The sequence below is a fragment of the Bos mutus genome, chromosome 5 (genome assembly GCF_027580195.1).
Source record: "Bos mutus isolate GX-2022 chromosome 5, NWIPB_WYAK_1.1, whole genome shotgun sequence".
Lineage (NCBI taxonomy): Eukaryota > Metazoa > Chordata > Mammalia > Artiodactyla > Bovidae > Bos > Bos mutus.
The window spans coordinates 79676058-79747185 of record NC_091621.1 but is presented as its reverse complement, the minus strand read 5'-3'; the positions used below and the strand labels follow the sequence as shown (position 1 = coordinate 79747185).

Sequence of the window (71128 nt, the reverse complement as noted above, 5' to 3'; positions counted from 1 at the left end):
CTCTTGAGAAATTTGTATGCAGGTCAGGAAGCAACAGTTAGAACTGGACATGGAACAACAGACTGGTTCCAAATAGGAAAAGGAGTTCGTCCAGGCTGTATATTGTCACCCTGCTTATTTAACTTCTATGCAGAGTACATCATGAGAAACGCTGGACTGGAAGAAACACAAGCTGGAATCAAGACTGCCGGGAGAAATATCAATAACCTCAGATATGCAGATGACACCACCCTTATGACAGAAAGTGAAGAGGAACTCAAAAGCCTCTTGATGAAAGTGAAAGTGGAGAGTGAAAAAGTTGGCTTAAAGCTCAACATTCAGAAAACGATCATGGCATCCGGTCCCATCACTTCATGGGAAATAGATGGGGAAACAGTGGAAACAGTGTCAGACTTTATTTTTCTGGGCTCCAAAATCACTGCAGATGGTGACTGCAGCCATGAAATTAAAAGATGCTTACTCCTTGGAATAAAAGTTATGACCAACCTAGATAGCATATTCAAAAGCAGAGACATTACTTTGCCAACAAAGGTTCGTCAAGTCAAGGCTATGGTTTTTCCTGTGGTCATGTATGGATGTAAGAGTTGGACTGTGAAGAAAGCTGAGCGCCAAAAAATTGATGCTTTTGAACTGTGGTGTTGGAGAAGGCTCTTGATAGTCCCTTGGACTGCAAGGAGATCCAATCAGTCCATTCTGAAGGAGATCAGCCCTGGGATTTCTTTGGAAGGAATGATGCTAAAGCTGAAACTCCAGTACTTTGGCCACCTCATGTGAAGAGTTGACTCATTGGAAAAGACTGTGATGCTGGGAGGGATTGGGGGCAAGAGGAGAAGGGGACGACAGAGGATGAGATGGCTGGATGGCATCACTGACTCGATGGATGTGAGTCTCAGTGAACTCCAGGAGTTGGTGATGGACAGGGAGGCCTGATGTGCTGCGATTCATGGGGTCGCAAAGAGTCGGACACGACTGAGCTACTGATCTGATCTGATCTGATCTGATGCATATGTACTAAGTCGTTTCAGTTATGTTCAACTCTGCAGCCCTATGGACTGTAGCCCACCAGGCTCCTCTGTCCATGGGATTCTCCAGGCAAGAATACTGGAGTGGGTTGCTATGCCTTTCTGCAGGGGCTCTTCCGGACCCAGGGATGGAAACTGCATCTCCTGTGGCTCTGCACTGCAGGCAGATTCTTGACCACTAGCCATCACCAGGGAAGCCTGAAACATATATATTATCATATGTAAAATACATAGCCAGTAGGAATTAGCTCTATGACACGTGGAACCCAAACCTGGTGCCTTGTGACAACCTAGAGGAGGGGAATGGGGAAGGAGGTGGGAAAGAGGTTCAAGAGGGAGGGGACATATGCATACCTATGGCTGATTCGTGTTGATGGATGGCAGAAATCAACACAATATTGTAAAGTAATTATCCTCCAATTAAAAACAAGGCAAAATTTTTAAAAAGAGAGAGAAACTTTGTACCTGTTTTCATTGCCAAGGGGAGAAATTTTTCTTGTCCTGTCCCCAGTCTTTTTCATGAACACCCAGTAGAGGCTTAGAAAAGAGCTTGAGTCAGTGCCTCTTCCCTTGAGTCTGGAGCCCCAGAAAATTCTTCAACTGTCTTGCCAGCCCACTCTTAACCTTTAAAGATTTATTTAAATGTTGGCTGTTTATTTTTTACACACTTTCATGGCAGCTGCCTCTTTCTGCTCTACTTTAACAAAGATGAAGCAACTTGTGGGCCCCCCTCTCTCCTCAGAGGAGCTCTCACAGTTTGAAACTCAGTTGACCTGGCTGTCTTGTGACCTTGGGTATTTCATGGATTACAGAAAATTTAGGATTTTGAAGATTTCTTGGGTTTTTCTCATGTTTAGCATGTGGTGACATCTCTTTAGGTTTCTTTGAGAGCATGCTCGGTCACTCCGTGGTGTCCAAATCTTTGCGACCCTATGAAATGTAGCCTGCCAGTTTCCTCTGTCCATGGGATTTTCCAGGCAAGAATACTGGGGTGGGTGGCCATCCCCTTCTCCAGGGGATCTTCCCAACCCAGGGATCAAACCCATATCTCTTATGTCTCCTGCATTGGCAGATGGATTCTTTACCACTAGCACCAGTTGGGAAGCCTAAGGTTTCTTTACTGCAAGTGGAATAATTCAGATAGGACTGCAAATGTCTGAAGATCTAGATAGATAGATAATATCTATGATTAAACTAGTCTAAGAGTGACGGGTATGAATTATGGCTAAATGAAGAATGTATGACCCACCTAAGAGTATTTAAATATTTTTAAATTATTTAAATGAAATATATCTTTTTAATTCAACTGACGAGTTGCAATCCCTGGTTAAGACATGGGAAGAATTAGGTGCGTTCATGTCTGGTTGAGAAACTAGCTGATGCATCATTAAAGAGAACGTCAGCATGTATCATTTTCAACCTAAAAGGAAATTCCTATTATCATGCCCAGAAATGTCTACTTAACTCTGTGCTATTTTTCATATTTTAATTACTGTTTTGGTGAAGATATAAGAAGAATGGTATTCTAATTTTTGTATAAAACTAACCAGGAGTTATTGCTATAACACTTTGTATCAGAATCAGGATTTGTGAAGTCAGGTTAAAATAAAAGAGCTAAGGTTAAAATAAAGGAGTTAAGGATGTATACATGTAAGATCCTAAAAGTGAACCTGCTAAATCTACTTCAAATTTACAGGTGCATTAGGACTTCCCTGGGCTTCCCTTGTGGCTCAGCTGGTAAAGAATCCACCTGCAGTGAGGGAGACCTGGATTCAATCCCTGGGTTGGGAAGATTCCCTGGAGAAGGGAAAGGCTACCCACTCTGCTTGGAGAATTCCATGGACTGTATAGTCCATGGGGTCACAAAGAGTCGGACACAGCTGAACGACTTGCACTCACTTCACTAGGATTTCCCTGATGGTCCAATGGTGAAGACCTTGCCTTCCAATGCAGGGGGTGTGGTTCAATCCCTAGTCGGGGAGCTAAGATCCCACATGCCTCAGGATCAAAAAACCAAAACATAAAACAGAAGCAACATTGTAACAGATTTAATAAAGACTTTAAAAAATGATCTACATCAAAAAATCTCTTTAAAAAATTTACAGGTGCTTTAGGATTGGTGATATCTGACTTAATAATAGAAGTTTATGCCCAAATGACTTCATGACTTTTAATAGATGAAAATTCAGCAAGTCAAAAGAATGACATAGATACCCAGAAAACCTGCTTCACCTTAGGTTACATCAGTGAAAGAAAGCATTCAGAACAAAAGAAGCCTTTAGTCCCATTGATGAGATACATGTGTGGTGTCCTGTTGCGATATTTCACAAGAGTCACTGACTTACTGGAATTTAAAAAGAGGAAGATGGCCAGGATGATAGTCTGAGGAAGAGTGGAGTCAGAATATTAAGTCTGCAAAGGGAAACTTGGAAGAACAGAACATCATCTTCAAATACTAGAAAAGAAAAGAGGCGGATTTGGCGGGGGGTGGGGGGTGGCGGCAGGATTTGGCCCCAGAGATCAGAAATTATTTAAAACAATATTAGGAGTAGTAAATTGGGAATAGAAACTTTTTATGCATTATTTGATATGTTATTATACTGGGGTAAGGTAGACAAACATTTCCCCTCTGATCAAACAAAAAACTAATAATTAAATAAATGTGATGCATGTTTGTGCCTTTCATTGTTAGTTAATGTAAGGTTTGTAATATGTCCCAGAGCTGAGGGAGAGCAACAGTTCTGTTAGCTGAAGGACAGAGATATGAATTTTATAGAAAAATTAATATTGTGATTATGATTCAGTTAGTCTGATTCTTTGCAACCTCATGGGTCCCCCGTTAACTGCTAAACCCCTGTTACCTACGAGCCGACCTTCAAAACTGCATAAATCTAGGTTCCTTGGCAGCCAGGATCATATCTGGTTGGTCACTACTGAGTCCCCAGAACCACACAGAAAGCTCAATTAAATGTGCCATAAACAACTACCTGTCTGGATGGTTACTCCCTTCCTGGTGTTTTCAATGACTCTGTTCCACCCAAGTGTTGAGATGCTCCCAGAGTTATGCTGGATCTTCTGCTGCCCGTTGTGTGCCCAGAGTTGTGGACAGACCCAGCTATAGTCCTGGGACCTCTGCCTTGCCTGTTAGCCTTGCCTCAGACCCTCTTCTGGGCCACAGGGAATCCTGTTCTAACTGTCCAGCCCCAGGTCCCTGTGCCTTCTCCTCCTGCTTTACATTTAATTATTAATTAATCACTTTTTTAAAAAACTAGTGAATATAGCAAAAAAGAAACAGACTCACAAATTAAGAGAGCAAACTAGTGATTACCAGTGGGGAGAGGAAACGGGCAAGATAGAGGTAAGGGATTAAGAGATACAAACTGCTTTGTGTAAACTGAATACACTACAAGTATATATTGACTATTGTAAAACATGGGGAATATAGCCAATATTTTATAATATAAATGGAATATAACCTTTAAAATTATGAGTCACTATGTTGTACCCCTGAAATGTATATAATATTGTACATCAACTATACCTCAATTAGAAAAAAAAAAAGATATCCATTTCACTTTTATGCCTCTGGAGCTATTTCAAGAACCTGAAGCAAAAGATGCTCCATAGCTCTTATCACTTAGTAAATTACAAAGGTTTTAGGAGCAATGTGCGAGGAACTATGGAAAAGACTGAATATATACTGAAAACCACAACATCACAGTAACACACATGGCAGAAGTTCCTCTGTCAAAATGTTGAGAAGGAGATTCACACTGGATGGAAGAGGATTACAATGTTCTTTCCCAACATTAAGATCCTATTAATAGGGACAAAGTAGGATAAGCAAATCGGAGAAGGCAATGGCACCCCACTCCAGTACTCTCACCTGGAAAATCCCATGGATGGAGGAGCCTGGTAGGCTGCAGTCCATGGGGTCACGAAGAGTTGGACACGACTGAGTGGCTTTCCTTTCACTTTTCACTTTCATACATTGGAGAAGGAAACGGCAACCCACTCCAGTGTTCTTGCCTGGAGAATCCGAGGGATGGGGGAGCCTGGTGGGCTGCTGTCTATGGGGTCACACAGAGTCGGACACAACTGAAGTGACTTAGCAGCAGCAGCAGGATAATCAAATAGCTTAGAAACCTGATTAGGAAATTAGAGAGGGAACTTTAGGGGGCTTCAGAAGACCACAGTAAGGTTAATGATCACCCAAGAAAGTAATGGGAAAATTCTGAAACAGTGTGAGCTTGCTTGACTCATAAAGCAGAGCAAGTCCCTTAGCATCAAAGCTAGATTGGCTTGTTTAACAATACGATCAAGCTAACTTGCTTCACAACAAAACTATGCAACAGAAGCAAGACATGCCCACAAACAATAAAATGATGGTGATTGAAAACTATATTCTGCCCAATGAGCTCAGTGAGTTAATGACCCCCAAAACATGCTCTTTGGCCTTTAAGACATGTTCTTTGCACAATGCCCCCCAAACAATAAAATGATCATAGCAAATAAGGCCTAAAATCTGCCCAGCAATGTCATCAAGTTTATGACTCCCAGGGTATGCTCTGTGCACACACACACACACACACACACACACACGATCATTTAGGGAAAGGTGACTTCTCAAAATAAAAGATCTTCGTTGTACTGAGACCTGTAATAATTTTTCCAAAGTGCTATGGCAGTCCTGGCCTGACTATACAGGGACAAGAAAACTTCCCTGCCCTACCTGGGGGAGGAGCTAGTGATGAAAGTATGATGTCTACTCAAGAAAGACAAAGAAAAGAAAGACAAAGAGGATCTTCTCCCCCTCGCCTCTCTTCCTTTGATTATAAAACTGTGAGCCCTTGAGTATTCAGGGCAACATGATGCTTGCCTGCTTGCCCTCTTGTGAACTTTACAAGCATCCTATTCTAATAAATCACTTCCTATCACTTGTCATCTCACTGAACTCCTTTCTGCATTGAGATATAAAGGACTATGGTACTGGAGCTCTTCAGAGTCCCAGAAATGACACCTAAATGGTTTCACTATGAAAAAGGGGCAGTGGAAATGAGAAAGGTTAGATAACTTCCTTCATAATGAAGCAGTGGATCTAACAACAATTGTTATAATAAAATGTACTGAAACAATGGATGCTAGTGCCTCCTGAGAACAGTACATCACTTCTGTGATTTCCCTGCCAAAACCACAGAACCTGAATCTAATCATCAGGAAATAACAGACAAGCCTCAATTGAGGGAGACATTCTACAAAACAACTGACCGTTTCAAAAAAGTCAACATCAAAAAGCAAAATAAAAACTGAGGAAGCATTCCAGTTTTATAGAAACCAAAAAGACTTGACAAGTCAATGCACACTGTGATCCTGGAAAATACCTACAAAGAACATTGCAGGAACAGTTGATGAAACTTGCATATGGAGTATGGATTACACAATAGTCTTCTACAAATGTTAAATTTCTTGATATTGGTAATTATACTATGGTTGTGTATGAGACTGTCTTTATCTTTAGGAAATACATTGAGAGGTATTTAAGGGTAAAGGGTGTGAAGGGGAGCAAAATAGGTCTCCCACTATGTCATGTGGGGTTTTTTTTCTCATAAATTTATTTATTTATTTATTTTTGGCTGCAGTGGGTCTTTATTGCTGCATGGGTTTTCTCTAGTTGTAGTAAGCAGGGGCCACTTTATGTTGCAATATGCGGACTTTTCATTGCGGTGGCTTCTCTTGTCGCAGAGCACAGGCTCTAGGCTTGAGGGCTTCAGTAGCTGAAGCACGTGGGTTCCTGGGCTTAGTTGTTTCGTGGCATGTGGAATCTTCCTGGACCAGGGATCAAACCCCTGTGCCCTGCAGGGGCAGGCAGATTCTTATCCACAGTTTCACCAGGGAAGTCCCATGTGGATTATTTTGAACTGAAGGCAATCAAGACCCAACAGACTCAAGGAAACTTTTTACCTCTCTTCACTGCCTAAAAGAATTTAAATCGGGGGCTGCTAGAAAGAGAGCTATCAGCAGAGATAACTTTTTAGCTGAAAGACTCACCTACATGGCAGGGCACATATCTGCTCTTCTCATCTTCCTGTGATCTGCCCTCCTCCCCTTTGAAGCCTCAGGGCCATACATTCCTTTATCAGAATGCCATACAACTCTCAATTACCTGACTGCCTTTGGGTTTCACATTGGGGCAGAGGGGAGTGTTCACATTTTTTATGGTAATCCCATACATACAAAATTTGTTTTTCTCCTGTTACTTTTTCTTACATTAATCTAATTTTCACACCAGCCAAAGACCCTAGAAGGGCAGAAGAGAGAATATTTATGTCCCTACAGGTGTTAAATTAACTAAACAAGGAGGCCATGAGACTGAGGTGATGGTAATACTTTTGCAGCCTACACAAGCAAACCAAAACCTAAGTGTGCACTGGCCTCAAGGTGGAGACTTTGAAATCCAAGGGCAGCCATCACAAACAGCCAATGAAGCTTTTCCAAATAAGACAAATGCTTAAACTACAGCCAATCGATTTCCTTGCTTTTCTTCCTCCTTTTCTCTGTGTAAGTCTCTCTCCCAGCTCTTATCAGTAGAGCATTCCTAACCATTTCAGTGTGGCAACTGCTCAATATGAACTGATTTTTGCTCAAACCCTTAAAAATTTTTAATATGCCTCAAAGGGCATGATGTTTGCAATTTACTCTCAAATGGTTTAGGAAAAAGAGAGAGAGAGAGCACATGGGGCAAAATATAAGCAATAGATGAATGTGGATCGTGTGAACACAGTTCAAGTGACAGATGCACAGTGAGACCAGACAAACCAAAACGCTGGAGTTTGGAACAGAGAGAGAGTTATTGTGGGCCATGTGAGGAGAGAATGGTTTATGCCCCACAAACTCCGAACTCCCTAAAGGGCTCCAGCAAAGCGTTTTTGAAGCCCAGATAAGGAAGGCACCCCGGGGTTTGTGATGGGCCCATGTACAGTTTTCTGATTGGTTGATGGTGAGGTAACAGGGCAGTTAACATTATCAATCCTTAGGCGCCTGTAGGTCTGGGGTCATGTTCTTAATTTGTTCCATGTGATGGTGGTTTTTAGCATCTGAGGGCTTCACTGATAGCTCAGTTGGTAAAGAATCCGCCTGCAATGCTGGAGACCCCAGTTCGATTCCTAGGTCAGGAAGATCCACTGGAGAAGGGATAGGCTACCCTTCAGTATTCTTGGGCTTCTCTTGTGTCTCAGCTGGTAAATAATCTGCCTGCAATGTGGGAGACCTGGGTTTGATCCCTGGGTTGGGAAGATTCCCTGGAGAAGGGAATGTCCACCCACTCCAGTATTCTGGCTTGGAGAATTCCACGGGCTGTATAGTCCGTGGAATCACAAATGTATAGCCCATGGGGTCCCATGGATACTATAAAGTGACTTTCACTTCACTTTAGCATCTGAAAAAAACTCAGAAAATATGCATGAGTTGGCAATGGCAAGGCAATGGCAACCCACTCCAGTACTCTTGCTTGGAAAATCCCATGGACGGAGGAGCCTGGTAGGCTGCAGTCCACGGGGTCGCTAAGAGTCGGACATGACTGAGTGACTTCCCTTTCACTTTCACGCATTGGAGAAGGAAATGGCAACCCACTCCAGTGTTCTTGCCTGGAGAATCCCAAGGACAGGGGAGCTTGGTGGACTGCCATCTATGGAGTCGCACAGAGTCAGACACGACTGAAGCGACTTAGCAGAAGCATGCATGAGTTACTGTTACCTGGGTACCTCAGAGAGGAGCTATAGCAGAAAATATGGGGGAGGGGTCTGTCCCAGGAAGTTCCCCCTCTCCCCCATAGTGTCCTGCTCAGATATAATAGGGCCTGGGATTTCCTTGAACATGCATATGTTCCTTATACAGAAACTTAGGGCTTCCCTGGTGGCTTAGTGGTAAAGAATCCTCCTGCCAATGCAGAAGACGAGGGTTCGATCCCTGGTTTGGGAAGATCCCCTGGAGGTGAGCATGGCAACCCAGTTCAGTATTCTTGCCTGGGAAAACCCATGGATAGAGGAGCCTGGTGGGCCACGGTCCATGGGGTCTCAAAAGAATTGGACATGACTTAGCAACTAAACAACAGCAGAAACTTATCATGTTTCTGTATGTTTAAAATTTTATCTAGGACTTCCCTGGTGGTGCAGTGGATAAGAATCCATCTGCCAATGCAGGGAACACGGGTTTAATTCCTGGTCTGGGAAGATTCCACATGCGGAGGAGCAGCTAAGCCCGTGCATCACAACTACTGAAGCCTTCACTCTAGGGCATGGGAGCCACAGCAAGAGAAGCCATCACAATCAGAAGCCCTCAGTTCAGTTCAGTTCAGTTCAGTCGCTCAGTCGTGTCTGACTCTTTGCAACCCCACGAATCGCAGCACGCCAGGCCTCCCTGTCCATCACCAACTCCTGGAGTTCACCCAGACTCATGTCCATCGAGTCAGTGATGCCATCCAGCCATCTCATCCTGTGTCGTCCCCTTCTCCTCCTGCCCCCAATCCCTCCCAGCATCACAGTCTTTTCCAATGAGTCAACTCTTTGCATGAGGTGGCCAAAGTACTGGAGTTTCAGCTTTAGCATCATTCCCTCCAAAGAAATCCCAGGGCTGATCTCCTTCAGAATGGACTGGTTGGATCTCCTTGCAGTCCAAGGGACTCTCAAGAGTCTTCTCCAACACCACAGTTCAAAAGCATCAATTCTTCAGCACTCAGCCTTCTTCACAGTCCAACTCTCACATCCATACATGACCACTGGAAAGCCCTCACACCTCATCAAAGAGGAGCCCCACTTGCTGCAACTAGACAAAGCCCGAGGTAAACATCAACGATCCAGTGCAGCCAAAAATAATTAATTAATTAAAAAATAAAAAATTTGGAGGACTTCCCCCAGTGTCTCAGTGGTAAAGAATCTGCCTGCAATGTGGAGATGTGGGTTCAATCATTGGGTCAGGATGATTCCCTGGAGGAGAGCATGGCAACCCACTCCAGTATTTTTGCCTGAAAAATCTGATAGACAGAGAAGCCTGGAGGGCTACAGTCCATAGGGTTACAAAGAGTCAGACATGACTGAAGCAACTGAGCATGCAGGCATGCTCACAACCTCTTACATATCTATAAGATATAAAAAAAAATAAAAATAAAAAATTTTATCTGGATAAAAGTTATTAAAAAATATGAAATAATTGAAGGAGTTTTGTTCACTTTTATAAGGATTTGACGGTAAAAGAGAACAGGCAAGTTAAAATGTTAAAGCCATCCTGACTATCTACTTTGGGGATAGCTAACAAACCACTTTCCTTTGGATCTTAAGGATTTCCGGTAGAACCTGCATGAAATTAACACAGGTCCAAAGGAGTTTAGCAAGACTCAAACAGGAAATGCCAAGAGCCATTTTCCAACCTTGGGGCCAGTGGCAAAAGATACACTCCCTCCTTCACCCCTCAAAGTCCCTCTAGAGACGACTTTAACCCATGCTTCGAAAGTAGTTTTAGAAAACTAGTCTAAATGTTCTAGAAAATTAGCAAAATATTTTCTTATGCCGCTGTTTATTAAATATTTAATAGAAATTAACTTTCACTGTGTTGAACCCCCTGTGAGTTGCTGGTCTTCAAATATCTGAGTAGGCAACATGCTCTGAGCACCTGCTGAGTGTCAGGGGCATCAGAAAAATAAAGAAACTGCACAGCACAGACATAAAATACTTGTCCGGGTCAAAGGTTAAGGAAGTGATAGAACACGGAATTGAGCTAAGGTGTATTTCTCAAGGGGTTTCCCTGGTGGCTCAGTGGTAAAGAATCCATCTACCAATTCAGGAGACTCAAGAGACATGGGTTCAATCCATGGGTCGGGAAGATCCCCTGGAGTAGGAAATGGCAACCCACTCCAGTATTCTTGCTGGAAAATCCCACGGACAGAGGAGCCTGGAGGGATACAGTCCACGGGGTCTCAAAAGAGTCAGACGCGAACTACGACTTAGCAACTAAGCACAAGCACTGTCTTTCTCCAGAGCCCGTGTTCTACTTCTCAATCTGCTCCTGAGACAGTGTAGTTCATGGATTCGTGTCATGATATTTTACAAGAGTGTATCAGTTTCATTGCCAACACGACCCTGCAGGAATGGAGTTGTCATCTCTGCTTTGGTATATAAAGAAACTGAAATGGAGAACTAACATTAATTATCTCAATTCACAAAAGCTAAGAAATCATGAAGACAAAACAGCAACATAGTTCTGTGCAACTTCAAAACCCATATCCCTTAGCCATCAAGACAGCAGATTGTATTTTGAAGAATTGAGTGTTATTAAAAAAAGAAAGGTAACTAGTGAAACTCAAGCTCTAATTAACTCAAATTAAATTATCTCATGGGAAATTTAATAAAATAACTCTCGAGCAAAAGATTACTTTTTTCAATGATTCTAAATAGCATCAGAAAACTTTTTATTTTAATAAAATGTACACACACTCGGAACATCCATCCCTTACAGTTTAGTGGTTAAGACTCCAAACTCCCAATGCAGGGGGACCAGGGTTCAATCCCTGGTCAAGGAACTAGATCCTGTAGGCCACAATTATGACTGTGTGCAGGCAAACAAATACTTTCTTTTAACGCACACACGCACATACACACACACACTCCAGATCTGCGGTCTTACCCCAGATGTTCTCTTGCTTCCTTCTCTCTTTCCTTTCGCCTGTCTCAGTCTCTTTCTGTTTCTGTCTCCAGTTTCTCCTTCCTCCCCCGCCCCCTTCTTCCTCTCCCTCAGCTTTAAATTTCAGTTGTATTAAAAGGTTACATTTTAATCCTTGGATTGCAAAGAGATCAAACTAGTCAATCCTAAAGGAAAATCAGTCCTGAATATTTGTTGGAAGGACTGATGCTGAAGCTACAACACTTTGGCCACCTGATGTGAAGAACTGACTCACTGGAAAAGACCCTGATGCTGGGAAAGATTGAAGACTGGAAGAGAAGGAAGGGGACAATAGAGCATGAGTTGGTGGGATGGCACCACCAACTCGATGGACATTAAGTTTGAGCAAGCTCCGGGAATTGGTGACGGACAGGGACGCCTGACGTGCTGTAGTCCACGGGGTTGCAGAGTCAGACATGACTGAACGACTAAACTGAATAGGTTACACAGGTTTCTGCTGCCGCCTAGTGGTCTTATCTGGGAAGTGACAGTCCCATTAGGAAAATCGGCAAGACCTTTATAGGCAATAGTAAAATGACACGGGGGAGCTCCCAGGCCGTCCTGTGGTTAGGACGCTGCGCTTTCACTGCCGTGGTCTGGGTTCAATCCCTGGTCAGGGAACTAAAATCCCACAAGCTGCACGGCATCACCAAAAAAATGACACAGTCTGTTAGAATTCTTGGAGGCAGTGGGCCATGGGATCACTGACAAGGTATTTACCCTCAGAGTTTCATCAAATGCACCGAGAAAGTGGAGGCTAAAATATCTCTCCCTAATAGTCTTACTGTGGGTTGAGATAACAAAGTTACTGGAGCACGGTTCACTCTCCAGAATGGTAATTATTATCATATTATTTGTTTTCATCCACTTGGTAATCACCACGCTTGGTGACTGCAGCTTGAAATTAAAACACACTTTCTCCTTAGAAGAAAAGGTATAACAAACCTAGACAACATATTAAAAAGCAAACACATCACTTTACTGACAAATTTTCACCTAGTCAAAGTTATGGGTTTTTAGTAGTCATGTACGGATGTGAGAGTTGGACCATAAAGAAGGCTGAATACCAGATAACTGATGCTTTCTAACTGTGGTGCTGGAGAAGACTCTTGAGAGTCCCTTAGACAGCAAAGAGATCAAACCAGTCAATCCTAAAGGGAATTAACCTTGAATATTCATTGGAAGGACTGATGCTGAAGTTCCAATACTTTGGCCACCTGAAGAGAAGAGCTGACTCATTGGAAAAGACCCTGATGCTGGGAAAGATTGAAGACAGGAGAAGAAGGGGGAGACAGAGGATGAGATGGTTGGATAGCATCATCGACTCAATGGACATGAGTTTGAGCAAACTCTGGGAGTTGGTGATGGACAGGGAAGCCTGGCGTGCAGCAGTCCACGGGGTCTCGAAGAGTCAGACATGACTGAGCGACTGAACAACTGTAAGGTTAAGGAAACTGAAGCTCAGCACAGTTTACAGGGTTTTTTAAAGTTAACTCAGCTACCAAGCTACAGAACCAGACCCATAACCCACGTTTTAAGACTCTAATTTTAGTTCTCTTCATGAAACTTCAGTATCTCAAGTTAACAGTTTATAATAAGAATCTTAAGAATTAAAATTAAAATCTTAAAGGGATATTTTCATGCACTACTCATGTTTCCAATGAAGTCCAAAACTATGCACATCTCTAAATTGTGTCTCAAAAATTGCAAGACAAAAAGCACACAAAGATTTGTGTCCAAAACATTTTCACAAGTCATTGTTTATAATAATTCAAAGTTGAAAATGGGCTAAGTTTAATACATTTATCCAACAAATTTTGGTACAAATAAAGATGTGTTGGGTACAAATGATAATGTTATTGAACAATTTCTCAGTGTCAACTGCTGTTAAAGGGTTACGAACGTATCAAAGCATTCAGAGAGGTAAGTACTATTATTACTTGTTTTTGTTTGTTTTTTGGCTGCACTTCGTGACATGAGGGATTTTACTTCCCTGGCCAGGGATCGAACCTGCACCTCCTACAGGGGAAGCGAGAGTCAGAACTACCAGACACCCAGCGAAGTCCCTGTAAGTACTATCCTTTTCTCCACTTAACAACTGAAGAAACTGAGGAACAAAGAAGTTAAGTACATTGCATGATGTCAAAGGTTGAATAGGCGAGCCAGGAATTGAACTGACATGTCTTTCTCAAGAGTCCACGTCTTATTCACCAATCTGCTTTTGTGACAGTATGGTCCATGGATCCACCCCATATTTCACTGCATGGTAGCACAGATAGTAGAATATTATATAGCTGTGAAAAAAAAATCATGCTTTCAATAGGTATTAAATTATATGAGGGCATGCTGAGATTAAAACATTAAGGTAAATCAATTATACTTCAATTAAAAAAAATAACCTAAGATGTAGAAGACAAAAATTAAGGGAAAAAATCAGCATGCAAAATTGCACACATTATTTCAGTCCTAGAATGTGTGTGTGTGTGTGTAAAACTAAAATCTAAATCAAAATAATACCTTTTTTCAGATGATGGCTTATGGGTAATTTTGTTTCCTCCTTTATACTTGTTGGGTAGGAAATTAGGCATTTGCAACAAGGGGTGGCCTAGCTGGAAAGGGTGCAATGCTATGCTATGCTGTGCTAAGTCGCTTCAGTCGTGTCCGACTCTGTGTGACCCCATAGACGGCAGCCCACCAGGCTCCCCCGTCCCTGGGATTCTCCAGGCAAGAACACTGGAGTGGGTTGCCATTTCCTTCTCCAACGCTTGAAAGTGAAAAGTGAAAGTGAAGTTGCTCAGTCAGGATGCAAGTGGATCTCTAAATGCCATCCCAGAAACAGCCAGGAGAGCTCACAGATATGCTACAAAAATAACCACAGAGAATTTTCCAGTTTCTGCATATGCTCCCTAGGCACACAGTGGATACAAACTAACTGTATGGACTTCTCCAGCTCTGGCACAGGTGACCTTGCTGTTCAGCTGTTTCCTCAGGTAATCTTAGGGAGCTGCTGCTGCTGCTAAGTCGCTTCAGTCATGTCTGACTCTGTGTGACCCCATAGACAGCAGCCCACCAGGCTCCCCCGTCCCTGGGATTCTCCAGGCAAGAATACTGGAGTGGGTTGCCATTTCCTTCTCCAATGCATGAAAGTGAAAAGTGGAGCTAGGAGCCCATTAAGTGTTCATAAATATTCTACATATAAGTACATCTGATTCTAACAGACTGAACTATGGGAAAACATATAGGAGCCTGTTATTATAGAACTTGCAGTTGTCAATCAGCCTTGAGCATATGCCCATTTGCATCCCCTTTCTTGACTGGTGGTGGGTACAAGCCATATTTTGCACAGGTCACAACCAAAGGGAGAAGACAAGAAGCATAAAAAGAGGGAAGCCAAGAGGGATTATTACCATGGCGCCTTTGGGGTTAACCTTTTCCTACGTCTTGGGAATGTCTGTTTAATAAAAGATTTGTCTGCTTGGGCTGTAACTGAGCTATAACTTGTCTGTTGTTTTAAACTGTTTAGTTTGTTGTTCCAAACTTCTGATGTGTTGAGACAAGAACTGAGAGAGAAATAAACCAACCAGACATACTTTTCTAGATACTCTGAACTTTGGTGATGAGGCATAACTGCTGTGATATTATCAGAAGTTTCAACTTAAAAATATTTTTAAGTTTTTGAAAAAAATCAGAATTTCCAAGAACAAGATTTCATTTCCCTTCACAGTTAAATATGAATCAGAAAGTGTACATTTGAGGAAGATTCACAAGAAAAACAATTATCCCAAGGACTGAGAACAGAGGAAGGGTGTTCAGACTAGAAAAGGAAGTGACTAAAAGAGAGTTTCATAGGACACTTGTGCTGAATGAACTTAGCACCCTGCAACCTCTTCTTGATCATGTCATTGAATACTGTCAGCTCCTTTTCTAAGAGTAGTCATTTGGCTTCACTACACACTGAAATAGCGTGGATTGAGGATCTGACGCCTTTAGAAGAGAAAAACACAGACGATCTACGACCCCAACCGGTATAATTTCTAGAGTGGCCGATTTCAAGTGCGCAGTGGAAAAGCAGCAAAGAGAAGCCTCTTTTTTTCTTTTTTTTTGCACTTTGCAGATACTGTGTTTTTTTAAACTTTTTATTTTGTATTGGAGTATAGCCACTTAACAATGTTGTGACAGTTTCAGGTGAATAGCAAAGGGACTCAATCATACACATACATGTATCCATTCTCCCCCAAATTCCCCTCCCATCCAGGCTGCCATTAACATTGAGCAGAGTTCCCTATGCTATACAGTAGGCTCTTGTTGGTTATCCATTTTAAATGTAGCTGTGTGGACATGTCCATCCCAAACCCCCTAACTTCCCCTATATCCCCCACTCCTGGCAACTGTAAGTTTGTTCTCTTAAGTTTGTGAGTCAAAGAGAGGCTTTGTTTTGACAGTATCCCTACTGTTCTGCTTTGTGGCAGCCCCTTCTGGGTGGGGTCTATCAGCAGTGCCAGATGAACCCCACCTTGTGGGGGCGTGTTTCCAGGGACCTGCACCGGCCAATCATATCACTCACAGTGGGAGGCTGCAGCTCAAGATAATACTGTTTGACCCTAAACATCATACAGGGCATGCCTTGTCCTGCTTTGCTAAGGAAGTTAAAGGTTGAGCTGGTGAGCCTGACCCTTAATAAGCCTTTGGAATTTCCCCACATACAAACAAGACCAGGATCTTTTTTTTAAATTGGGAACTAACTTGAGTTCACTTTAGAATCCCTTATTTGGTTCGCAAATCTGGCTGTTCAGCAGTGGTTCCAGCTTTACGAGTGAGTTGAATTCTTCCCTCGGAAAAACTGCTAGTTGGTGGTGGTCAACAGAAGTCTCGAGATACACGTGGGAGAGGAGAGTTCTTGTTGAGACTTATTCCAGGAGAAAAACCTCAAAGGAGCATCCTGAAAGCTGATTTTAGGATGGAGCTGCGAGGGCAAAGAAACGCTCTGCACACAGACAAATGCTGTCCCCTGACCAATCATTGCAGAAGGATTCTTCTGGCAAATACTGCAGCCTCTGCGGTGAGAATCTGGCTCCTGAGGGGGCAGCTTCTTCTCCTGCTGTTGTGCTCTGGTCTGCAGAGACCCACGGTGAGTTATGGTGGAGCAGGTGATCTCTTTATGATCAGGGCTCTGTTGGAGCATCCTCCTGGTGATAGCCTTTAAATGACCTTTAATTCCTTGGGATAGGGGCTTCCTAGTGGCTCAGACCGTAAAGAATCTGCCTGCAATGCAGGAGACCCAGGTTCGATCCCTGGGTCGGGAAGATCCCCTGGAGAAGGGAATGGCAACCCACTCCAGTATTCTTGCTGGAAAATCCCATGGACAGAGAAGCCTGGTGGGCTACAGTCCATCGGTTCACAAAAAGTTGGACATGTAAAGCAACTTAGCATACACACATGCAAGCTAGAGACGTAGCATTATTTTTTGTTTTGGATTTTTTGGTGTTTTTTTTTTTTTGTCTGTGCCAGGTGGCATGCAAGATCTTAGTTCCTTGACCAGGGTTTGAACCTGTGCCCCCTGCAGTGAAAATGTGGAGTCTTAAGCACTGAACCACCAGGGAAGTCTCAGATTAATTTTTACTGTCCATAAAATTTGCATAAAAGACTGCATCTATAGGACAAATAATGCAAAATAAACTAAGTCTTTCTGGCTTTGGCTTCCCTGGTGGCTCAGACAGTAAAGAATCCCGCCAGCAATGCCAGAGACCTGGGTTTGATCCCTAGGTTGGGAAGACCCCCTGGAGAAGGGAATGGCTACATACTCCAGTATTCTTGCTTGGAGAATGCCATGGACAGAGGAGCCTGGTGAGCTACAGTCCATGGGGTTGCAAAGCATCAGACACAACTGAACGACTAATACTTTCACTTTCACTATCTGACACTAGCCATCTCATATAGATCAACTCAAAAGAAGCATTATAAAGTTCTATATGACCTCATGTTAAGAGAAAACAGAATACCCATTTGATATCTAGTAATAGATTAAAGCTTTGGAGTGTATGAGGTTTGACAGAGGTATTTTTCTTTTGTTTTTGGCTTAGATATATTCTGTAGAACTATTTGTAAACCTGCTGTGAAGAGTCATTGGTTAAAATCAGTTAAGCAGTCTTAAAATTTTGTTCCAGTTTACACAAACTAGTTGACTTCTTGCCATAAATAATATAGCAAAAATACCCAATGGTATGTTTTTTAGTTGCAGCTGCTGCACTGTTGACACTCACTGGATGAAATTTTATCTCTTAATATGTTCCTTAATAAGTACTGTTTATTAATAAAGCATCATTTCTTTGCCAAGAAGGAAACATTTTGGAATTCAGATAACTGAAAAATATGGCTTTCAGTTATGGGTGGATGATACTTGATGACTTGTCTTCAAATCTCTAACTCCTATTTATTTATTCATTTATTTTGAACGTGAAAAAGTGTTAGTAGTCGCTCAGTCATGTCTGAGTCTCTGTGACCTCAGGGACTATAGCCCACAAACCTCCTTTGCCCATGAAATTTTCCAGGCAAGAATACTGGAGTGGGCTGCCATTTCCTTTTCCTCAGGATCTTCCTGATCCAGGGATTGAACCTGGGTCTCCCGAGTTGCAGGCAGACTCTTCACTATCTGAGCCATCAGGGAAGCCCAGGTATTTTGAAGTCACTAACTTTATTGTGGCAAACTTAATATGCACTAGATATCAATAAGTAATATTCCTTTGGCTCCCTATAAGAGAATGCCTTTTTCCCACTCCTGGTTTCTATTAATAAGAGGAGGGACTTTCCAAGGAACCTTACTGACCTCTGTCCAGCTCTTTCCTCACTCTGCTCCCCTGGAAGTGGGCAGATTTACTTGACTGGTAGTGTCAGGAACAATAACTGGGTATACTGCATTTGACTCTGCTCCTCTTCCTTCTGGGAGGTAGCCCCATGGCACATACATAACATGAGTTATGTGTTCCTCCACGACAAGAATCCCACCTGGACAGGCTGCAGTCCAATACTGCCTGCAACTAAGGGGGCAAGTCAACTCATTCTGGGGTTTACCCTTAGCAAGCCCACCAGCCATCAGACCTAAAGATGGATGTTCCAACAGGTTCTCATTCAATAGCAAAAATTGTATGTTAGCCTTCATATTTCAAGTCCTGGGCAGAGGAAAGGGTTGTCATAGCCCCCGTACAGAACTCAACATCACTCATCACTGAAGTAATTTTTTGTCGTTTTGGTTTGGTTTGGTTTTGCTTTTGTTTTGGCTGCAGTGAATGGCATGAGGGATCTTTGTTCCATGACCAGGGATCCAAACTGTGCTTCCTGCAGTGAAGATGCAGAGTCTTAACCACTGGACCACCAGGGAAGTCCCAAAGACTTCTAATACAGCCTTTAAGTGTTCTTTAAGTGTAAAGAAATATTCCCTGTAACATCAGTGTGAGAATGTGAAGGGGTAGGAGAAGAAACAGAAAGTATGATTAAACTTTAGGATTATTTATTTTTTCTTCAAAATACTCACTGTGCAAAAAGACTTTGCAGTGATACAGAAGAGGCACTTTCTCTGTGGGGGATGAGGATGTTGGTGTTTTAGTAATATTTGTCAAACTAAATTCAATATCTAACATGAGTCACAGACACAGGAAAAGCTGGAGCAGTGTAATGACTATGAGTGAAACTTATTTCAGCAGATACTGATTTTGAGGAGACGACTTGGTCTTAAAGAGTATAGCAAATAAAGCAAATCAGCTACCACACTGCAAAATTAAAAAAAAAAAAAAAAACAACCAGAAACATCAATTAAATAGAGTCAGAAGACCAGAAGGGGGAGCTCTTACTCCCAGGATGTGTGTGTGTTTGTGGGTGTGTTTATGCGCTTAGTCACTTAGTCCTGTCCAATTCTTTGCGACCCTTTGGACTGTAGCCCACCAGGCACCTCCATCTGTGGGATTTCCCAGGCAAGAATACTGGAGTGGGTTGCCATTTCCTTTTCCAGGGTATCTTCCCTGGGATCAAAGCGGCATCTCCATTGTCTCCTGCATTGCAGATGGATTCTTTTGAGGAAGCCCTGCTCCCGGGATAGTAGAGCCCAACAGGAAGAAGAGAAGCATCTCTTCTTTCCTGGCAAAGTGAGTGTGAAAGTCATTCATTCGTGTCAGACTCTTGTGATCCCATGGACTTCTCCATGGAATTCTCCAGGCTAAAATACTTGAGTAGGTAGACTTTCCCTTCTTCAGGGGATCTTCCCAACCCAGGGATTGAACCCAGGTCTCCACATTGCAGGCAGATTCTTTACCAACTGAGCCACAAGGGAAGCCCAAGAATACTGGAGTGGGTAGCCTATCCTTTCTCTAGGGGATCTTCCCAACCCAGGAATCAAACCAGGGTTTCCTGCATTACAGGTGGATTCTTTAGCAAGTGAGCATCAGGGAAGCCCCTTTCCTGGTAAGGACTGGGCCAATGAAAAGCCATGAACTCTGTTTACTATATCCTCCCATCTTCCGTTTCTTCTCTAGGAAAGTGTTTTACTTCCCTTGCCCTGTGAGGACCTGTACATGTTGCACCATGGTTACAAACCCTGAATTGCAGCTCTTTGCTGACCCTGAATAAACCTATCTTTGCTAGCGAAATACCTGGCAGTCTATTTATTTCAGGTCAAAAACACTCACCATCTGATTTGAAAAGTTATAATCAAGATTCTTCTTTCCTTATTGTTGTTCAGTCACTCAATCTTGTCCAGTTTTAACTGTTGCTTCTTAACCTGCATACAGGTTTCTCAGGAGGCAGGTAAGGTGGTCTGGTATTCCCATCTCTTTAAGAATTTTCCAGTTTGTTGTGATCCACACAGATAAAGGCTTTAGCATAGTCAGTGAAGCAGATGTTTTTCTGGAATTCTCTTGCTTTTCTATGATCCAGCAGATGTTGGCAATTTGATCTCTGATTCCTTTGCCTTTGCCAAATTCAGTTTGTACATCTGGAAGTTCTTGGTTCATGTATTGTTGAAACCTAGCCTGAAAGATTTTGAGAATTACCTTGCTAGCATGTGAAATTCTTTCCTTATAGATTGCAGTTAAAATCGACTTTGACTTGACACCAAATTCCTTTGATGATCAGTACCGAGGCTGCAGCCAACAAGTCATGGAGATGCTGCTTCAAGGGGATTATTTCATGGAAGAACTAGAATCCAGTAAGCATTACCGCAAGGTCTGGCACCAAACACACTTAAACTGGTTGAACCAAGAAAAACCTCTCCCCGGGAACATGACTGTTACACATGCTCTGGCTGTCTCGGTTTATTTATCAGACGACAGAGTTCACTTAGACTTCTCCAGAGCCATGGCCAGTGCTGCTGGGTCTCCGCAGCAGTATAAACATTCATTCCGTTTCAAATATCTACACTACTTCCTGACCTCAGCAATCCAGCTGCTGAGGAAAGAGATTGTCTCGAGGAAAGACTCTCTGTGTTACGAGGTGCAGCATGAGTTGAAGGGCGTTTACTTGCGAGCCCCCGTGGGTGCGATCGTTCGCTTTGGCCAATTCCTCTCCACCTCCCCAGCAAGAGAACAGGCACAGAGGTTTGGGAACCAAACTCTGTTTACCATGTTGACCTGCCTGGGGGCACCAGTACAAGACTTCTCTCTCAAGAAGGAGGTCTTGGTCCCTCCCTATGAGCTGTTTAAAGTTGTCAATGTGAGCTACCATCCAAGAGGAAATTGGTTGCAATTGCTGTCAAATGGGACCCAAAGCACGTACAACTGTCAGCTGCTAAAAGGTATTGTTATTGATCCAATTTCAATTCACTGTAACCAGGATCGGGATTTCCCTAGTGGCTTAGTTGGTAAAGAGAACACCTGCAATGCAGGAGACCCAGACTGGGAAGATCCCCTGGAGAGGGGCATGGCAACCCACTCCAGTATTCTTGCCCGGAAAATCCCCATGGACAGAGGAGCCTGGCGGGCTACAATCCATCGGGTTACAAAGAGTTGAACATGACTGAGCAACTAAACCACATACATTACTAGGATCACAGCCCACTATTTTTTTTAATCTTGTCAAAAAAGTAATTTTAATTTTTTTTCTTTTTTAAAAAAGTTTTATTGGAGTCTAGTTGATTTATTATGTTGTGTTAGTTTCAGGTGAACAGTAAAGTGAATCGGTTATACATACACATATATCTACTCTTTTTCAGATTCTTTTCCCATAAAGGTTATTACAGAGTACTAAGTAGAGTTCCCTGTGCTGAACAATAGGTCCTTATCAGTTACCGTTTTATATATAGTAATGTGTATGTGGGGGCTTCCCTAGTAGCTCAGTTAGTTAAGAATCCGCCTGCAATATGAGAGACCTGGGTTCAATCCCTGGATTGGAAAGATCCCCTGGAGGAGGGCACGGCAACCCACTCCAGTATTTTTGCCTGGAGAATCCCTGTGGACAGAAGAGCCTGGCGGGCTACAGTCTGTAGGGTCGAAAAGAGTTGGACACGCCTGATTCGACTCACACACACACTGTATATCAGATCAGATCAGTCGCTCAGTCGTGTCCGACTCTTTGCGACCCCATGAATTGCAGCGCACCAGGCCTCCCTGTCCATCACCAAGTCCAGGAGTTCACTCACACTCACGTCCATCGAGTCAGTGATGCCATCCAGCCATCTCATCCTCTGTCGTCCCCTTCTCCTCTTGCCCCCAATCCCTCCCAACATCAGAGTCTTTTCCAATGAGTCAACTCTTCACATGAGGTGGCCAAAGTATTGGAGTTTCAGCTTTAGCATCATTCCTTCCAAAGAAATCCCAGGGCTGATCTCCTTCAGAATGGACTGGTTGGATCTCCTTGCAGTCCAAGGGACTCTCAAGAGTCTTCTCCAACACTACAGTTCAAAAGTATCAATTCTTCGGCACTCAGCCTTCTCCACAGTCCAACTCTCACATCCATACAGGACCACAGGAAAAACCATAGACTTGAGTAGACGAACCTTTGTTGGCAAAGTAATGTCTCTGCTTTTGAATATGCTAGTCAATCCAAATCTTCCAATTTATCTCTCCCCCAATTTCCCCCCTGGTAACCATAAATTTGTTTTCTGCATCACTATTCTTTTATAAAATTTATTTTTCGAGTGGGCTTGTGGGGGAAAGGCCAAAAATATGTATATTGGCTTTTAGTAAGGACAAGACAAAAAGTCATTTCAAGCAGAAAAAACATACTAAATTTCAGAGATTTCAAACAATCTGGTATCTTCAGGTAAATTTCAAGATTTTGGACAACCAGAGTGTAAGATGTAGGAAGAAGCCAGGAGTACAGAGAGAGTAGGAAATGGATTTGGGCTGGAGAGATCTGACAGGGCCAGTTTGTAAAAATTCTTGTATTTCATGCCATAAGCAGTGAGGAATCATTAGAGTCTGTAAGAAGTGGAGTATCAATCAGATCAGTATTTTAGCAAGAGCCCTGATGCTGGGAAAGATTGAAGGCAGAAGGAGGAGAGGGAGATAGAGGATGAGATGGTTGGATGGCATCACTGACTCAATGGACATGAACTTGGGCAAACTCCGGGAGATGGGGAGGGACAGGGAGGCCTGGTGTGCTGCAGTCATGGGATCGCAAGGAGTCAGACACAACTTGGCAACTAAATAACAGAACAACTGATGATACCATGAAAAATGAACTGAAGTAAGAGTAATTAGTTACCACAATATAAACATGTGTTAAGCTCTTTTATAGAAACACATGTGACTGATTCCATTTTATCCTTGTATGTTGCCAGCCACAGTCATTTGATGGAGCAAACACAGTGAAAATTCTATAGCAAAGGCTGTCCCCTGTTTGATTAAGAAAGAGGAAGACCATCGTTATCCACATGTGTGTTCGTTTACAAAGTCAACTGTAACTCAGCTACAGTGTCTAACTTTGAAATATCCCCTGCTCTTCCTCTACTCCATCATCATGGCTACTGTGAATAATTCAGCCCATCAGCATTTCTCAACATATTAAGGCTGCAGCATTGCAACCGTCTTCAAACTGGCATCCCCGCTGAGGTCAAGATCCTGCTCACTCTGGCCTATTTGTAAACACAGACCAAGGGAGAGGTGCTCTACCAGGACTCTCATCCACACCCTTCTCTCCTTGCCAGCAGGGAAGATACCAATAATGAATGGCATGTGTTTCTGCTCCACAGACCCAAGAGATTAATGTTTATAGAGAAGAATGAAAAACTAGGGTAGAATGTGAATAAAATAGTGATATTTTAAAATAAAATAAAATATCAAAAGCTCACTATTTTTGATAAGAATATATCATAAGATATTTTGATAAGAATATCCATAGCCAGGTTCCAGGATTCTCCAGAATTGCATCTGCCTGGAATACTGTGGTTTCGTTCTCATCATTTGAGATAGGTAGCTTTGCTACTGGGCTTCCCTAGTAGCTCCACTGGTAAAGAAACAGCCTGCAATGCAGGAGACCTGGGTTCAATCCCTGGGTTGGGGAGAACCCCTGGAGGAGGGCATGGCAACTCACTCCAGTATTTTTGCCTGGAGAATCCCAGAGAGAGGAACCTGGTGGGCTACAGTCCATGGGATCACAAAGAGTCAAACACGACTGAGGGACTAAGTGCAGTTTTGCTACTATTCACCTATCTCTATAGGTTATACATAAAAAAAATTTTTTTTGCAAGACTCCAGAATATTTTCAGCTATTCACTGCAGTGTTTTCTATTTTGTTCTTGTTTCTTGAGGTTTTTATTCCTTAGTGGAAAAGCGCTTTCTGAAATCTTTCCTGTGCTGTGTGCTCAGTCACACAGTCATGTCTGACTCTTCATGGGCTATAGCCCGCCAGGCTTCTCCGTCCATGAAATTCTTCAGGCAAGAATACTGGAGTGAGTTGCCTTTTCTTCTCCAGGGGACCTTCCCAACTTCAGGCTCGAACCTGTGTCCCTTGTGTCTCCTGCATTGGCAGGTGCTTCTTTACCACTAGCACCACCTGGGAAGCCCAGAATTTCTTGTTGTTCTCTGTTCAGTCCCTAAGCAGTGTCTGACTCTTTGAAACCCTAAGGATAGCAGCATGCCAGGCTTCCCTGTCCTTCACTATCTCCAGGAGTTTGCTCAAACTCATGTCCATTGGGTTGGTGATGTCATCAAACCATCTCATCCTCTGTCACCCCCTTCTCCTCCTGCCTTATATCTTTCCAATGAGTTGGCCTTTTACATCAGGTGGCCAAAGTATTGGAACTTCAGTGAATATTCAGGGTTGATTTCCTTTAGGATTGACTGGTTTGATCTCTTTGCTGCCCAAGGGACTCTAAACAGTCTTCTCCAGCACCACAATGTGAAAGCATCAATTCTCGGGCATTCAGCCTAGCCATTCCCTTTTCCAAGGGATCTTCCCAACTCGGTGATCAAACCCAGATCTTCTGCATTGCAGGCAGATTCTTTACCATCTGAGCCACTAGGGAAGTACTCAAATTTCTGAAGTCATTTCTATTAACTGATAAGTGACACTCTGCTTATCCCAACATCCTGGAGCAGTATTAGATTGATGCAAACATGAACAGTGGGAGGAGGGAGAAGGCGTGTTTTTCTTATCTGGGAGTCCTTCACTGGGAAGAGGGAGGAAGGTCAGTGGACTCTCAAGCCCTGTTTTTCTAGATGGCTGTTGTCCAGATCACTACTGGCCAATCACCTGGATAATCACTAACCTCAGCCTGGGGAATTCACAATATCTAATTCCTCATGAAACTGGAATCCTTGCAAGAGATTGTTTTCTATTCTTCCAATTTTTTCACCAGCAGAAGTCATAAACTAGTCTATATATTATTTGTATTTATTTATTCTTTTGGCTGTGCCCTGTGGCATGTGGGATCCTAGTTCCCCACCGAGGGACCAAACCCAGATCCCCTGCACTGGAAGCTCAGAGTCTTAACCACTGGACCACCAGAGAAGTCCCATTATTTTATATCCTAAAATGTCCCATTTGAGCCAGTGACTTACGTTTCTTTCCCAGTTCCCTCTTAATCTGCCAGATGCAATATGCAAAAAACAACATGAAGGCTTTTAAAATGGGTCAGCCTGGGACACTGCGTTTCTCCCAACGATGAGACAGTAGATTAAAGAGTAGAGCTTCCTCAGTCCTTCAAGGTATTTCAAAATTGCTTCCATTAACTTGTAACTGAAGTTCTCAGGTTCAAAGAGTTCCCAAGAATCTGTTGCCTTCAGAGAGTCATGAGGTCAAATTGGTAGCATACTACACTGAAGGAAGTAAATTTGCAAAAGAAAAATTGTTAAAAGACAGTATAAATGAACAGCTTTTCCCTCTAATTCTTCTCCCACCCCTCATGTGACCTACACTTGTTACCATAGAAACAGATGTCTTCATGCACATTAGAAGACTCAAAATACATTATGTTAGGTATTTGTCCTTAAATGTTGCTTCTTTCAGCAAAATAATCGGTGCCAAAAATCTGTAGACACACAAATACATGCTCTGTTCTGTATTATTGGATTCACAAAGAAGTGTGGTTTGTTAAAATCTTTCACATAATTAAAATTCTTAAGTATGCTTCTAGAAAAAATATAGTCAATTGTTTGCAGTCAGCGTGGGTTTACATGTTAATCTTGCCAGTTACTAGCAGTGAGAATACAGGCAAATGGCTTATTCTCTCTGTGCCTCATTTCCTTCATATGTAAGATAGGAATAATTAAAAATAAATAAATAAAACTTACCTTATAAGATTCTGGTAAAGAGAAAATGAATGAGTGCATGCAAAAGCTCTTAGAACCATTAGTTACTATTACCATTACCATGGCTTCCCTGTTAGCTCAGTTGGTAAAGAATTCGCCTGCAATGCAGGAGACCCAGGTTTGATTCCTGGGTCAGGAAGATCTGCTGGAGAGGGATAAGCTACCCACTCCAGTATTCTTGGGCTTCCCTTGTGGATCAGCAGGTAAAGAATATGCTGCAATGTGGCAGACCTGAGTTTGATCCCTGGGTTGGGGAGATCCCCTGGAGAAGGAAAAGGCTACCCACTCCAGTATTCTGGCCTGGAGTCATACAACTAAGTGACTTTCATCTTTATTTTATTAACTTACTGCTTCCTATTTTCTTTTACTCTGGGCTTCAATTATCCCAAAGTAGTTTACCCAATTTGTGACATCATGCTTTTCTTGAAGTACGGTGTCCATCTGAAATGAATGGATGGAAGAATAAGTAATGGAATGAATCTGGGAGATGGACCACAAAGCATGATGGGAAGAACAGATGATCGAGCCAGTGAAAGCTGGGCATTTGTTAATGGCTCTGTGCCAGGGTGCTACGTCACCTCAGTCGTGTCTGACTCTTTGCAACCCTATAGACTGCAGCTCACCAGGCTCCTCTGTCCTTGGAATTCTCCAGGCAAGAATACTGGAGAGAGTTGCCATGCCTTCCTCCAGGGGATCTTCCTGACCCAGGGATGTAAAAAACTCATTTTACAGATGAGAAAACTGAGTCCCAATGAAAGTAACAAAAATGATCAAAGTCAAGCATCTAAGGGTTAAGCTTCAATACCAAAGCTTTGTTGTTGTTTTTCAGTCGCCTAGTCATGTCTGACTCTGCAACCCCATGGACAGTAGCATGCCAGGCCTCCCTGTCCCTCACTATCTACCAGAGTTTGCCCAAGTTCATGTTCATTGCACTGATGATGCCATCCAGCCATCTCATCCTCTGACGCCCTCTTCTCCTTCTGCCCTTGATCTTTTCCAGCATCAGGGACTTTTCCAATGAGTTGTCAGTCATCTGCTCTCATCAGATGACCAAAATACTAGAGCTTCAGGGTCAGCATTAGTCCTTCCAGTGAATATTCAGGGTTCATCTCCCTGAAGATTAACTGGTTTGATCTCCTTGCTCTGCAAGGGACTTTCAGTAGTCTTCTCCAGCACCACAGTTCAAAAGCATAAATTCTTTGGCATTCTGCCTTCTTTATGGTCCAGCTCTCACAACAGTACATGACCACTGGGAAGACCATAGATAGCCTTGACTATGCAGACCTTTGTCAGCAGAATAATGTCTCTGCTTTTCAACACACTGTCTAGGTTTTTCATCGCTTTCCTGCCAAGAAGCAACCATCTCCTGATTTCATGGCTGCAGTCACCATCCACAGTGATTTTGGAGCTCAAGAAGAAGAAATCTGTCACTACTTCCACTTTTTCCTCTTCTATTTGCCATACATTAATGGGACCAGATGCTATGATCTTAGGTTTTTTAAAATATTTAGTCTTAAGCCGGCTCTTTCACTCTCCCCCTTCACCCTCATCAAGAGGCTCTTTGATTACCAAAGCTAATCAGCACCAAATCATGATCTTTCACTGTTATATTGTTTTCTTGTGGATCAATATTTTCTGAAAACTCTTCAGTAGAATCTTAGTCCATGAAAAAATGAGAAAGGTGAGAAAGGGTGGGGTTAGAGGTCCCTGTGATCTCTAGTCTCAGTGAAGAGAAAACAAAACAGAAGACACATAAGAATCATTCTAATGACCTGCTAAAGTGCTATTAATGGCTCCTAGTCCCTTTGAGAATTCAGATAGTACAATTTTAACATAAACTTTGACAAAAGCTTAGAAATATGCTTGAATTCTTAATTTGTTTGTCTAAGAAAATTAGGGTTTTGAAATTTACTGTAAGTATATGTAGAATTCCAAATAGAAATCCCTAGAAACTCTAGGGATCTTATATGTTACAAGAAAGTGGTGGAAAAATATTTCTCCATTGTCTGGTCATCCTATCAAACAATATGGTCAAATACTGAGGCGATCACAGAGTTGAATGGCTTTCTATCTCAATATCTTTTCTACACTAATAATCAGTAAAGACTGGTTGAACAGGAGATTCCATTCTTTCTTTAGAGCATATTTTAAAGGTTTCCATCCTCCATCTCATCCAATATTTTCATCCCATTGTATTCCCAATTAGTATAATAAATATCACTTTCATCAGCCACACCTTACTGTCTGCTAACCTTTCCCGTGAAGTGTGTGTCCATGTAGGCAGTACACACACACACACCCACACACACACACACACACCTCAAGCAGGATTCTATGAATACTTTTTGCTCACCTTGTAATTAAAAAAAAAAATGACTGGACATACAATATATGTAGAGACCATACAGTGGTTAAAAATACAGAGTTGAGAGTCTGCCTTGTGGTGCAAAGGATACCAGCTTGACCCCTGGTCCGGGAAGACCCCACAGGCAGCCAAGCAACTAAGCCCGTGCACAACTACTGCAGTACCTGTGCTCTAGAGCCAGTGCTCCACAAGAGAAGACCCTGCAATCAGAAGTTTGCCCACCACAATGAGGAATAGCTCCTGCTTGCTGCAATCAGAGAAAGCCCGGATGCAGCAATGAAGACCCAGCACAGCCATAAATAACTACATAAATAAAAGTTTTTAAATATATATAGCTCAAACCTGACTGCCTAAATTTGATGGCTGCCTCCACTGCATACTAGATGCATGACATTTGACAAGTTTCTTCACATCTCTGTCACAGCTTTATCAAATAAAAAATGAAGATAATGAGGATAAATACCTCATAGTTTTGTTGTGTGGATTAAATGAGTTAATTTACAGCAAGTGCTTAAAAAGATTCCAGAACAGAATAAGTCTTTAAACAATGTTAGCTTTCATAACGGTGATGAAGATAAGGATAATGGCAATGGTGATAATTCTGCTGCTGATGATAATAAAGACGTAAAATCGGGAGATCTCTACCATCAACTTTTATCATCAACCCTGAGGTACACCTTTTATCCTCTTGGGACCCAATTTATGGTCTACAAAATAAGTGACTTGTGTTGTCATTTAAAAATCTAAGAGAGAATACATTTTTTAAAGTAGCTAGCTTCAGTCCTTCCCTGGTGGTCCAGTGGTTACGACACTGCTCTTCCAGTGCCGGGGATGCAAGTCTGATCCTTCATCAGGGAGCTAAGATCCTACATGCCACGTGATGTGGCCAGAAAAAAAAATAAAAGTCATCTTATTAAAAAAGACTACACACCTTTAAAAAACAGTAGTTTCAAATTTTTTTGTTACAAATTTTCTAAGTTTAAGACGCGAACCAAAGGAGAAATGAAGTAGATTTTTTAGGAAAAACAAAACAAAACAAAAACTCTGTTACCTAAAACATCGCTAATTCTTTTTCGGTTTGTTTTCACAGCTTCCAGCAGAAAGTGCATCCCTACTCCTCTGGTTGTTGCTTCTCTCTCCTTTTTGACCAGTGTCATCATCTTTTCCAAAAGTGGAGCATAAAGGAAGCTTGCGGTTTTGCCTCTCCTGTCCGGTTTTGCTTTATTCCCGTCAAAGCACCCTGAATACCCATAGAGAATCAATCTGCCGAGCTATCAACTGATATAGAACTGGCTCAGTCCACTGCCTATGAGTAGGCCTGTAAGTATATTTCTTCTCCATGGATACAAGGAGTCATGTTGGATAGAAGATGACTCATTTGGAGCCTGTGAGATACAATTAGTGTACTTTATTGGAATTTGGGCTGGGAATGGGGTAGTGGCCTTTTTTATTTCAGCGGAGATTAGTGAAAGCAGAATATGAACCTAGAGCCCCTAGCAGCTCTCTTGCAAACGAAAAGAGAGAGTCTACCTTCCAAGCTAACACAATGAAAGAGGAGCGGCAGAATGAAAAGAAAGTGAATCCTGATGACAGTCCATGTGCACCTAGATCCAACTGTCTGAAACTGGATACCCTGAGTTTTTCATCACGTAAATCGATAAATTATATTTCTGCCTTAATAATTTGAGTTAAACTTTCTGTCTCAGTTGAAGGAATTTTATGATAAATACAAAGACTTTCCCTAATTTTTTATTTAGCAATACTAAATATTAGGATAACATCAGAAATACTTGAGCTCCTCTGTCCACGGAATTCTCCAGGTAAAAATACTAGAGTGGGTTGCCATTCTCTTCTCCAGGGGATCTTGCCAACCCAGGGATTGAATCTGGGTCTCCTGCATTGCAGGCAGATTCTTTACTGTTTGAGCCACCAGGAAAGCCCAAATATTAGGAAAACATCAGAGATACCTGAGTTAGCAAAGGACAAATTCTTCATTAAAGAATTTGATGATCCCCAAGGACATATTAAATGTGTGAATTTTCTTTAAAGATTTTTTTCCCCCGCTCTCAAGCAATTTTATTATTTTTTAGAGAATTTTATCAGCATTCAAGACCAAACTAGTGTAGTCTTGTTATCAACCAGGGTTCTTGGCCATCCCCAATCAACAGAAATTGTCTAGAGACCAGACAAGAAATTCAGGCAAGGCTTTACTGGGCTTCCCTGGTGGCTCAGACAGTAAAGCGTCTGACGGGGCAGCCTGGTGGGCTGCAGTCTATGGGGTCGCACAGAGTAGGACACGACTGAAGCAATTTAGCAACAGCAGCAGTAGCAGCAATGCAGGAAACCCGGATTTGATCCCTGGGTCACGAAGATCACCTGAAGAAGGAAATGGCAATCCACTCCAGTACTCTTGCCTAGAAAATTCCAAGGACAGAGGAGCCTGGTGGGCTACAGTCCATGGGGTCACAAAGAGTCGGACAGGACTTTACTTTCACTTTATTGGGACCCAGGCTGCAGCAGGAGGAAAGTGAAAGAAAGTGAAGTTGCTCAGTTGTGTCCAACTCTCTGCGACCCCGTGGACTGTAGCCCATCAGGCTCCTCAGTCCATGGGATTCTCCAGGCCAGGGAGTGGGTTGCCATTTCCTTCTCCTGGGGATCTTCCTCACCGAGGGATCGAACCTGGGCCTGGATCTCCCGCATTGCAGGCAGATGCTTTAACCTCTGAACCACCCGGGGAAGCAGCAGAAGGAACCTGGGAGCAAACAACAGGCTCCCTTGATTGCTTGCTCCCTGAGGGAGGGGAAGGGCAAGCCTGTTTCTTGTGTGGGGTGAGGGTAGGGGTGTGTCCACCCGTCAGGCCAGAGGGGTGGCTTAGGTGTTTTGTCCACTCCGTAGGTGGTGGTGTGTGCAGGGGGCTTGTGCAGTACCGTTTTTGCTCAGGGCTCTTCAGATGCGGCAGTTGGGTTTTTGGTCTCTCTGTATCTTTTGGGTCCAGAATTTATACCACCTACACATGCACACAGTTATTTGTAGTCCCATAGAGTTTCTTTGCATTTTGTTGGTCGAAGAGAGGTGTGTCCAGGTCCAAGTACTGCAGGACTGTAGCAAAGGATCTCAGGTCCCAGCCTGTCTCAGTCTCAGATGGGAGAAAACACAGAAACCCGAGAAATAAAAGGGAAAGTTAATGAAATATGGCAGTGGAATCGTACTCACTGCCTGTAATGGGGTGTTGCACACACATTTCTTCTAAACTATTACAAAAGTTAGAATTTAAACTCATATGTTAATTTACAGAAGACTTTGTGGCAAATTGGATTTTAAGCCTTCATTGCAAATTTAAGCACATATGCTAAGAATGCAAGTATATGTGTGTGAAGATAAAGTAAAACATCTAATTACCCAGCAAATATCAAAGATATATTGAATCCCCATTATGTGCAAACAATTAGGTTTTAAAAAAGTGCAAATCAAACTTCCCAGCTAAGAATGTTCTCCGACTCTTCTTTCGGAGAGTAGACAAGATAAGTGGGTTGATGGGGAATCTCTAGGTCTCTAAAGAGGCTACTAATTGAGCTAAATGGGGTGAAGATGAAAGCTAGCTCCATACCCATGAATTCTGAAAGTCCAGGCTGCTTAGTTCCTCTGAGATATAGATGAAAAGCAAGCATTTATATTTTTGAAAGAGAAAATGGGATTTAAGATTTTTAAACAAGAAAATATTTAAATGAGGAAAGATCTGGTATTCTCAGAAAGTAAAATTCCAAAAGGGAACTAGAGTTAACTGCTTTTAAAATAGCTAATTCCATACTTCTTAAAAAGAAAAAAATATATTAGCGCCCTTAATTGCCTTTCTTGTGCTTCACAAAGTTCCTATTAGATATAAAGGGAAATATGGCAATCTTGAGAGCATACACTCATTTGCAGTTCATGAGAACCCAAGACTTTATGGCAGGCAAATGGATCTGTCTTTTTTCCCCCAATTCAATCAAGCACATCTCAGAAACCTTATTTCTGTTTTGGTCAAGTAACAAGTTGTAGGTCTTTGTGTGTATGTGTTAGTCTGTGTGTCTGTGTGTGTCTGTATGTCCGTATAAAATGTTACTTTCATTTTTCAACCTCTACTATCTCCTCATCATAAGACTTTAGTAGGAAACAAAGACTGACTCATCTGCTTTGGTCTTATTCACATAGGCAAGAAAATTCCATTACTCCTCATTCAGTATTCTTTTTTACTTCTGGATAAATCATATCAAAGGTATTTAGTGATGGCTTATGATAGGGGATTTCCTGGGTGGCTCAGCTGGTAAAGCGTCTGCCTACAATGCGGGAGACGCAGGTTCAATCCCTGGGTCGGGAAGATGCTCTGGAGAAGGAAACGGCAACCCACTCCAATACTCTTGCCTGGAAAATCCCATGGATGGAGGAGCATGGTAGGCTACAGTCCATGAGGTCACAGAGTTGGACACGACTGAGCGACTTCACTTTCACTTTCACAATGATAGACAAGCCACTGAAGTGTACAGAAATTGGTAGATGGGTGACAAAAATAGAGAAGTTGTTTCCTAGGGTCTGAACAATATTATTTAGTTATAACATATATATTTACCTAGACTTTGCACTGTAGAAACCAGAAATAGAATTACTAAGAGTAGAAATTAATTGAAGGTTATTTCAATTATGCTTTAAGATGAAATACAATGTTTAGAAATATCCTCAAATGTAATACCATACTTGTTTTTTTGAACAATATATTCTTTTCTGGAACCACCATTTTAAGCAGGATTTCTTTGGTTATTTATTTTTATTTGAATAAAGCAAAACTTGAGGTACATGGTTTGCCGGTGACTCTTTGAATTCGTGTCCCAGTAGACCACATATTTGGCACTGAGGGTCTTAGGGAGTACTATGAAACTTGCATGCTTTGAATTGGTTTTCTGACCAACACGAACACTTCTGTTGCACTCATACTAGTTCCTGGGTTTCTTAAACACAGAAAACTTGGTTTCCATAGCTTTTATGGCTTTTTGGAGGACTTCTAAGATTGGTCCCATAGTTTTGACAATTTGTTCCATTTGATCTGCAGCTGACTTAATAGTATACTTAGCATTCTCAATGTTGAGTACATCCTGCAACTTTTTCAAGGCATCTATTGTAGTGGCTTTGGATGGACCTGGACTTTTCTCAGATGTGGTGGCATCTGATTGTTCTTTCCTGTAGAAGTCACTTAATTGGAGATTCATGATGGGATATTTCATCAAGAGTAAAAGAGAAGATTCCAAACTCTCAAGAATGTTACCACTATTCAGCACAGAGGCAATGATAGGTGACTGGACATTTTTGAACATTTCTTTGGTTGACTGTTGCAACTCCCTTATATTGTTACTCTTCTCAACCATAGAGAACATAGCTGTTGCAATCTTGGAACTTAGAGGTTCACTTTGCATTGGGTCCTGCTTGGCCGCCACCACAGACTGCATCTCCTTAAAAATTCTGAGCATTTGTTCAAAGACATTCTTCACATTACCATCTTCTTTCACAGTCATCAAGAGGATCTGAGTGCTCATACTGCTGTTGAACAATTTGGTGAGTGCATTTGTGAAGGAAGCAACATCTTGCATGTGAAAGAAGAATGTTTTGGCGGCTTGAATGAACCTCTCTTTATCCTTTTCTGATTCTGAAGACATTTCTCCAGCAGAAAGGTTTCAGCACTGTAAAACAAGGAGGAATCCAAATAAATGCATGTGTCAACCATAAAGAGACTGAAAGTATAAACATGAGGATAACTCCTGTCAAAGGTTGGAAGGCTATACAAGCATAAATGATCTTGTACTTTAATAAAAATAGCAACAAAAATAATTAAAGCAGAGTAGAATAGGGATTTTCATAAACTTTAAATCACATATTAAATATTGCATGCTAGATCCCATATTGGATATGCTGACCTATGGATACTCAGGCATTACCCTCAGTAATCATCCAGTCTAGTGGGAAAGATTGGATAAAGCATTAAAGATTACATAGAGGGACTCTAGTTCCACTTAAAACAGAGCAAGTACTCTCGATCCACTGGAGAAGGGCATGGCAACCCACTCTAATATTCTTGCCTGGAGAATCCCATGGACAGAGGAGCCTGGTGGGCTACAGTCCATGGGGTTGCAAAGAGTCAGATACAACTGAACAACCAATACTCACTCACACTCCATCCAGTCTTTCCTATTAATTACAGCTAAAAATCCTGAACAGAATATCTCAAGTAACTATTAAACAACTCTGAAAGGTAGACAGCAGCAGACAGGGGAGGTAGAGATGGCAGTATTCCAAAGAGGATCAAGGCTATCTAATCCAAACTCCCAAAATGTCTATCTTGTCTAAAAATGTCCTTTCATCACAAATTGTCCTCTTCTGCAATAGAGAGGAATATTAATATCTATAACCAATGTTCACAGTCCTCTTTTGATATTTTCTCTAGAATTATGCTCTATCGACCACCCCCTCTCTTCCTTTTGTGCTATGAACTGAACTATGCTATGAATATGTCCTTCTGAAATCCAGTAGGTTGACACTCTAATTTCCAGTATGATTGTATTTGGAAACAGGGCCTATTAGGAGGTAATTAAGGTTAAATGAAGTTATAAGGCCCTGATATGGCAGGATTAGTATCCTTGTAAGAGAGACATCAGAGAGCACCCTCCCTCACTCTCTCCACCTTGTCAGACTGCAGCAAGAATGTGACTGACTGCAAATCAGGAAGAGAGCCCTCACCAAAAACTGAACAGACCCATACTTCGATTTGAGATTTCTCAGCCTCCAGAGCTATGAGAAAATAATTCCTGTTGATTAAGCTGCAAGGCTATGGTATTTTGTTATGGCAGCCCAAGTTGACTAACACATCTTGTATCCTCCATCTCTCCCTCTTCATTTGTCCTTCTCCTTTGACTATGAATATACTCATTTTCCTATTCAGTTGGTTAAGATTCCAGGCTTTCACTACCACTGTGGCCTGGGTTCAATCCCTGGTCACAGAACTGAGATCCCACAAGCTACACAGTGCAGCCAAAAACTGCCCTACTTAGTTTATATTTTATTTTCTATTTTGATCATGCTGCATGGCATGCAGGATCTTAGTTCCCAACCAAGGGTTGCACAGAGTCGGACACGACTGAAGCGACTTAGCAGCAGCAGCAGCAGCAGGGATCAAATCTGTACCCCCTGCAGTGGAATCATGGAGACCTAATCACTGGACAACCAAGGAATTCCCCCTACTCAGTTTAAAAAAGAAAAATGTTTGACCCAAAAATCATGGGGTCACAAAGAGTCGGACACGACTGAGCGACTGAACTGAACTGAACTGAATTTCCCTTTAAGTAATGATCCCATCTCGTTCCTTCCTTTAATTCTCAAATTTCCCAAGAGAGAAATTCTTCACATTATTGTCATTTATTTCTAGCCTTCCCTGGTGGCTCAGTGGTTAAAAAAAAAAAAATCCACCTGCCAATGTAGGAGATGTGGGTTCCATCCCTGGTCTGGGAAGATTCTCTGTTGGAGGAAAAAGCAACGCACTCCAGCATTTCCCAGTACTCTTGCCGGGGAATTCCATGGAGAGTTACCTGGCAGGTTACACTCCCTGGGGTCACAAAGAGTCAGACATGACTTAGTGACTGAACAACAACAATAATTTGTTTATATCCCTCATTATTTTCTTACAGGGCACCAATAACTTCTAACCATAAATTTTCTTGGCCTATTTACAGCTCAGATGGTAAAGAATCTGCCTGCAAGAGACCTGAGTTCAATCCCTGGGTCAGGAAGATACCCTGGAGAAGGAACTGGCAACCACTCCAGTATTCTTGCCTGGGAAATTCCATGGCCAGAGGAGCCTGGCAGGCTGTAGCCCACGGGGTCGCAAAGAGTTGACGTGACTAAGTGACTAACACACACAAACATCTTGAATTCTCTGCCTTATTTAAAATTGCTGAATACCTCTTCCTACTTCAAGTTTTTCTCCTTCAGAGGCCTCCACAACGCTGTACAAACCTGGTCCTTCTACATCCTCTCCAAGAATTTGCTCATTTTAAAGGCTTTTCTTCCTTATACCAGCAAGTTCTTTCCAGTCTCCTAAGCTCAGCAAGGCTGTCTTTGGCCTCCCTCATATTCTGTACTTTTTCGCTTCAAGACCTCACCTGGGGATTTCCCTCATGGTCCAGTGGTAAAGAATCTGCCTGCCAGTGTAGGGGACACAAGTTCAATCCCTGATCTGGGGATGCTATGGAGCATGCCATGGAGCAGCTAAGTCCAAGTGCCAAAACTACTGAGCCTGTGCTCTCGAGCCCGGGAGCCACAAGAGAAGCCACTGCAGTGAGAAGTCTGTGTACTGCAACTAGAAAGTAGCCCCTACTCGCTGCAACTAGAGAAAGCCTGTGCACAGCAACAAAGACCCAGTGAAGCCTAAATATTAATAAATAAAGGCTAAATTATTTCTTTAAAAAAGATCTCACCTGTCCCCATTAATTATAAATATCATCCATGTGCAGATGACTCCTAAATCTCCCAGCGTAGCCTTGGACATTCTCCTGATCTCCAGATCTAAATTTCCAATTACCTACTGGTCATCATATAGTAACTATACCAGTATATGTCATATAATTATCCCAAACTGCACTCATCTACTCCAAAAACATTCTCCTCTTAATCCTTGCCTCATTGTTGAGGCTCAAAATCTATTTTCCTTTTCTCTTCACCATACTGAATCAGTCCCTAAAACTTGTTAACTCTCTTTGAACTTATTTCAATCCACCCCCTCCCTTCCATTCTCGTAACTACTATTCCGGTGAACTCTCATCTAGACAATTTTAATGGTTTCATATTTGATGTCAATATTTTTGTCAAAGAGTCACAAACTGACAATTCACAGGAAAAATCTAACCAGATATGCTTTGTTTGACTTACCACAATTCGTTATCAGTTGCAAATTTTAAATTGAAACATAGAAATCTAGATTTCTATTGATTATTGAAAAAATGAAATGAACTGGTAGTAGTAAGTCCTTTTTCTGGGTGGACAAATTTCCTAGAACTAAGGTGTCCCCTTCAGACTAGACATTCAACCTCTATACCCTATTGTCTTAGTGATTTAGTCTCTAAGTCATGTCCGATTCTGGCAACCCATGGACTATAACCTGCCAGATTTCTCTGTCCATGGGATTCTCCAGGCAAGAATAGTGAAGTAGGTTGTCATTCCCTTCTCCAGGGAATCTTCCCAACCCAGGAACTTAACCCAGGTCTCCTGCACTGCAGATTCTTTACCATCTGAGCCACCAGGGAAGCCCCTATACACAAAATAGGGACTGTCCAACTCTAAAGCCCATGGTGTTTCCACTAAATTATTGAGGTTGAGTGATTTTCCTGTTTCTGATGTATCTCTACTGTAGAGGAATCAATAGAGATTAGGACAGAATCTAGAGGAAGAAGCATGGGAGACTCTGATCTAAGCTTTAAGGGAAAGGAGTCAAGATGATTAACCGAGATAACACAGAAGATAGTAACAAAGAGTAGAACTTCCAGCCAGGAAAGAAGAGCACACACACGCACACACACACACACACACAAAACACATTTGGCTGAAAATATCTCTATCCATATGTCTTGAGAACTGAGAGCAATCAGCAACAGGAGGTACAAAAGGCAACAGAAGCCAAAATAAATTTAATAAAGTAAATAAATAGCTGACATGATGGGACCTCAAAATTCTGAGAGTTTCAATCAAAGAGGCATCTTCTCTACTGAATCAAATTAGCTCAGTTGGACAGCATTTTTCAAATTAAAAGTCCATTAAAGAATAAAAAATTTAATGTTTTATCTTTGTATTAGTCTTTCAAATTATATTCAGTTCAGTTCAGTCATTAAGTCATGTCCGACTCTTTGTGACCCCATGGACTGCAGCACGCCTGGCCTCCCTGTCCATTACCAACTCCCAGAGTCCATCCAAACCCATGTCCATTGAGTCGGTGATGCCATCCAACCATCTAACCTTCTGTCGTCCCCTTCTCCCCCTGCCTTCAATCTTTCCCAGCATCAGGGTCTTTTACAATGAGTCAGTTCTTTGCATCAGGTGGCCAAAGCACTGGAGTTTCAGCTTCAGCATCAGTCTTTCCAGTGAATATTCAGAACTAATTTCCTTTAGGATGGACTGGTTGGATCTCCTTGCAGTCCAATATTACTTAACACATACCAATTTTATACTAATAAAGAAGGTAAAAGAATTCTGAGAACTAAACCATGTAGAAACAGTCAATAAACCAGACAGGCAGAGGGACCCAGCAGAGACTAACAAAGCCTGTAAGTCATCACATTCCATTAGAAACATCCAGATGAAACCAGATGAAAAAGCACAACAACTACTCCTAAACAACTGCTGGGACCACTGGCCTCAGAAACACAGCAAGGTAAGCAATATGGGTATTTCTGTTAGTATTGATATAATACTCTGCTTCTCCACATTAAAAGGTATCTACAGTAATATGCTAGACTTGAATCCTAGCTATAAATATAATAAAGCAACAAAACAACTTTAAGTGGATCCCATGACATGTTCCTGGTGATCATTTATGTCTCTGAAAATACCAAGAAAGAAGAAAATTAACAGCTTATATAATTAAGCCAGCAGGGAAGATAAAGTAGGTAAAGACATCAATTTTAGAAAAGAATAAGGATGAAAGGACACCTGTGTGTGAAAGTGTGCTGTTTATATGGGTTGTAACATCTTTTATGTCTTTAACATTCATTTATGATTCAGTACCTTTAGAAGAATGAATGTGTGATCTAATTCTAGTTAATGTCTAGTGCTTATGTTCCTTCATAAGTTCTATTACATTTAAATACCACTGGGCATTTGCTATGTGTCTCCAAATAGACTGATATCTTCTTGAGGGCAAGGAACTTTGTTTACTCAAGGCAAATGGCAGAGGTTCTCAAGTGAGCATCTGATAAATGCTGGTGAACGACCTCAATATTCTGCTTTCTGGCCAGAAATATTATTTTAAACAATTTTTATATCAGAGTATCATCACAGCATGATCAACTTTTTTTAAAATTAAAGGCCATGGTTTTGATTTAAAGGAGGCTCAGAACTAGTTAGTAGCTGTTATTTTCTCCTGAAAAGCTTCTGATTTCACCCATACCCTAAACCCACACTCCCAGATAAGTGAACCTCGCAGTACAGCTAGACCCAATATGGATAGTGAGGAACAGAGACAGCATGGAGAAAGGCAGAAGCTTAGAGAGCACTAATGACCAGACATCAGAAGCTAAGAAAGGGTCTTTGCTTTCTTCTTTCTTCCTATTTTTAATTGTTATTATGGGGAAAGTCCAAACATACACAAAAGTGAAGACAATGATAAACTCCTGTATACCCATAATCCAGCTTCAAAAATTATCAGTATAAGGTTGATCTTATTACCTCTATGAACCTACTCCAATCTCCCTTCTAGATCATTTGTAAGCAAATTTCAGTGTCATTTCATCACTTTTTCAGGACACATTTCCACAAAAGCAAGAACTCTCTGAAATTTGACCTTATGCTTCTCAAAGCAGTAATATTTAACAGAATTGTCTTTGACTGAAACATACCCAGTGTCCTGCTGTAAAAATTAACTTTTGATGTAGGTGGAAAAGTTTTTGCAAGGCACTTGCAGTACATATCAAAGTTAATATAAATTTTTATTCCTATTAATTATATAAATTATATGTTTATATGATTCAACTTCCTCTGGAAATTTACCCTGAGGAAATAATCCAGATAATTGAGGAAAAAAGGATCATGTGTATTAAAATACTTATATTAAGATAGTGAAACAATTAAGGATTTAGTAAATTATGGTAAATATATATGATATAGTTTATAAAATATAAATATGTATATTTTATATAACCAATAAAATAATTATAAAACTAGAAATAGGGAAGTATTTAAATTAATATAAGATGAAATTTTATTTATACTATTATCACAACTTTGTAAAAGGACTTATGCCTTTAAATAAACTTTGGAAAGGAATAATTCAAAAAAACAAGATGGTAGGTTTATAGATGTTTTTCCTTATGGATATTAAAGTGTTTATATATTATTGCTATAAACTTTTTAAAATAGTTTTATCAAATCTTTTAATTTCTTTGTGTTATAATTTTACCACCTATCAAAGCACAATCACCTGTCACTTTCTCCATGAATCTTCCTCTAATAATCTTGGTCCTAAAATTTCTGTTTAAATTCCTATAGCACTGGACAGTCAACGCACTACGTAATTCACAAAAGTATCCTGAGAATTATTTATCTACATATTTGATAATCAATATACTTTTATTTTTAAGGTGGTTCCTTTCCTGAAAAACTAAAACAACTGTCACATCACTAAATTAACTTTTAGATACACTCATCAGTAGCCATTCCCTTCTCCATGGGATCTTCCTGATCCAGGGATCGAACCCCGGTCTCCTGCATTGCATCTGAGTCACCAGGGAAGCGCAGTATCACAAAATTAACTTTTAGATAAAATCATCAGTATATTTCTACCATTTCTTACATGTTCTTTAATTATGAATGTTTACTTGTAATTTCAACAAAATTGATGAGTTAAGTTCAATAAGAATCCATCTGAAGCTAGTCTTTGTTTTCATTCCAAGTCCCTAATACGAGCTGTAGCTTCAAGATTTGTCTACTTCCTTTTTTTAAATAAAATAAGCCAAAACACATGTGATTTCCAAACTGTTTTAGCAACAGAACTCTCTTATCACACAAAATTTTACCCACCCACAGCCCAAATACAGCAGCAGAGAAGGCACAGCTACTTTAGTAAAGGCTGGAGTGAAATTAACGTGCCAGAAGCCAAGCGCTCCACCTACTGGTTAGCAATTCCCCATCAGGCTGCACAGGGCTCTTTCTATTTCATGAACCACTACAGTAAAATGCTCAAATAGCAGCTCAAAGTAGGCTGTACAGAAGTGAATGGTAACTGCCCATTGCTAATAAGAAGCACTATCATGTGATAAAAAATAGTGTAAAGTTGACATCTGCCATACAGAAGATGCTGCTGATCGGAGCTGGATTAAATACACCACTTAGTTGCCTGCTGATGCTGAACTTTAAAAATCATTTTTTAAAAACTTTAAAATTATTTTAAAAGATTGAATTTTAAAGTCAGTATTTAAAAGGTCAAACCTGAAATGCAATAAGATAGAGGAAAGTATACGGCCCAGAATTCCTCTTGGGTACAGTACTACATATTGTTGGTAAGAGATCACTTGAGGCATGCCTGAGTAACAACTGTGATCTTTAAGAAAGGTGACTCCATCTGATGGCAGATCTTTTTCGTTTTGCTGAGGGAAGGGAGCAATTCAAGTGTCAGAGCTAAATTGTCATGGGCAGTAGTGCAAATGCTTCCCATTGCCAACTAAGATTTTCCAAATGGTGTATAAAAAGTGAAGTCGCTCAGTCGTGTCCGACTCTTTGCAATTCCATGGACTGTAGTCTACCAGGCTTCTCCGTCCATGGGATTTTCCATGCAAGAGTACTGGAGTGGGTTGCCATTTCCCTCTCCAAATGGTGTATAACCTGTCCTTTAAATATCAAGCATGTATCTAAGAGCATCAGTTTGAAAGGGTACAAATCATTTCCCTAGATAATTGGATGTCTCCACATGGCCCCAAGGTCAATATTATTAAAGCGTGAGGTTTTTTTTTTGTTTTTTCAACTTTTATTGGAATAAAGCTGATCCACAATGTTGGAAAAGGAAATGGCAACCCACTCCAGTACTCTTGCCTGGAAAATTCCACCCACTGAGGAGCCTGGTAGGCTACAGTCCATGGGGCCGCGAAGAGTCAGACACGACTAAGTGACTTCACTTTCTTCTTTTCTTTCTTTACAATGTTGTGTTAGTTTCTGCTGTACAGAAAAGTGAATTGGTTATATAAATACCTCCACTTTTTTTTAGATTCTTTTCCCACATAGGTCATTACATAATATGGGGTAGAGTTCCCTGTGAGATACAGCATATGCTTATTACTTATCTATTTTAAATATAGTAGTATATCTATGTCAATCCCAATCTCCCAGTTTATCCCTCCCCTCCCTTTACCCCAGGTAACTATAAGATTATCTTCTGCATCTGTGACTCTGTCTCTGTTTTGTAAATAAGGTCACATAAACCATTTTGTTAGATTCCCATTTATAAGTGACACCATATGATGTATCTTACTTCAAAGTGTGAGTTCTTTTAAATGAGTTTGCCGAAGGCATGCACCACCTCTATCTATAATTTGGTATGACATACTGCCTTCAACTTGACATTGCAGTCTTAAATGTCTTTAACTTCCTACCTACATTAGGATTCTATAAAAGCAGGGACCATATCTACTTCATTTCTGTAGGCTCTACAGAGCCTAGCATGCTACCTTATAATAGTAAAGTACTACTATCCATTAGATAAATTGCTACTGCATTATTAAATTACTTCCTTCACTGGGCTCTTCAAGTTTCACCTGTCCAAAACATAATCCTTGGTTTCACCTTCAAACGCCACCTCTCCTCCACCTAGTTCTCTAGTGTTTATCTCACTGTTGGGATAGAAATAGTTTTAAACTGTATTCAGTACTGGGGCAAGTATAGTGGCATGCCTGCTGAAGATCTCTCTGCAGAAAGAAACTGTCAAGTCCCCTTCCCCAAGTGAAAAAAGGAAGGTAAGCCTGACTCAAGACAATAAAAGTCTGTCTTCATTAAATGTAAAAAATAATCCTGAGCACATCATGATGTTTCTTACTCAGACTTGTTATTGGCACAAAATTATGGATATCTGGAACCCAGGAAAAAGAGTATAAAAATGAATGCCCAAGGGTTTTTAGTATGTAAAGGAAAGAGAATATTACTTCTGTAGATGAAAAAACACTGTGTCTGATTTATGGTAAGACTGAACCTTTCATCAATGAGTTATTACTATTTCTTCTTTTACTGTCTGTTCAAAGTGTGTTTAGCTATGAGATTATTACTGCTTCCCTTATTAACAACTAAACTTCAGAAATCAATATTTTTTCATTTTTCCTCCATTTTAACCAGTTTTAGTTCTTTTTACATGGTAATCATTGTTAAAGTTTGTGTGACTTATTCTCACTGGTTTTAAGCCTATGAAGCTCTCCATACAGACATTTAAAAATTATCTATTTTCTTCTAGCTATTGTATCACTTGTTTTTTTTTTTACATATACTATACTGATAACATTTAAAATTTTACACTGATAACATTAAAAATTTTTAATACTCCAGAATCATTTATGGAATACTAATTTCAATATTACTGATTTGAGTGTCTACATATATATTAAATCAAACATATATCAGGGTCTCCTTTGGGGACTATTTTGGTCCATAATTCCATCTACTCTTGCACCTGGTACAACACTGGTTCATACTGCTTCAATGTCTAGGAAAGGAAAAGTCTAGTCTTTCAAATGTACTTTATGATTAATTTGTCAAGCTGTGTTAAAACAATGAATTAATTGAAAAGCAACTGACTACTTGGAAGCATTTAACCTCTTATCAAGGGGGAAAGTTATCTCTCCAAGTATTTATCTTCAGGTAAATAGAACCACATACCTTTTCTAAAAGTTATGCCTTCAAATAATGGCACATGATAGTTTTTAGAGAAATTTTTCACTTGTTCAGGGTATGAAAGACTCTTCTCACCTAAATTTCTGAATGGGGATATAGTCTGTGATCTTTAGAGCTCAAAGCCAGAAACTAGAGTTTTCACTTTATGATAAGATCTGAATACTAGGAACAACAACAAAAAGGTTTAATGTAAAATTTCTAGGAGAAAAAAAGCAAAAGCAAAGTAATAGTTTGTGGTTAGCAAACTACAGTTTGCAACCCAATAGTGAGTTTGGGGAATATTTAATAGCTCTTGTGGTTCAGCTGGTAAAGAATCTACCTGCAATGTGGGAGACTTGGGTTCAATCCCTGGGTTGGGACAGTCTCCTGGAGAAGGAATGGCTACCCACTCCAGTATTCTGGCTTGGAGAACTTCATGGACTGTATAGTTCATGGGGTGGCAAAGAGTCGGACACAACTGAATGACTTTCACTCACTTCACTCACTCAACAATTTCTTTAAACAGAATTGAGATGTTTTCTATTTACTGATTTGTGGACATTTGTGTCTGGTGTGTGTGTGTGTGTGTGTGTGTGTACTATATCTAAATCAAAGATAAAAATTAATTTCTGGCCATGATACAATTTACTCCATCTGGGGTACTAGTGCATTTTTCTAAAACTAAGAGCAAAAATAATAATGTTCCTAATCTGTTTTTCAAAAATTTCCCGTTTCCGTTTCCATATTGTATCTTTCTAACATGGAGGATAGGTTATATTCATGTTTACTTTCCTGAGAGAAAATATCTTCATTCCTTTATCCCATGCTTCCAAGGTTCCCAATATCCAGGCTTAGAAATACCATGCTGCTGCTGCTAAGTCACTTCAGTCGTGTCCAACTCTGTGCGACCCCATAGATGGCAGCCCACCAGGCTCCCCTATTCCTGGGATTCTCCAGGCAAGAACACTGGAGCGGGTTGCCATTTCCTCCTCCAGTGCATGAAACTAAAAAGTGAAAGTGAAGTCGCTCAGTTGTGTCCGACTCGTAGCGACCCCATGGACTGCAGCCCTCCAGGCTCCTCCGTCCATGGGACTTTCCAGGCAAGAGCACTGGAAATACACTATAAATATCCAAAACCATGGTCACAGAAAGATAGGGCCCCAATTAATCAGGATGTTGTTTTCTCAATGAGAATATGCCAGATCCTACACAGGTAAAAAGGACTCCATTTTCTTATTCTTCTCTCCCGAGTTCAAACAAAAAAATCAATGTCAGGTAGGTAGAAAGACTACTCAAAGTGCGCATACCGAGGAACATTGTTCTCACTGGGTCCAAACTTTCTCCCACGTTCACTCAGAAGAGTGTCACTTGTTCCTCCTTTCTCTGAGCCAAAAGTACAAACACAAGCAGGATATAAACATCAGGCTTATTCATTCTATGGTGTACTCTTTTTTCCCCCCTATGGTGGATTCTTGCTACTTATTCCTTAATACCTTTCTGGTATGGTATTATCTTCTTTCTGAGGCCAACTCTAGCTTATCTGAATGATGGCCAAGTGCAGTAAAGACAATTCTAAAGAATTTAACTTAAAAGCTTTGCAAATAGAGAACCAGAGAGATATTCATAACTGCCCTGTCCCTTCCACCAGCATGACTGCCTCTGCAAGTGAGACTTTAAGCAATCTTGCAAATATACTTTTATCATGAGGATCTTTTTGTAAACATTCTATTGTTATATGTGTTGCCTCTGGATGCTTAGGTTTTGGAGTGCAAATATTTGCCTGTAAAGATATAAAGTGTTTTGATTTCTTTTTTAATATTTTAAAATAACAGAGCATATGTTATACTTTAAACTACATATACTATATATGCTGTATACTTTTTAAACCATGTGAATAGAATAACCACTCAAATAATAAGATGAGTGCATAAATAAAATTAGCTATTGCCCTGCAAACTCAGAGATCTTAATATTCTTCTAACCCTACTAATTTCAAATATTAGAAAATCAATTTGGTAGGTCTATTCAAAGTGGTGACTATAGGTTGAAGAAATTAAGAAGCACTGGTAATCAAGAGCTAACCATTTCAAATACATTATTAAATATTACTTGGAAATAATCACATCTATTAATAATCAGATATTGCTGCTGCTGCTGCTAAGTCGCTTCAATTGTGTCTGACTCTGTGTGACCCCCATAGATGGCAGCCCACTAGGCTCCCCCGTCCCTGGGATTCTCCAGGCAAGAGCACTGGAGTGGGGTGCCATTGTCTTCTCCGTAATCAGATGTTAGACCAACACAAATCTGTACTATCTAGGAATCTCCCCATCACAAGATCTAATGCCATAATTAATGCATCCATGGGTTGCACTACGTTACCCGTATTTTCATACAGTGACTTCACATTTCAAAAAATGGTTTTGAAGAACATGCTGAGTTTTCTGAGAAATTCCTTAGGTAGCATACTACTTTTTTATCCACATAGTAAAAGAGTTCCTGGTCAAATCTATGCAACCAGCAGATATTTTTCAAGATTTTTAGTAAAGACTTCCTATTGTATTTTTCAGAGACCATATTGAAATATGGCTCAAAGTGACTTCCTCTATCCAGAGAACCCAAAAAGGCGACAAGAAGTAAACCGTCTTCACCAGGAGCTCCTTGACTGCTTATCTGACAGCTTCCATGCCACCAATAAGCTGATTGGGGTTTTAAACACGCACTTAGGGTGTACGTTACCTTCCATTGAAATGAAAAGAGACGGGACCATCAAAGAAAACTGTGATATCATCATCCAAGCCATGATGAACATCCAAAAAGAATTGCAAAAGGTGGATGAAGCACTAAAAGATAAACTAGAGCCAACTCTTTATAGAAAACTTCAGGATATTAAGGAAAGAGAAACCGAGAAAATTGCGATAGTACAGAAGGTTATTTCAGTCATTCTAGGAGAAGCCACTTCTGCCGCCAGTGCAGTGGCTGTTAAACTTGTGGGCTCAAATGTCACAACTGGCATAATTAACAAGTTGGTCACTGTGCTAGCTCAGATTGGTGCGTCTCTCCTTGGTAGCATAGGAGTCGCTGTTCTTGGCCTTGGGATAGATATGATCATCCGGGCCATCCTGGGAGCAGTGGAGAAAACACAGCTTCAAGCAGCCATCAAAAGTTACGAGAAGCACCTGGTGGAATTCAAGTCAGCTTCAGAAAAATATCATCATGCCATTACTGAGGTCACCAACACAGTGAAACATCAAGTGAAATAAAATTACTTTATTTGCCACCGGAATATTTTTCTGCTTCTCTCTCCATAATGGTGTTTTGCTTCTCTGATTAGGTTCATTCTCCATAAGCTTCCAACAAGATAGAAATACAGTAAACAACTCCAAGGACTCAGAAATGCTACAACTAGATGACTCTAGAGTTTTCCGTCAACAATGAATGTCTGGATCAGTTGGTGCTAGACCTGAGTGAAAGACTGCATCCGGGGATGTCCTCTCACTGTGCTCTACAGATCAACATTAGGGTGAATGCTACTGCAGAGCAGCATGTAGGGGTGACCTTTTCCTTTTCTAATTCCCAGTCAAAATCTTCAAAATTTGCATTGAATGAAGAGACTATCACTAGCTTCAGACATCATTTAGTTCTAAGGGACATAGTAGCTTCTGCACCCACATAAAAGCTGAGCCTTCGAATGGAACAGAAAGACTACGGTAATTGTGACCATCAGTTTAAATGCAATTTGCCCTAAACTGGAAGAGACTGAAATCTGGTTTGTAACAATTTACTTCAAAGGAGGCAACTATTCTGGAAACTTCTACTAATTACTACTCTGTAATTCAGATTGACTGTTAAGAGATAAAAGTTAAAATATAAAAAATAAAAACTGTTGCTGTAATTGCAATCAATCCTGACCAACTGTGGTGTGATGATTAAATTTTCCTCAAGTGAATGTCTAAACACTTTGGAACATTTTTAAAATAAGCAGATCTCACACACACACATATATATATACAATGCATTTAAATGTAGGAGATCAGATCAGTCGCTCAGTCGTGTCCGACTCTTTGCGACCCCATGAATCGCAGCACGCCAGGCCTCCCTGTCCATCACCAACTCCCGGAGTTCACCCAGACTCACATCCATCAAGTCAGTGATGCCATCCAGCCATCTCATCCTCTGTTGTCCCCTTCTCCTCCTGCCCCCAATCCCTCCCAGCATCAGAGTCTTTTCCAATGAGTCAACTCTTCACATAAGGTAGCCAAAGTATTGGAGTTTCAGCTTTAGCATCAGTACTTCCAAAGAAATCCCAGGGCTGATCTCCTTCAGAATGGACTGGTTGGATCTCCTTGCAGTCCAAGGGACTCTCAAGAGTCTTCTCCAACACCACAGTTCAAAAGCATCAATTCTTCAGCGCTCAGCCTTCTTCACAGTCCAACTCTCACATCCATACATGACCACAGGAAAAACCACAGCCTTGACTAGATGAACCTTTGTTGGCAAAGTAATGTCTCTGCTTTTGAATATGCTATCTAGGTTGGTCATAACTTTCCTTCCAAGGAGTAAGCGTCTTTTAATTTCATGGCTGCAGCCACCATTTGTAGTGATTTTGGAGCCCAGAAAAATAAAGTCTGACACTGTTTCCACTGTTTCCCCATCTATTTCCCATGAAGTGGTGGGACCGGATGCCATGTAGGAGAGACACTACTCTTTTAAGAATTTGTTGTTTAAAGGAAAGTTGTAATTTATTGCTTTATGAGTTTTAAGAAAAACTAAATTTCATTTTCAATACTAGCGAAAAGGAGGAAGCTTTCCCTGCTATACAAAAAATCTCAGGTGATCCATTACATTAATTATCTAATTTCAGAAAAATCCCAAGGCTATAGAGGCCTAGCGGTTCAGCTGAATTTCTGAAGCAAGTGTTTATTTTCTAAATCCTTCAACGACCAGTAACTCCCCATTGAGACTTGTGGGTTGTACATACAAAATTATTTTAAAAGTAATTCCTGCAAGAATGTTCGTTACAGCTGATTCTTGCATCCAATTAAAAGAAACGTCTTGACATTTTAAAAGCACAAGGTATCTCAAAAATTTAGAGGAAACACTGTAGCTTTTCAAAATTAGTCTTCATTTTCTTTCCCTCTGACACTGCTTCTATAAATTAGTTGCAAAACATCACAATTTAGTTCACCTTCAAAATTTTTATTCTGCATTATGATTCCAAAACTTAAAAACGTACTGCTCTTGTGAGACTCAGAATTCAGCCAAAAACCGAATCAATAATCTTGTAAAACAAAGCTTCAGGTAAGGGACCAATCTTACAGGTTAAGCGCACATTTAAATATTCTCTAAAAAATTAGTATGTATCTCCATCAAGATCTTGGAATATTTATAACTGATAGTAAGAACTGACCTATATCTAACATCTCTCTCTCTAGTTGCTAATTTGTATCCGACTCTTGCGACTCCATGGACTGTAGCCTGCCAAGCTACTCCTCTGTCCATGGGATTCTCCAGGCAAGAATACTGGAGTGGGTTGCATTTCCTTCTCCAGAGGATCTTTCCCACCCAGGAATCCAACCGGGGTCTCCTGCATTGCAGGCAGATTCTTTACCAACTGAGCTATGAGGGAAGCCCATATCTAACATACTTTCCTGTAAGAGATACTATTTTTGAAAGTTTAAACTCACCTTTGAGGGGAAAAGATATGGGAGGAGTCTTAGATAAAGAGCAGACAAAAGAGAAGGAAAGGACGAAGATTAGACCTAAGGGAACAAACCCCTTTGTACGGTGACGTCATAAAGGATATTTTGTGAGTGAAAAGACTGGTAGGTAAAAGATACAATATAAACCAACTTCCTCTCGTAAATTTAAAATTGACTATACGTGTGTCCTCACATTTCCTCTTCAAAAAATGAATCCAGTAGATTAGCAATCTGGGACTCTAACATTTACACTGATTTCCTCAGGTCTACAAATGTTCTGTGGGAAAATATCAACTTAACTTCCAGGGGCAAACCAAGCTAGCTAAATGTATGAAGCACGGCTGCTGCTGCTGCTAAGTCACTTCAGTCGTGTCCGACTCTGTGCGACCCCACAGACGGCAGCCCACCAGGCTCCCCCGTCCCTGGGATTCTCCAGGCAAGAACACTGGAGTGGGATGCCATTTCCTTCTCCAATGCATGAAAGTGAAAAGTGAAAGGTAAGTCGTTCAGTCGTGTCCGACTCTTAGCGATCCCATGGACTGCAGCCTACCAGGCTCCTCCGCCCATGGGATTTTCCAGGCAAGAGTACTGGAGTCGGGTGCCATTGCCTTCTCCGATGAAGCAGGGCAGCAAGCCTTATTTCGGGATTCCTTTTCAAACAGAAACTCCCGAAAGATCTCATCCGCTTACGTCATAAACGAGAAAAAAACCTGCAGAAACACAATTCCAGGTGACACAAATAGCGCTAAATAGTCCCCTATCTGGAATCGGCCTGTACTAAAAGACACCCTCCGATGTTAAGTCAGAACGCCTGTGGCCGAAGAAGTAGAACAGAAGGCGCCTCAGCCAAATATACAGCCCACCCGCTTCATTTTCACACTCTTATTGGGCTAGACAAGTGTCAATCAGCACGAAGCCGTTGTTCTGAGCGGTGGAGGCGGGCTCTTAGCCGATAACCAACCAATTCGGTACTGTATTGGGCGGAAGAGACTCTGGTCCTGCAGCTCTCTGTTATTCTCTATGGTTCCAGGGCGAAGAAACGCGGAGATCTTCGGCTCGGAAGTGACGTAGGGGTGGCGGAGGGGCGCGAGGTTTCAAGATGGCGGTGGTCGGGTGGTTGACCGAAAGGCCGAGGTGAAGGCCCTTACGAAGTCAAACGGGCCGAGAATCGTCCCCTCCCCACTTCTCACAGCCCCAGGAGCCCAGCAGAAGCGTGAGTGTGCGGGATCGTTCCACTCCGTTACTTCACCTTTCCCGTCCCTTCCCGGGGCCCGCGCGGTTGCCTCGGGAACGCCAGGCTCATCAGTCCCGCTCTTCTTCTCCGCCGTTGGGGTCTCCCCGATCGCGGACTAGGGGGTCTCTTGGGGCGGCGCTGCGTCCAGCGGTTAAGCGGCTGTCTTCGCCTGGGTCGGTCAGCGCCGCCTCCTGACGCTGACCGGTTGGTTGCCTTAGGCTTGCTGCTACCTCGAGTCGGGGTGAACCGTCGCTATGGTTTCGGCAGTTGCAAATGCTGTTGGCTTCTTTGCTGGACATGGGCTCCGTCCCTTGGGTGCCTCTTTGACTGTTGAGAGTTACCCTAAGCGATTCGTGACCCGATTTACCCATCTCATCAGGTTTTAGACAAGACAAGTAGTGCAGACTAAGGCTCCAGTGTCCTCTGTAACTATCCTAGGTTTCATTTGTGGGAGAAGAGAGTTAAAAAAAAAAAAATGAGCCTGAGGGTAATTGAGAGAGGGAAGCGAAAAAGATACAGGCCATCAAAGATGTGAGTGCTTGTATTTGTGCTAATTTTGCTTGTTTCCGCTTCCTTTCTTCCCCAATTCCAGTTTTTCTGAGAAGCAAACCCTTGACAGGGTAAATTAGTTGCGACTGGAACAGCTTTGAAGCGTTTAGCAGAAATCAAGGCAATTGGATACTTTCTGGAAGACGCATTAACTAATAAACTTGCCTGACAAAACCTTCGTGAAGGGAAGGTATAATTCTATGGTCTGCTTAAAAAATCTACCTCATGATCTTCCCTTTCCCTCCCTTTAAAAGTGTCTGCTTTCAAAGGGAAGGATATGTATTACTCTTTCTTATTGGAAAGAGCAAAGTATCAGAAAGTTGTCATCCATTGGGAGTAACTAGAAGAGATGATTATGATAGTGTCTTCCTGCGTGTGTGCTCAGTCTTGTCCAACTCTTGGCGACCCAATGGACTGTAGCCCACCAGGCTCCTCTGTCCTGGTGATTTTTCAGGCAATAGTACTGGGGTGGGTTGCCATTTCCTCTTCTGGGGATCTGCCTTACCCACGGATCAACCCAAGTCTCTTGCATCTCCTGCACTGGCAGGCTCTTTCTTTACCACTGCGCCTCCTGGGGAACCCATAATAATTTCTTAGGTCAATTAAAGTTTTGACTTACAAAATATTTTCCCTCATATACAATTACCTCTTTCAGTTACCTTAAAAAATACAAGTCGGGAGTCAAGTAGACATTAGTAAGAAAAATTTGTATCTTGATGTTTATACAAGCTCATATAATATTTTGACTATTTGTGGTTTTATGTTTTTAAGTTTCTGCTTAACAGTCAAGAATTATATCTGAATTGGAACTAAATCTAAATTAATAAATAGGCTTAAATTGGAGTTTTTACTGTCTTAGAAGTGATGAGAATACATGCCAAGAAACCATGGAGAAAGACAAGGGTGAGCTATTTGTCCTTGAGCCCAGATCATTACCCCCATTTCCCGTTTACTCCTTTTTCACCCTGCATATAAATAAAGGGAGAATATAAGAAAATAACAAGTGACCCTCTCATGTACATAGTGTGTGTCGTGTTGCTGAAACATTCTTTGATGATTGATTTTTTCCAATGATTTTTTCCAATTGATGGGTCAATGCTGTGATCCATAAAAGAAAGTTAATTGATGAGTTAATGATAGTAGTAATCTTGTAGTAATCTTCATACTCATTACCTTTATAAATAATAGGAATCTAATTTTTTGTGGTTGGAGAAGTTGAAGCTGTTTTTCCTGGGCATTAAGTTAAAACTAGGAAAGAACAAGGCCTTAATAAAAGAAGTTTCTTTTCAGAGATGGTCAGGAAGAAAATTTTATAAATATAAAAAGGAAGAAATTTTGTAAATTAAGGAAAAATAAGCCTTTTTGTCTTCGCAGGTTTTAGGTTTTATTTTTTAAAGAAGCAAGTAAATCAAACAACTTGTCAACATGGGGCGGAGATCCACGTCATCCACCAAAAGTGGAAAATTTATGAACCCTACAGACCAAGCCAGTAAGTGTCCATTAATGTGGAATGATGAAGAAGAGGGGTGGTAAAAATTGCTTCAGGGAGTCTATTTTATTATTTTCTTAATTGCAAGATCTGTAGTATTTGTAATTAAAGTTATCTAGTGTTCTAGTGGGCACATGATTAAAACTTTAAACATGTAACAAAAGATAGTATCCATATTTCTAATTTGATTGACTTGCAAAATAGAATTAGCTTAAAGCCTTCTTTTTTGTATGTGACATTTTTAACAAATTGCTTTGTACGTGCTTTTTTAGTACTTAATGGCATTTTTTTCAGATTCATAGCTATTTTTTTAAGGAACTTAAAAATGTTTTGAGGCAGTTTTGGTTGCCATAATTAAAAGGTTACTATTGGTATCTAGTGGAGGCAAGGAATAGTGTTAAATATCCTACAGCACACAGAGCAACCTCTGACAGTAAAAAATTACCTGTATTAAATTGGAGAAAATGCTAATGTTCAAGGCTTTAAGTTTTATATTCTCTCCCTCTCTTAAGGAAAAGAAGCTCGGAAAAGAGAATTAAAGAAGGTATGATTCCAGAAGCATCCTGTTAGACATAAGTGTAATTTGACACCTCTTATTTGAGATGAGTGGATTTAGAAACATTTCCAATTATTTGCCAGAAAAAGATTTATGCTTTTCATAAGATTTACTAAGCCACAGTACTGGGAGACTGAACTAAGTTTGTAGATAGGCTCATGATGAGTTATTGTAACATTTTTTATTTGATTACCATTCCCAGTGACTTAAATACTTTTAAAAAATGCTTCTCTTGCCATTTAACTGCTTTGTTGGAAGCTACTAAATTAGTGAATGGAAGTAAATGTGACACTAAATTTTCCTGATGATGATTTGTTAAATTTGTGGAAAGGTGTCCCCAGAATAAAAAAGGATTTATATTTTAGTATCATGCCTTAACACACTGAGAGAACCTAGCTTTTCAGTAGTTTTCAACTGTTCATTCTTGTTTCTATTGCTGGCATTAAATTTTGCAAAACATATCTTTTTGTCTAAATTGGAAATATCTGGGGGAATAAAAAAATGATATTACTCCTGTTTCTGGTGGTTGAAACAAGTGATCAGAAACGAAGAAGTTCAACTTCAGTTTAAATGGATTTTTGAGACACATTGACATGAAAACTCAGGGGTATTCAGCTTCTGCAAATTGTGCTCTTTTTTCTTTTTTTTGAAGAACAAAAAACAGCGCATGATGGTACGAGCTGCAGTTTTAAAGATGAAGGATCCCAAACAAATTATCCGGGACATGGAAAAATTGGATGAAATGGGTAAGATTTTGTAAAGGGATGGATTTTATAGTAGAGATAATAGTCTGATACATAGAGATAGGCAGTTAATGAGTGAAGCAGAACAGATACAAGAATTACAGAAAAAAGCATGATAGCACATGATGCTTGGATTTAGTTTTAGTGTTAGAAAAACAAAATGGAGTGAAGGGCTGTTACCAACTTGAAATCTCATCTAGACTAAGAGGGAAGCCATTATTTAGCTTTAGCTAATTGTTCTTTATAAGATAACAAAAGCCCAGTTTGGCCAGTTCATTTTTTTAAGAGAAGACTAAGTCTGCTTTTTGAAATCACCTTGGGCTTTTTTGTTTTGGGTTTCAGTGTTGGCAGCTACCATGTAAATCTCAATATTGGGCCACCATAAATGTGTCTGTTGCCCCTCTTTTCCAATAGATGATCCAAAGATAAATGACTACTTAGTAAGGATATAGAAGAAATAAAATACTTAAAATCACATTTAAAAAAATATCCTATTAGAATTTCTTCCTTTGTTGCGTTTAGTTCAGTTCAGTCACTCAGTCGTGTCTGACTCTGCGACCCCATGAATCAGCACGCCAGGCGTCCCTGAGTGAACCATCTCCCGGAGTTCACTCAAACTCGGGTCCATCAAGTTGATGATGCCATCCAGCCATCTCATCCTCTGTCGTCCCCTTTTCCTCCTGCCCTCAATCCATTTCAGCTTTAGTATCATTCCTTATATAGGATAATTTTATCTAGTCTCATCACGTGCATCTTCAGTATCACTGCTTTGTCATTACTGGAATCCATATGAAATAGCTGCATGTTGTCTTTTCTTGTATCTGAGTTGCTTGAGAATCATCTGTGATGCTGCCACTGGAAGTTCTATTCTAACTCACAGAGAAGTTCCTTTAGTTTAAAAAACCTCTTCAAAATAGAATGCAGTTTTACCAAGTCCCAAAGATTGTATAACATATTTATTTAACCCTTATTTCCTTATTTATATACTTTATACTTACAGGTATGAAAGGAAAAAAGTTTTCGAAAGTATTTTTAACAGATTACAATTAATTAAAAGTAGGAGTCCAGAATGGCGTAGAGTGACTTTGCTTCTGCTGCTAAGTCGTTTCAGTCGTGTCCGACTCTGTGCGACCCCGTACACGGCAGCCCATCAGGCTCCCCCGTCCCTGGGATTCTCCAGGCAAGAGCACTGGAGTGGGTTGCCATTTCCTTCTCCAATGCAGGAAAGTGACTAGGTAGTTATAAATAATACAGAGGACGAGTCACAAAATGGATTCCATATTCAACCCATTCTGTTAACTTGAGAACAAGTGGGGTTTTTAATTTTCCTTTTTTTTAGTAGTTTTCAAACATCCAAAAATAGTCTAATTAACTCCATAGTTTTCAGCTGTCAAGTTTTTGCCAATTCTGCCTTCTGTCCCTGCATTTTTTTTTTAATTGCATGTTGAAAGAATCTTTACAAGTTTTGTTTACAAAGGTTTCCATACAGGTTTCGTGATTTGCCCCAGAAAACAGATAGCGAGTGAAAGAGCTGCAGTGAAACTTCTGAGTGATGAATTAACTGGGGTTCCAAAAAAATCCAGTTATGTGGGGTTGTGGTATTAAAAGCTTTCTCAAATAATGTGGCAGATACTGAAGCCAGCCTGGGCAAGAGTTCTGGGTCAGACTGCATCATCTCACATCTCTCCCAGTTCAGTTATAACTGATTCCACTTGTTGCCTCTAGTCTAAATACTGGTAGGGACAGTTGCTTTCCCTGGCATGTCAGGATATTTACCTATTAAATGACCCCAAATTGTGTATTAATAACTTAGGTTTATTTAGCTCTTATCTTGTTACATGCCAGGGTTGGTTCTTTTTTTTTTTTTTTCCCACATTTTCATTTAATCTTCACTTTCCCGACAGCTCTTTTGAGTGGGTGTATTGTCCCTCCTTTACAGGTGAGGAAGCTTAGGCACAGAGACATTACCTTTCTCAAGGTTACACTGTTCGGAAGGGGCACAGCTGGGATTTAAAGTTAAACACAGCACTTTCATGAATCACACTAGGAATAGTGTGGTTTGAGACCACACTTCTGATTTTGAATATATCATCAAAGTGTTAATAAGATTTAAGAAAGACAATAAGTAAGCTTGTGAATCTTTAAGAAAAAGGAGGAAGGAACACTAGTCATCAGAACTCTATTATAATTTATAAAATTCAATATAAACTAATTTAAACAGAAAAAAGTGTTCCTTGACTCCCATAATTGGGAAATCCTGGAGGGAAGTGGGCCTCAAAAACCCAAATATTTTGAGCAAGACTGTCCATCTGTCTGACCTAGTGAATTTCTTAGATAGAAGGTGGAATATGTGGTGGAATTAGTGATGGTTGAGAGATGAAGCCATAAACAGCTGTAGGTTTATTTTATTTCTACTTGTGAGAGCTTCTCTCCCGTATTTAAAGTCTCAGAAAAGGATCTGGTCCCAATATGGCTTATGTGCCAGTTGATCTCTGAGTCAGTCACTGGCAAGGGAGATGGAGGGAGGCAGGTATGGTTGACCAGGCAGACCTGGGAGTCCTGTGCTAATCCAGTCCCTTTTGGTCCCTCTTGGAGACGTGAAAGTAAGCTCCATGTTGAACACACCAGAAGAGAAAGGTTTAAGTAGCTCAACAAGGAACACTAACTCATATAATAGTTGAGTGGTGAACCAGATACTAGTTTATGTTTGCTTGATTGTGAAGTAGTTGATGTCCCCATTTTCCAGATGAAGAAGCTGAAGATCAGAGAGTTTAAGTGCGCAGGATCTCAGAATTAAATACAGACCCAGTGTAGTGTGTAAGCCCAGGCCTATAGTTGTTGATATACTAACAGCTGTATCAGGTTGTTAGCATAAAGGAATGAAAATTGATTTTTATTACAGTGATAATAAAGTCAATTAGGTGACACTTCTTAGGAAAGGAAGTAAAATTAATAGCCATTTTAAAGGGATGAAATTTCAATAAACTGTTCTGTTCTTTTTTGACAAGAATATATCTGGCGTCTAAATCTCTTTTTGAAAAATTTTAACATATAAGTGTATTTTTAATAAATGATGTCATCTGTTGAAGTTACTTTTTTGTGTTTAATGCCATAATCTGCTTTTTTTCCTCTCAGAGTTTAACCCAGTGCAGCAGCCACAGTTAAATGAGAAAGTGCTGAAAGACAAGCGTAAAAAGCTACGTGAAACATTTGAACGTATTCTACGACTCTATGAGAAAGAGAATCCAGATATTTACAAAGAATTGAGAAAGTTAGAGGTAGAATATGAACAGAAGAGGGCTCAACTTAGCCAGTATTTTGATGCTGTCAAGGTAATCACGTTTCTTTTGAGAGCTAAACTAAAATTTTATAGTTAGACTTACTCTTAAAGTTGATAATGGGAGACTTGATGATGTTGAACCTCCTCCTCTTGTCAGACTAAACATATATCTATCCCATTGGCCAGCAAATCTAAACCTATGTGTTTATACAAGAGAACTTGATCTACCTGCCACTACAGCAATAGCTGGAGTGGAAACAGCCCAGCTACCCATTAATAAGATAACAGATAAACTGTTACATTTTCATAAAATTAAATGCTACTCAGTAATAAAAAGGAATGATCAGCTAATAATCCAAAAAACATGAGGTAAAAATTTTAATGGCTAAATCTCAAAAACATACTATCCTTTCTTCATGATTGTGATTCCGTTTATTTGAAATTCTATACCAGGCAAAGCTAATTTATGGAGGAAAAATTTGTATCAGCAGCAGCCTTGGGATAGTGTTAAGGATTGATTGGGAAGGAGTATGAGATTATATGCATTTGTCAAAATTCACTGAATTTATACATTTCATTGTAAATTTTGCCTCAAGATAAAAATGTTTTTAAAAAATGATTTAATTTGGTAAAGTAGGTAGCATGGGTCCCATTTTACAGATAAGGAAGCTAAGGTTACTTACTTTGTCATACAGCTTGTTTGTGACAGAAATTCAACAGCAGCAGGCTAATTTTAGAGTCCAAGTACTACCACTGAATACATACTATCTTGAAGTTTCAACTTACTGACAATCTTAAAAATGTTGACTTGGCTTTCTATCTTTGTTTCTTAAGATACTTAATGTTAGGTGGAAAGCAAATCCAGGTAATGAAACAGCTGATGTAGAGTTTGTGGTGTTGAGTTGGGGGATTACTCTTACCGACTGGAAGATTCTCTCTTTCAGAATGCCCAGCATGTGGAAGTGGAGAGTATTCCTCTGCCAGATATGCCGCATGCTCCTTCCAACATCTTGATCCAGGACATTCCACTTCCTGGGGCCCAGCCACCCTCCATCCTTAAGAAGACCTCAGCCTATGGGTAAGGAAGTGGTAACAGAACCAAATAGAGTATAGTAAAAGCACCTTTTGACTGTCCGTGCCAGATTATTGCAGTGGAAAGTAAAGGACAGTGGGGATATAAGCAGTTCTCCTTTGGTTAGATAGGACCTGAGAGCTCCTTTAAAAACTGTTTAGAAGAGGAAGTGTATATCTCATTACTGGTAATGTGATCGCTGTAAATTTTCTTTACAGACCTCCAACTCGGGCAGTTTCTATACTTCCTCTTCTTGGACATGGCGTTCCACGTTTGCCCCCTGGCAGGAAACCTCCAGGTCCTCCCCCAGGCCCACCTCCTCCTCAAGTCTTACAAATGTATGGCCGCAAAGTGGGCTTTGCCCTAGATCTTCCGACTCGTAGGCGAGATGAAGACATGTTATATAGTCCTGAACTTGGTAAGGAGTGACTGACTATTCCTTTTGCTCTTAGAACCTTTCCACTGTCACTTTTAATTTAGCTGTATAGCATCTTGTTCACCACCCTCAGAACTTGGGAAATAAATGAGGCTACCCTGTACATACCAACAGATGGATAAATAAATCATAGATCTACTCAGGAAAACAGCATGCATAAGGAAATACAGAGATGTCTGTTGTATTTTAAATTAGACTTTCCTTGAAGATACCACTCTTACATCAGTACCTTAAAAATTGGGTAACTTGTATACTTGTTTCCCATTTAGCTTTATTTTCATTCGACTAGAACATCCTTATATACAGTTAAATTGATTGTGTATGTGCATGTCTTTATAGAGCTTTCTGAGTGGAATTTGTTTTCAATTTTGAAGCTTTAAAAAAATCTTACATTATAAAAAAGGAAAATTTAAAACTATTGTCAAGTGGAAATATTGTTAGACTATATGAATAGCTAAGTTCATACAGAAAAAAATTTAATCAGGTTATTCTGAGTCAAATAGCCTGGCTTTCTGTATTTGGGGGTGCCGTATAGGATCCAGCTATGTAACTTGATCCTGGCTCCCTCCTCCCTTTCCAGCCCAGCGGGGTCATGACGATGATGTTTCTAGCACCAGTGAAGATGATGGCTATCCTGAAGACATGGACCAGGATAAGCATGACGACAGTACTGATGACAGCGACAGTGACAGATCAGATGGAGAAAGTGAAGGGGATGAATTTGTGCACCGTGATGACACTGAGAGAGAAAACAATGAAGAAAAAAAGTCAGGTATGTGAAGAGGAAAGTTTCATGGGATTAAGCAATAAAAAGCACACAAGCTAAAGATCTTGATATATTAGTGGATCCATGAAAGTAATTGTGAGTGCCTTGAAAGGAGGATCAGTGCTCTATTCATCTTTGTAGCTCCAAAGTCTCAACGTTGTTGACACACAGTAAGTACCTGGTGGATATTTGTGAGAGGAAAAAAAAGCTGAGCTGTGTATGTGATTTAAAAAAAAGTCTACATAGTAAAGTCCACTTTTGGGGAAAAAGCAAAAAGATGGCCTAACGTGATTATGTGTAGGAAGAAAACCATATTCACCTGATTGTTTTCTAATGAGTCTGTTTACATATCTATGTTTGAGTCCTTTATATTATTCTATGTTCATGCAATCCTAAGTGAACAAGAACCATAGTTAAAGATACACCTGTGAGTGGAGTCATGATTTAATGGAAACGTCATACTTAAAATGTATGTTATCTGTTTAAGTTCAGACTGAGCTACATGTACTTTGCTATGTCATTCATTAAGGAAATTTTATAAAATGTACCATCTGTCATATTCCAGTAGCCTTGGAGCTTCTTTTGTAATTGATTTGCAGTCTTCAAAACAGTATTTATATATATTACTGATATTGCAGTATTGATAAGGATAAAATTTTTCCAGATATTCCTTAAATCATGGTTGCAAACCAGAAAGCTAGTTTAAAGAGGTAGATAGAACTGGTAGTGAAAAATGGTAGACACTTAGGTAAGAAGTGGTACTGAAAAGCAGAAAGTCGCTAGAGCCACACCAGTTCCTTTTTCTCTAGACTGTGGTCATTTGCCTCAATTTCCTCTTTTTGGACCAACTGGTTTCTTTATATATTGAATGATAATGAATACGGATATTAATATATTCACTGATGCACATGTGTTGGAAATGGTTATCCTAACTATGACTTGACATTCAGCTAATAATTGAGTTTTTACTATGTACAAAGTATTTTTCTAGACACTAAGAATGCGGAGTAAACAAAACTAAAGCCTGCCTACGTAGAACTTCTATCCTGCTGTAAATGTTTACCATCTAAGAATAAGAACGTTCCTAATACTACACCATTTAGCATCTTTAGGTGTCTGGTAGAGAGCCTTTGTCAGGTTAAGGAGTTCCCTTCTAGTCTAAGTTTGCTAAGAGGTTTTATTATAAATACTTTTTAATCATCTCTTGGGATATTGTAAATGATTTTTCTTTCTTTAAGCTGTTTATTGTAATGAATTACATTCATGGCTTTTCTAATGTTAAATCATTTTTGCATTTCTGGGACCAACCCTACATGTTAATGAAGTTATTTTCTTTTAAAACACTGTCAAATTCAATTTGCTTATGTTTTATGTTGGCCAGCAGGTTTGTTTTGGTATGTGGGTTATGCTAGCTTCAAGTTCTGGATAGCACTCCATCTTTTCCTGTGCCCTTTTATAGGAAATTCCTGTAACTTAACATTTGGCTGAATTTCCTTGTAAAGTTATTGGGCCAGGTGCCTTTGAGGAACTTGATCTTTGACTACCATTTTAATTTCTATGTTCTGATCTTGTCACCCCTTTGGCCAGTTGTAAATAACATTTTTCTAGAAAATTATCAATTACTTTAATCTGCATGTTCAGTTTTATTGGCATAAAGTTTTTAGTAGTAGTGGCTCAGTCGGTAAAGAATCCTGCAATGCAGGAGACCTGGGTTCAGTCCCAGGGTTGGGAAGATCCCCTGGAGAAGGAAATGGCAACCCACTCCAGTATTCTTGTCTGGAGAATTCCATGGACGGAGGAGCCTGGTGGGCTACAGTCCATGGGGTCTCAAAGAGTTGGACACGACTGAATGACTTAACACTTTCACTTTCAACTTTAAAATCACTGTAGCATGTATTTACCACCAGTGGGCATTTGATTTACTATCTTTAATATAGCTCTTGTCTTTTTGCCAAGTAGTGGGAAGCAGTTATAGCTAGTGTTTAGTGTATTTGTTTATAGTAAACAAATACTGAATTTTGTTGATCCTTTCCCTTCTCTGATCCTTTAGGTCTGAGTGTACGGTTTGCAGATATGCCTGGAAAATCTAGGAAGAAGAAGAAGAAGAACATGAAGGAGCTGACTCCTCTCCAAGCCATGATGCTTCGAATGGCAGGTGAGTCATGGAAAGAACAGTGATTGGTATTTCCTCCTGCCAGTTGCTTTACACACATTTTTCTATTCAATATCTCAGCAATCAAGTATTAAATTCTTGTTTTTCAAAAGTCAAGATTTGGCGACACTGAGGTAAGCTGCCTAAAGTTAGCCAGCCAGTAAGTAGTTGGACTGGCATTTAAGTCCAGGTCTGTCTTGTTCTAAAACTTGGACTCTTTGCACTCTGCTGCCTTAGTATGAATGAGAAGAATGCTACTATATTCTTGGCATATCTGAATATTCTGTTGAAGGAGACTGGTTGTTAGTTTTAAGAAAGCATTTATTGATTATGTGTTGTAGGCATCGCTCTTTCACAGGCTGTAAAATATGAATCTGCTCCATTTGTCTGGTTTCAAATTTCTTTCAGGTCAGGAAATCCCTGAGGAGGGACGAGAAGTGGAGGAATTTTCAGAGGAAGATGATGAAGATTCGGATGATTCTGAAGCAGAAAAGCAATCACAGAAACAGCATAAGGAGGAATCTCTCTCTGATGGCACGTCTGCAGCTTCCCAGCAGCAAGCCCCTCCACAGTCTGTTCCTCCATCTCAGATACAAGCACCCCCCATGCCAGGACCACCTCCGCTTGGACCGCCACCTGCTCCACCTTTACGGCCACCTGGACCACCTACAGGCCTTCCTCCTGGACCACCTCCAGGCAAGTACTTACATCCTGTAAATAAATAAGCCTAAATGTGGTTACAGTGAAGTTATTCCAGAAAGTAGACATCATTAGTAGTAATGATTTCTGGTTTCCTGCTAGTGTAATTTTCTAAGAAATCAAGATTCTCCAAGGATATTCACAACTTGCTCATTCATAACAACACTGTTTGTAAGTCATAGAACTTGTGACAGCTGTCTCTTTCTTCAGAGCTCTTCTTTTTCAGAGTTTATCAGTTCTGATATTAACAGTTTAGCAAGCAGAAACTGGAATATGTAACTGAGGGTTTGTTTAGAATTACTCTTTAGTATGCTGAGTTGACCCAGTTCTTAGTTGGTTATGAACATGACTAGGGCACAGTAGATGCTACTGCATGTCCTTCTTTGGTTGGGAGTTATTGGATGTTAGTGTAATCTGTATAGTTAGAGACTGAAGTCATCAGTATTAATGAGGTCTTCAGCTTAAAAGTATAATAAGTTAATTTACAGTTTGAAACAACATATAAAAAACTTACTGGCCAATTATGACTTTTAGTCCAATAATCTGCCAGTTAAGTCTTCAGTTGAGTTCATTCTCTGACTAGTGCAAAGCAAAATTACATATCCTATGACATTCTCAGTGGTCTTTGTATATCTTAATGAGTTTCAGAGGATCCTTAAAGCACCATGCTTTTCATACTGCATTTTCAGCTTATGTTGGAGCCATTTAAGACATGTCATCTTTGTGTATCTCTAGCCCAGCAGAGCTGTGGTTTAAAATGTTTTGTGTTAGGACTGGGAAATAAAGAGAAATGGACCATAATAAATTTTGAAGTTATCTGATGTTAAGTTAAAGTGAAATCACATCTCAGTTATCTTACGCCACAATTAACTACTTCAGATATATTTGTTTGATGTTAACTACGCACTTTTCTCGTTTCAGGAGCTCCTCCGTTCCTGAGACCACCTGGAATGCCAGGACTCCGAGGGCCTCTGCCCCGCCTTTTACCTCCAGGCCCACCACCCGGTCGACCCCCTGGCCCTCCTCCTGGCCCACCCCCAGGTCTGCCTCCTGGCCCTCCTCCTCGGGGACCCCCACCACGGCTACCTCCCCCGGCACCTCCAGGTGAAGCTTTGCTTTCTGTGACAAAAATCTGTCTACTATGTATTTCATTTGTCCTAAGACATTTTCACATTTCAGTATCCTGAAATCAAGCGGTATCTTAAAATGGTGTTTTTAAACTGCTTTTGGCCTAGGTAGAAGTTGAGTTCTTCCCAGTGGTATTTGAATTGGATGCTGTCACAGAGGGGACTTTTCCTTGCCAGAGAACACTTTGGATTAAATTGTTCATTTCAGAGTTTTTTAGGACTACACTTAGAGTTGTAAAGTCATTCTATACATCTGCATGGGTATCAAGTTTACAGTCACAAGGGGAAGTTTTTTTTCTTCCATTCTCTCTACCCAGTGTCAAAGTTAGATAGGCAAATTTCCTTTGATCTTATATGTGGCAGGTATATTTCTGGTTTACTACATTGATTGTCTTAATTTAATGTAAAGGTCTCCTTTTAAGCTCCTCAGCTTGTTCTTGGACATTTTTTTCTCTCTCAGTGGTATATGGAATAATTACAAGTGTGTATAAGCAATAGTGTCCTAGGTTGAGGAAATTTGGTATTTTATTCTCAGTCTGAAAGGGGGTACTTGGAGAAAATTAACCTGCACTTCCTGGTGAATAATAATGGTATGTCCAAACCATTAGTAAGACATGAATTCTTTTCCAGTAATGGTGACATTTTATGATTAGTCGGATTTTCTCATTCCAGCATTAAAATTGTATTTCCTGCCCATTCAGCTACATTTTAAGGGGGAGGAGTATTGTGTAAATCAGTAAATAACGCATGGGAATCAAATCCCAACCTTGGTTTGATAGCATCTGCACTGTACAGATGGAATAGAATCTTAGGTTGTCAAATTACAGATTCAGCCATCTTAAGATCATATTTGAAAACAGTTGGTATTGTTACTTTTACTTTATAGTTTAAAGTAGTACATTATTAAGAGAGGAGGAAAACATAAGAATTGGGATACAGATGGAAGGTGAATACTATTTTACAAAAAAATAGTCTTTACTATCAAAATATATTCCTGAGTTTCAGATAGCAGGCAGTATGATTTATTTTCTACAAATTGTCCATTTCAAGAAATTGTCAGCCTGTGTTTGTAAAGTCCTTAATAGTAGTTAAATTTTATTATTGTGTTCTCCTTTGTCTAGGTATCCCTCCACCCCGTCCTGGCATGATGCGCCCACCTCTGGTGCCTCCTCTTGGACCTGCCCCACCAGGGCTCTTCCCACCAGCTCCCTTACCCAACCCTGGTGTTCTAAGTGCTCCCCCCAACTTGATCCAGAGACCCAAGGCGGATGACACAAGCGCAGCCACCATCGAGAAGAAAGCCACGGCAACCATCAGTGCCAAGCCACAGATCACTAATCCCAAGGCAGAGATCACACGATTTGTGCCGACCGCACTGCGGGTGCGTCGGGAGAATAAAGGGGCTGCTGCTGCTCCGCAGAGGAAGTCGGAGGATGATTCTGCTGTGCCTCTTGCCAAAACAGCACCCAAATCTGGCCCATCTGTTCCTGTGTCGGTGCAGACTAAGGACGATGTCTATGAGGCTTTCATGAAAGAGATGGAAGGGCTGCTGTGACAGCTTTGGATGCTAGATCAGGCTTCTGTTCACATCAGTGGTTCATGGAGAAAGAGGCTCTTACTCAGCTTAGGTGGAAGAGTTGCTTTCACTGTCAGGGTATTTTTAATTTCATTTCAAGGAATATCTTAAAGTTTAGCCTTGTTCAGAATTTACTGCATATAAAAGAGAGGGTATTTCATGCAAAATAAATTGGTTATTGAATCAGTGCTGCTAATAACATCCATCCCCTTTCATACCATCATTTTCATCAGATTTCTTCCCCCACTCCAATTCTTTGAAACTTGTGATCAAGGGGAACCTTGTTATTTGTTTTGGCTCTCTTATTGTGTGCTGTGGGCACTGGAGTAGAGATTTCTTGAAAAACCAGTTTATTTCACCCCCATCTTGCCTTTCATGTTTGAGTTATTTTTAATATTTTCTTGTAAATATTTTGTAATATTGTAGTGAAATGGATCACAATGTCATTTCCTAATACAAAGCGATATATGTGGGAAGAAAATGTACAATTCTTTGATTAAAATTCCCACTGATCTAAACTTTGAGTGTTCCATGGAATAAATAAATAAATGTTCTACACCAGGATATCTTCTGTCTTACTGACAATGTATAAACATAATAACTTTTATGGACAGAAAAGCAAGTGTTTAAAACTTGGGTTTTAAGGAACTGCCATTTCTGGTATGGAATATGGAAAGAGAATTTTATTGAAAATGGTTAGAACTAAGCTTTAACTTTAAAGGATAAAGAAGAGATAATTATTTTCCTTTAGGATTATTATATATTGGCTTAGGAAGTTGAGAGGTTTTATTGCTAAGAAGAGGAGTCTTATTCTCAAAGATTACTTACTTTTCCAGAGCTCTGTGAATGGATGGATATCTTTTGAATAGCAAAAAGTTCTCTTAAATCATTTCTAAGCTATTAGATAGCTAGAAAAGGCTATTGCTATTGCTGTTTTTGAATTTGTCACTTCTGTGAGCTTTTGTTATTAAAAGCACAGAAAATGAATAAGAATGCTTAATGCTTTTAATTTGCATTGGTATTTTCTTTACAAAGTGCTAATATCTATCCAGTAATACTGGGGAATGACTTCCACGGATATTTTCCCCATTTTACTGGTGAAGGTATTGGTGTTAAAGGACTCATGTCCAGAGACTCGAAGTGTGTCTTATACACAAGGAGACACACGCCATATATATACACATGTGAGACAATGTACGCATTGTGTTTAGGCGAGGCATACCTGATTCTTTGCATAGTATCGTAAATGTCTTTCATGTGTATCTCATCAAAAATTGGTTGTATCCTAAAAAAGGTAGAATAATAATAAGACTTTTTACAACTGAGTTCTTTGATAGATTTAAAATATTTGTCCTGAGATCTTTTCTGTATGTGACTGAGAAGTTGTTATTTCAAATTAAAGCAGATCCTGCCAGAGCAGTCTACAGAAGCACTTTGGGATTATTATTTTTTAGTATAATCATTGTGGGTCCACAGGTGAATCTTTGTATAGGTACAAAGGTAGAACACAGTTACATCCTCAGATCAATATTTTAAGTGTAAATAATTGTATTTGGTTTGCAACATTTTTATTGTCCTGGCTTGAAGTTCCTATTTTTTCTGGGTGAGATTTCTGTTTCACATTAAGGAAGCTATATGGTTTATCTTAAAAGTCATTTTCTAATATGCTAGTTTTACCTTCTGAAAATTCTTTCAGTTGGTGAAATCTGGCACGTTTCATATGTTAGCTGCATCTGCAGGAAAGGAGAAATCGGTCGATTCTGGGTAGGTTTTTGTCACTGACATCATGGAGACCCAGGTTTGATCCCTGGGTCACGAAGATCCCCTGGAGAAGGGAATGGCTACCCATTCCAGTATTCTTGCCTGGAGAATGCCATGGACAGAGGAGCCTGGTGGGCTACAGTCCATGGGGTCACTCAGACATAACTGAGCAAGACTCAACTTTGCTGGTTTTTTAAAAATGTTTGCTCTAGTTAAATCACTGCTATGAAACATAAGTCTGATACAAGTTTTCAGTCAGGTATATGGATAAATATTGATTATCATAAAGTGTCACTTTATTACACATTAATTGCTCCTTAACACCATTTTGAAGTTCCTTTAAGGTACTGTAAGGTGTGAATTAAGGATCACCACATGGCATGGAATCAGCATAAAGCCTGAGTTGACATCTAAGTTTCTCTTTGAATTCTCATTTTGTATATTCTAGTTTGTGCTCTTTATTAAAATATCTCCCTATTTAGCAGGGAGACTTTTATTAAACTATTTTTTGCTGCATTCAAGCAATTCTTCAGACACAGAAGATACCCAGTCACCACTCCATGGATAACTGCACGTTTCTGTTTTGTCCTGAACTTAAAATGAGCAGGTCTATCACCTGGCAGTATTCCTCAGCCAGAACCAGTTTGGAGGAGAGACCTGATGGCAGGACTTGTGGAGCTCAAAGCTGTTCCTGAGCAGAGCTATGGATAACTTCATTCCCAGGTCCTGGGTGAGGTGGGGAAGCTTTATGTTCCTGGATAATAAGGACTTTTGGCGAAGATGGGAATTGGGACTTCTGTGAAACCAAAGTAACTACCTACTCCAGGTCTTTTATCTCCAAGAAGGCCTGTAGTTGGCTTCCCGGGTGGCTCAGCGATAAATAATCTGCCTGCAGTTCATGAGCTGCAGGAGACAGGTTTGATCCAGTATTCTTGCCTGGAGAATCCCATGGACAGAGGAGCCTGGCGGGCTTCAGTCCATAGGGTCACAAAGAGTTGGACATGACAAGTGACTTAACAAAATACACGCATGCACAGGCTTATACTTGGCTGTGAAGGAAAAGTCAGGACAGGACAAGTGGCCAGGCCTGGGTGAGCAGAGGGGTTTTCCTTAATCAACCTGTTCATTTTACTAAGGATGAATAACCAGTAGAGAGAGAGGTTGGCGAATGAGAGGATAATTGATAGTTTGAGGTACCTAAGAGTCTGGGGAGGCACGTAGGAGTACAAACTGTTCCATATTGTTACTGAGAACCTGCTGGGAGCTAGGCACTTGCTGGGAAAGAAGTAGTAAGAAAATCAGATAATGTCTCTACTATCATGGGCCTTCAAGAAATTTCAGGAGATAAATGTCTATACTGCTTCTGAGTCACGCCTACAGTATGAAACAGTAAATACCATATGGTATTTACCAGTGCCAATTTTTTTAAAAAAATTATTTTTTTAACCTGCATTAATAAACAATCTGGAAAAAAAATAATCTGAGGGCTGTGTGCTGTGTGCTGGTAAAGACATATTCATCAGAACTTTAAGATTTTTATGTTACCTTTTAATAGAGAAGCTATTGAAAATGTTTCTCTGAATGTTTAAAAATACTAAATATCAACTGATTACCTTTATGGTGCTACAACCAAATAGAGAAAACATTTTTCTTAAAAGTTTTCAAAGAAAAAGCCATGGATCCCCAAATACATGTTTTTCTTTGACCTGTTATCTTATACAGAGTATTTTCCCTTGTTAACCATCTGAAGCCTAAAAATAAGGTGTTTTCTATTGTTACCATAATGAATCCACAGAATCATACCACATGTGCAGGAGATAAGTAACTGATATGTAGGAGAGTTAACGCTATAAAAGTGCTGTGAGGGAATTCCCTGGAGTTCCAGTAGTTAGGATCCAAACATTCACTGCTGAGGATGCTGGTTTGATCCCTGGTTGGGGAACCTAAGATCTCAACGGACCAAAAAAAATGTTTTTAATTAAAAAAAAAAATACTGTGAGACGCAAAAAATGATTTAAGAATCTTTTGTAACAATATTTTGCAAGGAAAAATAGAATGGTATAGTGTTTATCTTCACTGAATCTCAGGAAAAATTACAGTCCAAAAAAGAAGAGTTAACTACACTATTCATTATCACTGCACCCGGCAACCGTGCCCCAATAAACTGGGGAGTGAGGTAAAGGAACAAGGAAGGTGACAGCCAAAGTTACGGCAGGTTGAGGGCAAAAAAAGAATTTTAGTTTATTTCTGAAATCTTGCCTGGTTTCATGAAATATACCACCGACAAATGAAAAGGGCTTATTATTTTCACAAAGGCCTGGCTTTTTACAATGAGTTGATAAAGGTTGCCATATTTAAGAACTTACTATAAAGCAAACCCATACCTTCAAATAATATCTACTGACTTCCTTATGTGAGGAGGGAATTAAAATATAGGTATAGAGAACAAACCCAACATCTGTTTCTAGGACCACTTTTCTTGCAGAGTATCCCAGATCACAGAAGGAGGTCCTTTTAAATCCTTATTTGTACTGAGTTTACTGATAAAATACATGTTCATTTAAAAAACTTGAGGGGTAACATATGAAAGTAAAGTATGACATGAAAATATCACTTTTATGGAGAGAAAAACCAAATAGAGCAACAGGAGTTGTTTAAAAAGATGCTTTATGTTTATTACTTCTTATTTTTGTTTCCACCAATAAAGCAGAACAGGGATCAGCAAAATTTCCATAGATATTTGGGGCTCCGGGAGCTACAGAGTTGCTGCCACGAACCTGCCTTTGCAGTGTGAAACCTGTAGTACAGGCAGGTGACCAGTTGTACTCCATGGCCACGTACAAAGGGACCCAGGAGAGAAACGTGAGCAAGTTGACTTGCAAGGGAGTCAGGGGACCTCTGATGGCTGGAGGCCAAGCATGCTCAGTTTTCCTGTTGGCAGGGTCTTGAAAGGTGGTCCCCAGGGCGAGTCAGGGCTGCAGGTTGTGGAGACAGTGTACATTCTGGGCGCATGGCTGGAGCAGAGGCCATTGGATATCCTCTCCCCCTCAGTGCTTACCCACCAGCACCACACAGCAGCCTGAGCCAGTGAGAGTCACCCTTCCCGCCTGCAAAGGCCCTCGGTGCCCTCTTCCAACAGAGCCTAGCATCGCGCTTCTGTTAGGAAGACTGGCCCAGAAGAACACCAACTATTATTACTGAGCCCACACTGACATTGGAATTTGGGGCTCAGAGGCAATACATTTAAAACTGGCACGGAGAGCATAAAGAAAACTCAATCTTTTTACTTCCACTATCACAACCTAGTTATAAAATTGTCAGCACAAACCTCCTTTCGTGAAAATATATATAATATTGCTCCAGCTCTTTCTATCAGGTAGTTAGCCACTAGTGTAGGTGTATTAGCTGATGATAAGATTTATGTGTGTCACTTTTGTTCTTTTTTAAAAGAAATTTATTGGAGTATAGTTGATTTACAATGTTGTGTTAGTTTCAGGTGTACAGCAAAGTGCTTCAGTTATAGG

General features: G+C 40.4%; 4 protein-coding genes across 10 annotated transcripts; 3 read left to right on the top strand and 1 right to left on the bottom strand.

Annotated features, from left to right (window-relative positions):
* Window positions 1-16342: 16342 nt before the first annotated feature.
* Window positions 16343-30303, top strand: ART4 (ADP-ribosyltransferase 4 (inactive) (Dombrock blood group)). Of its 3 annotated transcripts, none has more exons than XM_070371137.1 (3): window positions 16343-16860; window positions 20802-21510; window positions 23497-23964. In XM_070371137.1, exons 1-3 carry the CDS (start codon window positions 16690-16692, stop codon window positions 23508-23510), a joined length of 894 nt encoding a protein of 297 aa, XP_070227238.1. In that variant the 5' UTR covers window positions 16343-16689; the 3' UTR covers window positions 23511-23964. The 3 variants fall into 3 exon arrangements, with proteins under 3 accessions (XP_070227238.1, XP_070227236.1, XP_070227237.1); XM_070371135.1 differs by lacking the exon at window positions 23497-23964 and adding an exon at window positions 29923-30303 and having other exon boundaries at window positions 16344-16860; XM_070371136.1 differs by lacking the exon at window positions 23497-23964 and adding an exon at window positions 27797-27980 and having other exon boundaries at window positions 16344-16860.
* On the top strand, window positions 30023-48373 carry SMCO3 (single-pass membrane protein with coiled-coil domains 3). 2 transcript variants are annotated; one of them, XM_070371139.1, is made up of 2 exons: window positions 30023-30152; window positions 47033-48373. In XM_070371139.1, the coding sequence occupies exon 2, from the start codon at window positions 47048-47050 to the stop codon at window positions 47723-47725; it is 678 nt and encodes a 225-aa protein (XP_070227240.1). In that variant the 5' UTR covers window positions 30023-30152; window positions 47033-47047; the 3' UTR covers window positions 47726-48373. The 2 variants fall into 2 exon arrangements, with proteins under 2 accessions (XP_070227240.1, XP_005903681.1); XM_005903619.2 differs by lacking the exon at window positions 30023-30152 and adding an exon at window positions 36159-39273.
* Window positions 32473-34575, bottom strand: C5H12orf60 (chromosome 5 C12orf60 homolog). The gene has a single exon (XM_070371138.1). It carries the CDS (start codon window positions 34514-34516, stop codon window positions 33800-33802), a length of 717 nt encoding a protein of 238 aa, XP_070227239.1. The 5' UTR covers window positions 34517-34575; the 3' UTR covers window positions 32473-33799.
* Window positions 48374-51221: 2848 nt separating the features above from the next.
* Window positions 51222-66407, top strand: WBP11 (WW domain binding protein 11). Of its 4 annotated transcripts, none has more exons than XM_014480768.2 (13): window positions 51222-51377; window positions 51991-52137; window positions 53322-53436; window positions 53949-53980; window positions 54645-54738; window positions 57871-58067; window positions 58960-59093; window positions 59306-59505; window positions 60104-60295; window positions 62340-62444; window positions 62850-63137; window positions 64062-64244; window positions 65389-66407. In XM_014480768.2, the coding sequence occupies exons 3-13, from the start codon at window positions 53373-53375 to the stop codon at window positions 65820-65822; spliced, it is 1923 nt and encodes a 640-aa protein (XP_014336254.2). In that variant the 5' UTR covers window positions 51222-51377; window positions 51991-52137; window positions 53322-53372; the 3' UTR covers window positions 65823-66407. The 4 variants fall into 4 exon arrangements, with proteins under 4 accessions (XP_014336254.2, XP_005903680.2, XP_070227235.1 ...); XM_070371133.1 differs by having other exon boundaries at window positions 51234-51383; XM_005903618.3 differs by lacking the exon at window positions 51991-52137.
* Window positions 66408-71128: the final 4721 nt, after the last annotated feature.

Bases quoted from the DNA above. Each gene is read 5' to 3' on its own strand.
- ART4 (XM_070371135.1), top strand. From the start codon at position 16,690: ATGGAGCTGCGAGGGCAAAGAAACGCTCTGCACACAGACAAATGCTGT. The intron at 16,861-20,801 runs GTGAGTTATGGT...CTTTCCTTATAG, and splicing joins CTGGTCTGCAGAGACCCACG to ATTGCAGTTAAAATCGACTT. The intron at 21,511-29,922 runs GTATTGTTATTG...TTGTTTTCACAG, and splicing joins CAACTGTCAGCTGCTAAAAG to CTTCCAGCAGAAAGTGCATC.
- C5H12orf60 (XM_070371138.1), bottom strand. From the start codon at position 34,516: ATGTCTTCAGAATCAGAAAAGGATAAAGAGAGGTTCATTCAAGCCGCC.
- SMCO3 (XM_070371139.1), top strand. From the start codon at position 47,048: ATGGCTCAAAGTGACTTCCTCTATCCAGAGAACCCAAAAAGGCGACAA.
- WBP11 (XM_005903618.3), top strand. From the start codon at position 53,373: ATGGGGCGGAGATCCACGTCATCCACCAAAAGTGGAAAATTTATGAAC. The intron at 62,445-62,849 runs GTGAGTCATGGA...AATTTCTTTCAG, and splicing joins CATGATGCTTCGAATGGCAG to GTCAGGAAATCCCTGAGGAG. The intron at 63,138-64,061 runs GCAAGTACTTAC...TTCTCGTTTCAG, and splicing joins TCCTCCTGGACCACCTCCAG to GAGCTCCTCCGTTCCTGAGA.